This window comes from Prunus dulcis, chromosome 2 (genome assembly GCF_902201215.1).
Source record: "Prunus dulcis chromosome 2, ALMONDv2, whole genome shotgun sequence".
In the NCBI taxonomy this organism is placed as follows: Eukaryota; Viridiplantae; Streptophyta; class Magnoliopsida; order Rosales; family Rosaceae; genus Prunus; species Prunus dulcis.
Genome location: NC_047651.1, coordinates 5333752 through 5384626, shown reverse-complemented (window position 1 = coordinate 5384626; position 50875 = coordinate 5333752). Strand labels below are relative to the sequence as shown.

The 50875-nt window shown below is 37.3% G+C and overlaps 3 protein-coding genes across 11 annotated transcripts; 2 read left to right on the top strand and 1 right to left on the bottom strand.

Annotated features, from left to right (window-relative positions):
• Nucleotides 1-17347: 17347 nt before the first annotated feature.
• Nucleotides 17348-25668, top strand: LOC117618628 (light-mediated development protein DET1). 5 transcript variants are annotated; one of them, XM_034348287.1, is made up of 13 exons: nt 17532-17764; nt 17844-17969; nt 18408-18829; nt 18961-19189; nt 19881-20054; nt 20890-20958; nt 21113-21169; nt 21795-21875; nt 21976-22140; nt 22400-22495; nt 23328-23427; nt 24944-25120; nt 25249-25668. In XM_034348287.1, exons 2-12 carry the CDS (start codon nt 17898-17900, stop codon nt 25081-25083), a joined length of 1605 nt encoding a protein of 534 aa, XP_034204178.1. In that variant the 5' UTR covers nt 17532-17764; nt 17844-17897; the 3' UTR covers nt 25084-25120; nt 25249-25668. The 5 variants fall into 5 exon arrangements, with proteins under 5 accessions (XP_034204176.1, XP_034204178.1, XP_034204179.1 ...); XM_034348285.1 differs by having other exon boundaries at nt 17348-17764; nt 24944-25668; XM_034348286.1 differs by having other exon boundaries at nt 17564-17764; nt 17848-17969; nt 24944-25668.
• A 5085-nt stretch (nt 25669-30753) lies between these two features.
• On the bottom strand, nt 30754-42736 carry LOC117617567 (SUPPRESSOR OF ABI3-5). Of its 2 annotated transcripts, none has more exons than XM_034346997.1 (16): nt 42505-42736; nt 41645-41764; nt 41392-41432; nt 40349-41123; nt 40190-40261; nt 40009-40101; nt 39845-39924; nt 38921-39077; nt 38355-38442; nt 38184-38275; nt 37986-38054; nt 35913-36077; nt 34158-34347; nt 32045-32989; nt 31584-31768; nt 30754-31225 (listed from the first exon to the last, which is right to left on the bottom strand). In XM_034346997.1, exons 2-16 carry the CDS (start codon nt 41690-41692, stop codon nt 31046-31048), a joined length of 3180 nt encoding a protein of 1059 aa, XP_034202888.1. In that variant the 5' UTR covers nt 41693-41764; nt 42505-42736; the 3' UTR covers nt 30754-31045. The 2 variants fall into 2 exon arrangements, with proteins under 2 accessions (XP_034202888.1, XP_034202889.1); XM_034346998.1 differs by having other exon boundaries at nt 38921-39074; nt 42505-42641.
• A 153-nt stretch (nt 42737-42889) lies between these two features.
• LOC117618871 lies at nt 42890-48493 on the top strand. Of its 4 annotated transcripts, none has more exons than XM_034348618.1 (9): nt 42890-43009; nt 43117-43242; nt 44576-44621; nt 45242-45293; nt 46594-46689; nt 47256-47309; nt 47407-47472; nt 48012-48090; nt 48165-48320. In XM_034348618.1, the coding sequence occupies exons 1-9, from the start codon at nt 42956-42958 to the stop codon at nt 48240-48242; spliced, it is 651 nt and encodes a 216-aa protein (XP_034204509.1). In that variant the 5' UTR covers nt 42890-42955; the 3' UTR covers nt 48243-48320. The 4 variants fall into 4 exon arrangements, with proteins under 4 accessions (XP_034204509.1, XP_034204511.1, XP_034204510.1 ...); XM_034348620.1 differs by having other exon boundaries at nt 42906-43009; nt 46594-46684; nt 48165-48493; XM_034348619.1 differs by having other exon boundaries at nt 42906-43009; nt 46594-46684; nt 47407-47468.
• The last annotated feature ends 2382 nt before the right edge of the window (nt 48494-50875 follow it).

The following is a 50875-nucleotide window of genomic DNA, read 5'->3' as shown; positions in this document are numbered from 1 at the left end:
AGGCACTTACAAGTACTAAAAGAAAAGAACCCCAACAAAGCATCGACAGGCATTTTTTTCCTAGCTAGTTCTCGCACCATCTCTCTCATTTCCTCTAGTGACGGAGGTCTCAGCGCTTCAGGTGGATACACAACATAAGAATGCTGCAGACCAAAACCTAATTGCTTGAGTGAAGCGGGTGGGCATGGGGTGGTTGGGTTGTAGAGGCAACAAAAAAACAGAGGGAGAGGGAAAGCACAGGGAGGAGAGAGGGCAGAGGAAAAGCGAGAGAGACGGGGAGAGAGAGAGAGGCTAAACGGTTTTTTTAATGGATTTTCATAAAAAAAATATTTATTTATTATTTAATCCACATGTCACGATGTGATTGGACATGTGGGTTCCACTTATCTTCCACCTCATACACTTAACAGAATTTATAACAGTAGGGACCATTTGTGATAAAAAGTCCAAACATTAAGGATTATTAGTGTCACAAAAAAATCTCAAGGACCATTCGTGATAATTTCGTAAATGTGAAGAACCATTTGTGATAAAAAGCCTTAAAAATAAGAAAAGCCATGTGCAAGGAGGCTTTCGTCTGTGAGCCAACAAAACAAAAAAATTGGCAACAACAAACAAAAACAATGAAGAAAAGGGACAGCCACGTTTATAGGAGCAAAAAGCAAAAAAAACAAAGAAGAAAAAAGGATGCCATGTTTTTGTGGGCAACTTAGTGTTGTGTACCCACCCAAAAACAAAGGAAAAAAAGAAAGAAAAGAAAAGTGAAGTGGTTGTACGCCACTTTGTTTGGCTAAAGGGTTGAAGACTAATAGGCCATCAAAGAAGAAAGGATAAAAGAAAAATAAGTACAGAAACAAAATATAAAAAGGGGCTAGTACTCCTTCATAGCTTGCGGCAGTTTTCTCCTTTTGCTTGCGAAGGTTCTGTACCAATTGTGATAGCTTTCAGATTGCTTCAATCAACTGCTGGACCAAAGCTTTTCGTGGACTCCTTGTTTGTGGGCTAACTGACAACAAATATCAAATGCCCGAAATAGAATAATGGGTTGTCCAAAATAATTGCCCATTAATTCTCAAAAGCCCATAGTATTTAATGAGTGATCTAAATAATTACTCATGAAATTTATAGAGGCCCAAATTGCCTATTATATGGTTCATGGATCAATTTAAAAATTCAACTTTAGAAAATTAGTGGGTTAATCAAAATTGCTCATTATTTTTCTTGGACATTGACAAAAAGAAAAATGGTACAAAACCATCCAATTTTTCCCATGGGTCTTCTACCCATGAGAATTCCAATGAGATTAAGTTTAAATCTCAAAACACAAATTTTCAATTGGTGGGCCACACTTACCCATTAATTTATAATTTTTCCCATGGGTCATCTACCCATGAAAATTCCAATGAGATTAAATTTGAATCTCAAAACACAAACTTTGAATTAGTGGGCTACACTCACCCATTAATTTCCAATTTTTCTCATGGGTCATCTACCCACGCAAATTCCAATGAGATTAAATTCAAATCTCTCAAACACAAATTCTCAATTAGTGGGCCACACTTACGCATTAATTTTCAATTTTTCCCATAGGTCATCCACCTATGAAAATCTCCAAATTGTTTCAAAGACAAATTCTAAATTATTGGGCCACACTTACCCATTAATTTTCAAATTTTGGAATTATGCCGGTTTGATCCCATCAAGGGTATGTAGGCAGTCTAGCATCCTAATAGACGCAACCGCAATCAAATTTGAATCACTGGTTATATCAACCAAATTCCCACAAATCAAATATTTATCTCCACATAAATCAATTCCGAACTACGTTGGTTTGATCCATTCGAAAGAGTACGTAGGCAATCTAGAGAATCAATCTAGATGTGTTGAGACCCAAAAAATCCATGGTTGGGCCCGAATAAACTATTAGCCCAAAACGACACTCCATTAAGAAAAAGCGTAAAGCGGAGTACACGAAACCCCGCCACATGCGAGTTGTAGTTCACGTGCCATGCTAAATAAATTCGCCATGCTAGGGGTTGAGATAAAATATACCAGCTCTACACGCCCATGCCGAACTTAAACATTGCAGTCTTTCCCAAGGACGATAAAATTAAAACATGACAAGCGACATGCCATGCCAAGCACAAAATCGTTATCTCACACCCAACCACGCTACAAGGCTAAGTGGGCCCAAGCCACTCAAACGCCCGGGGCTTGCTTGAGTGGGTTGTGGTATGGATGGTAATGAATTAACATGGGCCCCATTGATGGGCCGAGAAAGGGAAGGTCTCGGGTTGCTTGGGAGCCTCGAGACTCAGGCTCATTTCTTAGGCCCAAACATGTGGGTGAGCACAAGAGAGAAAAAATAGCCCAAAGCCCAAGCAAAATGGCCTATTGACACAACCAAAAAGCCCAATGTTTAACAAAAATAGCCCACTTGCTCAAGGAGCCACCTGGGCCCATACAAAACCCTAAAATAAGCCACAAAAAACCTCAGCCCTTTGCTGGAAAATAGAAGCTACGTAGAGAAAGTCTGTAGGATCATTGAACAAAGCTGCTGGGAGGTTCCAGCACATGGAGGGAGCAAATTTTAAAGCCAAAACATCCAAGGAACCAGGGGGAATTAGCAAAGAGAAAAAAGCACCATTCGAACCAGCATATATATCCCAGCTCTTTTCCTCATCAGACTTAGCCATGGAAAAAAAAAGAAAGAAAGCGATAAAAGAGATGGCTGGGAATGGAAGTCTCCCATAGAGACAGTTGCGGGAAAAAGAGGCCTTGAACTCCAAATTCTGATCTGGTGCAAATAAGCAAAATGGATTTCATCAAGAAGGGAAAAGTCAAGGAAGGAGATGAGAAATGAAGGGAAAAGCTTGGCCAAAATGGGTAGAAGCCATAAAATGAGGCCTCTTCCACCCAACAAAACTCAACCAAAACCCACGCCTAGAGAGCAAGCTTTCTCTCTAACTTACAAAAACCCAACAATTTCGCTCACTGTTCACCCTCTTCTCCATTCTTCTCTTCTGGCAGACAGAGTATCTGTCAAGCTGCCGGAAGAGCATTGTTCTTCATTTCTCTCTTCCTAGACAAATCTCCTACAAATCTCTCTTTTCTCACCTTAACACTTCCCTTTTCCTCCCTTAAGAAAGCCTAAATTTCCCATCAGTGCTAAACTCATGTTGATTTTGCTTCCATGCCATATGCCACTCACGCTGAGCTGAAAGTTTATCTGTAAGCATGAAGAAATTACCTATAAGCTGTCATTATTTTGGTTGGTGAAGATAACCAAAATACTTCCTAAGGCTCCGCTGCCCTTTCGAAGTATTTTCGGGGCTTAATTTTTGAATTCACACAAGGGGGATAATTTCATAGTCTGCCCTTCACGGCAGCTCAGCCCATTTACAGCTGCCGGGAGAAAAGGCCCCCTACAAGATGCAACCACCCAAATCTCCAAACAGAATCCCTGGTTTATTCTTAACTAAATTCGCCCCCCAAACACAATTTCATATCGAATCCCTGGTTTATTCAGCTAAATTCACTCAAACAATCCTTAATCAAATTCATTCAAATTCTTCCTTTTGCGATGAGTCATTTATTCATTGCAATTCTTTGAACTATGAGTGGCTTGATTCCCGCAAGGGATACGTAGGCACCCTGAGGTTCGACTTAGAGGCAGCCGCAAAACCAAACACACACATTCTGTTTTTTTATGATGGAATCAAAGGGTGTTCCCTTGAAGCAAGATATTGTAATTAAGAGACACTGCGTCTCGAATGAGTCGAACCTAAAATAATAAAACCCTATTATTTAATTAGTGGTGGTGAAATTATGTTGAGAGGTTCACATTTTCCTTCAACAGTCCGTCACCAAAATATCATCAACATATATTAACATAATCAAATAAATGCCCTTTTGATTGTAAACAAACAGAAGTAATCATACTTTGATTCTTGGAAACCAAGTTCAAGTAAATAGTCAAAAAATTGTTGAAACCAAGCTCTGGGAGCTTGTTTCAACCCATAGAGATTGGATTGCAACTTGCACACATGTTGTGGAAGCTGCGAATCAATAAATCTGGTAAGTTGTCGCACATACACGTCTTCTGTTAGGAAACCATGCAAATAGTACTAGCCATTTATTTGAGATTGCCAAACTTAGAACCAAGTGAATAATACTATGTTTAATAACTGGACTAAAGGTCTCGTTGTAATCAATATTGCGAGTGGGTGGTGTAGCACCATGCCCATGTCCTTGATAACCACCACGTCCAAGAGTAGTAACAAAAGTCGTAGGTCCATTCTCTGGCATAGGAATAGTTTGCTCTGCCATTCGTCACTCAGTCTTCAGAAGAAGAGCTTCAAGGGTGTCACATGTGATTGGAGTGTCATGAGCTTGCACTGCACTCACGATCATTTCATAGGCTGGTTCGAGATTATACATAATAATCTGGACAAGTTCATCATCTTCCACTGGCCTTCCAGAAAGAGCCAGGTTGTGACCAATAGCATTCATGTGATCAAGGTAGTCACTCATGGAGAAATCACCCCTCATGGTTTAAAGAAACTCATTACGTAGGTGCAATATTCTATTATAAGAGGTAGAGGCATATTTGTGCTCCAAAGCTTGCCAAGTTGTGCGAGAAGTCTGATTTCTTGACATGGTAGAGAGAACAGATGAAGTCAGAGAGCTATTGATCCAACTAAGGATCAGTTGATCCTGTTGAACCCAGGTGGAGTAGGCAAGATTCACAGCAGTACTCCTAGCAACATTCTTAGGAGGACATTCACTGGTGCCATCAACGAACGGCATAAGATCCCGACTTCTCAAAAGAGGAACAATCTAAGCTAGCCATAATGGATAGTTAGATCGATCCAGTTTGATGTTGACGATGGTGGGTATGTAAGGAGCAAATACAACATTGCTGGTGTAGGAATTGTTGGTTGCCATGAGTTTGAAACAAGTGTGGAAATAAATTTCAGTCTAAATTTCAAGTCCTGAGACTGAAGGCTCTGGATACCATGAAAAACAATAGAGAACTCAAGAATAGTTTGAAGGGCTTATCTTCATCAACATGACGGATTACCTATTTATATTAGCAAAACAAATGTATCAGTTACAAAGATTACATCATATCCCTATATACGTGGGAGCCAAAAATCATACATTTGAAATACAAACAAAAACCATATCAGATTACAACTGAAGAAGCCCGCACAGACTAAGACTCCTTATCCACACCTGTTACGGAGTTTGAATTTGAACAAGTAGATAAGATTTGTCTAACATAAGTAAGGTATCTTGGGCTGACCTTTAGCCATTTGAGCCCAATTACTTCCTCATGTAATTTTGGCTTTATTTTCGGGTAGGTGTGGGCATATAAACTGCAAAATTGAACAATTGAGTCGAACCGAGCCGTAAAAAACAAAAAAAACGAGTTGACAAAAAAGTTAAAAGCCGTTGAAAAAACCGAACCAGACCAGTTCAAATCAGTTCCAATTCCGATTTTATTCACCTAAAAACCAAACTAGACCAGCCATATTAAATATATATTCTTATTATTTTATTTCCACGTGGGGCTCTATGATTCGTGGGATTATATGTCTTGCACATAAAAAAGAATTGATATTAATAAAGCAAGTTGGGTGGTTGTATAGTGCATGTGTGGTGTGATGTGTTAGGAAGAGAGAAGGGTTCTTTCTCTTGTATGACAAACTTAACGGCTCTTTTCTTACTTTTTGTGAGTTGTTTATTGAGGTATGTTCCCTATGCCATAATTAATCAAATCAATATTTTATGTTTCTCATTTCTCACTCCTCTCTCTCTCTCTCTGTCTCTCTCAATTCTCTCCACCTCCTCCTCTCTCTTATTTCTTTCCTCTCATTTCTTCTCTCTTATTCCTTCTCTTCCCCTCTTGTTTCTCTCTCTCTCTCTCTCTCTCTCTCTCTCTCTCTCTCTCTCTCTCTCTCTCTCATTTCTTTCCTCTCATTTCTTCTTTCTTCACTGCCGACACTATCTCACTCTTCCTCTTCTTCCTTTTTTTTTTTGTTTTTGTTTTTCTATCCCTCTCTTCTTCTTCTCTTTTTTTTCCTTCTTCTTTCTTTTCTCCCTTCCTTGTGTCCATGCTTTCTCTCTCTCTCTCTCTCTCTCTCTCTCTCTCTCTCTCTCTCTCTCTCTCTCTCTCTCTCCTTTTTCTTCTTTTTTTTCTTCTTCTTCTTCTTCTTTTTCTCTCCCCCCTGAAGAAAACCTAGCCTCAACTTCTTCTTCTCGTCTTCTCCTCTTCCTCTCCTCTCCTCTCCTCTCCTCTCTTCTCTGTCTGATTTCTCCTTTTGTTTTGCTAGATCTATTTTGCTCGATAGGTTGGAGGATTTGTTTTTCGTTTTGTTGGATTTAATGCTGGAAAAATGCAGTAAGAAAAGCTGCAAGATTTTTGTATTTTTTACTAAAATCTGATTTTGGGGTTTTTTTTTTTCCTTCAACCATGCGCCGACAAATGACTAATGAAGAACCTGTAAAGATGATTGTTTGAGGGAGAAGTTTGAAGAAAAAAAAAACTGAGCTGGGATTGTTTGCCTGTCCAAATCGGGAAAACTGCAACCCAACAGGATCTGAACTGATCCGGGTTGGTTCGGTTAAATAATTAATTTTTCATCACAATCGAACCGGACCCAACCAGATGAACAATACGATTCTGGTTCTAAATTTGGCTGAGAACCGGGCTGAATGATAACTCATATATTTATACATTTATATCATCCATTTCTAGTCTATTTGTGATGTTTTTTATTAAACTTGTTGCATTTTACCCTATTTTGTGTTAGTATGCAGTTGCATCTACTTTAGGATCAAGTTGAAGGCAAAAGAAATGAAAACATGTCATTTTTGGAGCTGACCCTTATTCAAACGTGGAAACTTTCGTGACATGTTTTGAAGTCCAAATAAAGAATCCAAGGCGAATCTGGCTTGTTTGAAGACTAAGAGCAGAATGGGAAAGCAATAAGGATTTCTAGCCTGGTTTGGAGGTGCCAAATAAGGCAAAAATGTGCAAAATAAAGGCTAATTTGTTAGGATCTCTTTGGAATATCTTGCAGCCTCTTTTACCCTATAAAAACTTGCCTTTTAGCCACTTTTACAAACCCTATTTATTCTGGAAGAATTTCACAACCCTGCACCCTTTTTGTTTTTCTCTCCTTTCATGCACACTTAAACCCTAGCCGTTCCATATATTTCCACCATCAGGACTCATCGCAGCAGGCTGTTCTTGGAGAAGTTTAACATCAGAATTGGTTCAAGGGTTTCCTCTCTTGAATTTATTTTCACTCATGTTGTTTATTTTCATAGCTAGGGATTTCGACGTAGCCTTGCAACATCAATCCATGTTTCTAAGTTAAAGTATTCAGTTTATCAATCTGCTTCTTGTTTCATTCACTAAATCTATTATTAAATTTGTTTGTCAATTTTAATGTTTGATCACCATTAGGGTTGCCTACATATTATCTGGACAAGGTTATAGTAAACATCATGCTTAACCTTGGTAGACATGTGAATGAATGAAGAGAATGCTATGCAAACATCTTGCCGTGTATTTTCTTTGGTTCTTTAACATTTTCTTGCATGCTAATGACTCTTAACTTGGAACCAAAGTTGAACATCCTAATTAGGTTGCAGATTAGGAGAATTTGATCAAAACCACACATCATATGACTGATCATGTATATGTAAAAAGAACTCTAGTTGAATACAGTTTAACTTTATAAACATGGAATTGGTTTTGCAATGGTGAATTCGAAATCCCTGGTCTCATCCCTATTCTTTCTACATCAATATATCATTCACTGGTACATTCTTCTTGCATTCTAAGTTATTTTTCATTTACAACACAAAAACTACTTTCAATTTGTCACTTTCATTTTTTAGTTAGGGTTCTTTCAAAGCTAGTAATTTATAGAGGTCTAATCAGTCCCTATGGTTCGACACTCTTACTTGTACTACTATACTAACCATATATTGACACTTTGAAGAAATACAACACCGAACCACACCATGCCCATGCCTATTTCCTGGGTTCTTTTTGGCAAGCCCAATGGATATTTAGTATCAACAATGCATGCATGTATAATTTTTACTCTATCACATATACAAAATGGGATAAGCAATAAATTGAAAAAGTATAAAAAAAAAAAAAATTTAAAAAAAATTAATATATATATATATATATATATTTTTGTCTTCTTATGAAAGTCTTTTGACTGAGGCAACTTTCGGCGGGGGAAAAGAACAGGAAAAGCAGATGCTGTTTCCTGTGGCAATTATGATGTCTGGCAACTTTTGCATGGACGGCTACTTTCGGCTACTTTGGCATGTGAAGATGTCAGGAACATCATGAGGCCTAGTCTGAGGCTAGATCATAGGCATCATATGGATCTTGACTGTCTTCGAACCAGGTCTTGGGCTTGACCGAGATGGGCTGACAGCTGGAAGACGAGGGGGACCCATTGTCTTCATCATCATCCATCTGGGAGGCTTGTCTGAGCAACTGAGTGGCGATTTCTCGAAGTTCTGCTTTGGATTTTCCTTCGACTGAGAGGGAAGATTGAACAGATGCAGAGGGAGAGACCGGCAGAGGGACTTGGGCTACTGGAAGATCATTGTAGACATATTTGGCGATTCTGTCAACTTCGAACTTGTCCCACCATTTGACTGAGAATTGGCGGGCAAGGATGCGGGCATCTATAGTAACCCTGTAAGACCATTTTAAAATCCATGGTACCTTGTATCTGGCAATAAATAATAATTGCTTAGGGAAAAATAAATCAACTGAAGAGAACTTGGCCTTCTGGGTGTAGTGATGGATGAGTTGAAGAACTGAGGCTGGTAGAATTTCTTCAACTGGGCCATGTTTTTCCCACCAATGGAGGAACCAATATGGGAAAGGACTTTTGAACTTATTATCAAAATTGATGAACCAGGAGTGACTAAAATCTTCAGACTGGTGAAGAAAGATAGTATACCATGCATCAATATAATCTGCATAATTGTACTGCAACTGAGACTGGAGTAACTTGAGCTCATAAGGGCGATTGCTGAATGCTTCTTGACTTATAATCTGGTGAATATACAAAGAATGATAAAGGATAATGCTGGGGTTATCACGATCCTTTATGGGCTTGATTTCAACTGATTTGGTCTCAAGCAAAATATCTCTATAATACTTGAGGGACTTATAAGGATTAGAAGGCATGTAATGGAAACCAGGAGGGAAATAATGCCTGGCGATTTCAACTGGGTTGGCATTAACATCATAGTTTGGCTCAATGACAAATAAATGGGAATTACTTTTAGGCAAATAGGGAGACGACTTTTTTCGGACTACTGAAGGTGCAGAGGATGCCGAAGGGATATCAACTGCAAAAGGATCATAACTGGCAACTAAAGTGGACTGGTAACTAGGACGGACTTGACCGACTGTGGATCCTAGGGAGGAGAACCTATTGGCAACTGAGAGGGGGGTAGCAACTCTGATAGGAGGGCAACCAGGATAAGGAACTATTGTTTTTGGTAATTCTGGCTTGGCCGGACTCATGGATGGCGACTGGGATTGTTGCGACTGGGATGATTTAGGCAACTGGCTTGACTTAGCAACTTCTTTATTCTTGTCTTTCTTGGGAGCCATTGTGGTTCCTGCAGGAATTCTCTAGTAAGGAAATCAGGGACTGAATTCTCACTACCTCTTAAATATTCAATATCAAAATCAAATATACTTAATATACTTTGCCATCGTGCAAAAATCTGTTTAGATGCAATGTTTTGAACATCTTTTTCTAAAACATGTTTTGCGGATTTGCAATCAACTCGGATTAAAAACTTTTGATTAAGTAGATCATCTTGAAATTTACTAATGCATAATACAATAGCTAATATTTCTTTTTTAATAGTACTATAATTATATTGCGACTGTGTCCAAGTTCCAGAGTGGAAACGAACGATTTGCTCTGGGGAATCTGGACTGACTCTCTGTTTGAGAATGCCACCATAACCAATGTCAGAGGCATCTGTTTCGACTATTTTGAAAGAATCAACTGAAGGAATACCAAGACAGGGAAGTGTCTTGACATGGGCTTTAATCTGTTTAACTACTTGGGTATGATCATCAGACCAAGGAGTAGGATTATCCTTTAATCTATCAAATAGAGGCTTACATTGTTTTCGCAGATTTGGATAAAAATCAGAAATATAATTTAGAGATCCTAAAAACCTCTGGAGCTGATTCTTATCAAGAATTTGATCAGGGAACTTATCAGCAAATTGGATGACTCTATCTATTGGGGAAATCTGGGATTGACGTATATGAAAACCAAGGAATCGGATGTTGACTTGGAACAGGTTGATTTTCTTGGCAGAGACAACTAGACCATTCTTTTTGATAATGGAGAGGAATTGATACAAATGTTTCCAATGCTGTTCAATTGACTCAGAGAATATTAAAACATCATCGATATAAACAATCGAGAAATGACTGTAAGGATTGAAGATATCATTCATAATATTCTGGAATTCACTAGGAGCATTTTTTAAACCAAACGGCATGACATTCCACTCATAATGACCGAAGGGAGTAACAAATGCAGTTTTATATCTATCTGACTCTTCTATTTGGATTTGCCAGAAACCACTTTTCATATCAAATTTGGAGAAGACAACTGCTTTTCCTAAACGATTAATAAGGTCTCTTTTATTAGGTATGGGATACCTAATCCATTCTAGGACCGAATTAAGGGGCTTATAGTTGATTACTAATCTGGGGACTCCTCTTTCTAATTCAGCATTTTTCTGAACATAAAAAGCAGGGCATGACCAAGGGGACTTACTTTTGCGAATTATATCTTTCTGTAATAACTCATGAATTTCTTTCTTACAGACTTCCATTAATTCTTGATTCATCTGGATCGGCCTAGCTTTAGTGGGGATATTTTTCTCACTAAAGGTTTTGATATAGGGAAGACAGACGACATGCTGTTTTCTATACCAAAAAGCAGTAGGCAAATCAGAACATATTTCTTCTTTTAATTTGTTCTCAAAAGACTGTATTTTCAACTGTAAGGTCTTGTCACTAAGTTGTTGTTCAATTCATTTATACTTAATTTCTTCTTTAAGGAAATTTAACTGATTGGTTTTTTGGATAACTTGGGCAGATTTAAAAATTGATTGTTTTTGTAAATTTTTTAAATTGTGCAACTCTGGTTTAGAAAGGAAACTAAACTTGACCGTTACTCCTAAATGGGTAGAAATGAGACCATCGTGTTCTACCTGAAAAGGATACAACAGAGCAAGGAAAGGTAGTCCTAGAATGACTTCATCAGTAATATTTTTAACTAAGACGAATGAGGTTTTAAAACAAACTTTGTTGTGACAAATATGGGCTTTTGGTATTTCAAAATTTAACTGGAGAGATTTCCCAGAAGCAGTGCTAAGGGATTCTCTGGACTTTTGGTAGTACTTAGTAGGGATGAGACCTTCCTGAATGCAGTTAAGATCTGCACCAGAATCAAATAAGGCAACTGTGGTAAATTCAAAGTCATGAACAAAAATTGTGACTTTGGAATACCATTTTCTAAGGTGTACTTGTTTGATCAGATTGACAACTGGTTGTTCTTCAGAAGGTTCTTCATCAGAATGATAAGGGCTTTTTGAATGAGTACTAGGCTGGCGAGTGGCTTGTTGTAAATCAACTAAGTCTTGTTTGATCGTATAACTTTCAGCTTGTAATTGTTGACTTATCTGCTTAAGGTCAACTAATTCCTTTTTTACTTGTTTTACTTCTAACTGGAGGTCTTGTAAGGTGACATCTTTTCTACGATTGAATTTTTCTAACGTAGTGTTGATGCTAATTGGCTGAGGAGTAGGAGAGAGGGAACTCTGGCCTTCCTGACTTAAAATCTTTATTAACTTCTTTAAATAATCAGCTTTTAATTCAGGATTTTGAACTCTTCCTATTAGATCTACAAGCAACTCTTCTTGTTCTTCCTGTTTAGTAAGGACAAAAACAGACTTTAATCTATTACAGCATTTATCAGTGCAACCAAATTGAATTCTAGGTGAACTAGGTTGTGAATCTGAAGACTGGCTCGGCTCGGATTCAGAACTGGGTACTAGAGACTCAACATCACTCATTTCAGAGTCTCGCAACTCCAAAACTTGGATCAATTTGTTCTTATCTTCTTCAGAAATCTGCAACTGTTTAATAGTATCTTTAACTTTGCATTCAGAAGCATAATGACCAAATTTTTGACATTTAAAACATTTAACTTTGCTTTTATCTTTCTTAGATCGACTTTGTTTTGGACGTTTAGACCAACTTTTCTTAGGGGAGAAATTTCTTTTCTTATAGAAATCATCTTTCCGGAAAAATTGTTTCTTCGGATGATGGCGTTTTCTAAGATGACTAGGCTTGTGTTTCCGAGAAGGAGGAATACTAGTGAGACCATATTGTTCACAGAAGTTTCCTAACTCGTACTTGGCTGACTTTCTATCAGATTGGATTTGACGATTAATTTTAAAATCAATACACATTTTCATACCAACTTGATTAATTGTGCTTATAATATTACCATAAGTTAATGAATCCCAATCAATTTGACCTTGTTCATTACTTAGGGTTGTGCGGATTTTATGGGCAAATAAGTTTGGCAATCCATTAATAAACTTTTCTTTCCAGAATGGTTGATTACTATCATCTCTAAGCATGACTCTAGAAATGAAGACGTCTTTATACCACCTGAAATCAGACAACTTGGGACATCTAAGATTGCTTAATTGATCATGAATCCTAGATGTGGTGTTACTAGGGGTTCCAACGAAATGTTCAATTATTGTGTAAAACAGAGTGTTGACACCATCTTCTATACCTTGACCTATTTGTTCGTCAAATATAGGGAGACCGTCTTCATTAAGTTTTACAGCATGAATGATTCGACTTTTGCTTTCAGGGGTAAGGTGCTTATCCCACCAACTTCTGAGAGTACCGGTGAAACCAATAACTAACAGGGGGACAATTTCAGACTGTCTGAAACTGTGATTGGTGATATAACTATTGGCGACCATCGACATATGTTGTAATTTATTTAAAATTTCTTGCTCAGAAAGACCATCAATATTCCATTCATACAATTTGTCGGAAGAAACAGAAAACTGGGTTTGGAGGTTTCTTTCTTCAAATTGGATATCTGGGGGTGTTGGTCTGGAATACCAATTCTTGGTTAGGCTAGTAGGGCTTATATGTTTTTCTATCTTTTTGACTCTGGGCTTAGGTTGTATTTCTAGATTTTGAAAAGCATTTTCAATTTTAGAAATCTCACTAGTTTCTGAACTTACTGATTCTGTCTCAGAGTGAGAAGTGGCAAAAGCATCTAGTGTTTTAATACCAGATGTATCACCTTTCTCGGGTTTGACAGGGGTTAACTGTGCTAACATGTCTTCTATTTTTTTCATTGTAGAGTTAACGTTTAGAACTGGGCCTGACTTAAGCTCTTGAAACTGAACTATTGGTTTTTCAACTTTTGGTTTGGGTCTGGAGTCTGCAATGGGCGGACTCAGCAGATCAACTTTGGTTTCAATCGTGTCTAACTGTTTGCCTATGGTGATTAGACTCTGATTGGCATAGTTATTTTGTTCGATTAGTTTCCTATGAGGATCACTGCTTTCAAAGGTTTTGAAAGGAGTGGCGGGAACTAGGGCTTTATGGTGTTCTACAACTATAGTTTCTACTGGAGGGTGACTAGACTCAACTACAGACTTATCAGCTAATTTCCATTTTTCTTTAGTTAAAGTTTTTAACTCATCATGAGACAAATAACGGCTTTCTATGAAATCTAGGTAAAAAATTTCAACTTTGGCTGATCGCATATAATTTTTCCATTGTTGAAAAATCATATCTCGGTGTTTGCTATTAGGGTAGGCTTGATGATAAAGATCTCGCCTGGGCTTGTTCTCAGGAGCTTTTAAATGATGATTTAAATTAACCCAATTAATTTTAAATTCTTTATTAAGGGTTCTGAGCTGATTTTCAACTACAAAGTCAGACTGGGTAGGTGACTCAGGTGAATCTGACTTATCATCTGGAACTGAAGCCTGGCCGTAGCAAGGCTGGGTTACTTGAGAGGTCTTTCTCAGGGACTCAAGTTTGAAATCAATCATTGCCTTTTCTAACTCTAGGTCTCGTTCTAGAGTGGAGGAAGAAGCAGCAAAGGAATGTCGAGCAGGGGCATGCCTTTGGGACTGACCAGGGGTTGGCAATTGTTGTAACTGGACATTGGATTTGCGTAAGGGATGGCTTTCAAACTGTATTTTAACTGTGCCGTCTAGATATTGTTGAATGTAGTCTAAATTGTTTAGACTACGCTGGATTGGAGCTGGTTGGCTCTCAGTGACTAAGGTCCAATCTTTTGGAAGGGCAACTTCTGACCACTTAATTGTATGAGGTACTTGGATATGGGCATCTGAGGTATGACTCTGGATCAGGACTGTTTGATCCTTTGGGCTTTTATTAAGGGCTTGGAAGTTCATATTGGTTCCTGTGACCTTATAGTAGATTCTGTATACTAAGGCTAGAGGTTGGGTTCCCGGGAGAACATTGTAACCTTCAGTCTTAATATTCAGAGTCAAAGTTCTCAGGATATGGGGATCACTAAGACTTACAGTGAAATCAGGATAACAGTCAAAATGGACAGGGCCATTACACAGACTGGACTCAATGATTCCTAGAGTACTATCGCTAAATTCAGTGAATCTAGCATCACGAAGACATAGCAGGATTGAGGCTTTCAACCCTAACCGTGTCAGAGGCTTTACAGCGACTTGAACTAGGCCAATATGCAAGAAATTATTACCGTCTTTCTTATGTTTTAAAATAGACTCAAGATTAAGCAACTGGCAGGTTTCGTGTTCTTTACTTAAGGCGTAAACTTGTTCAACTGTTTTGACATGTGTGGTACTGTTGAAACTAGAAGGTAACCAATGTTTCTTATAAATTTTCTGACTGGGGATTTTAGGTATGTTCCAATCTCTAAAATCTAATTGTTCTTTACTGCTGGAATTATATTCAAATTGTTCTTCATTAACTATCTCTGGGAGTCGACTTAGACTGGCACTAGAACTTGCAGAATTACTAGACCTTGACCTAAGGAAACGACTCATGACTACTCAAGAAACTGGGTTCAACTATCTGAGGAAGAAGATGAACAGTAGATCCTAAACCGACCGTTTAGACTCTAAGTATCCTATTAACTTTCTCAATTTTCTGTCTCCTGCCCAGCACACACTACCTCTCTGGGATTTACGTGATCTAGCAAAAAGGACTCACGGGTCAGACCTTAGAGAAAATCAACAGAGGACTCAAAGCATAAAAGGGAAGAAAAGGAAGAATTGAAAACCTTCTACTCAGAAGCTTAAACCAGCCACTTGGGCGGGGATGAGTAGCAGACTTAGACAAAGACCGTAACACTTACGGCTCTGATACCAAAAGAAGGGGAACAAAGAGATAGAACAAAAAGCAACTGGATATAATACAGAATGAAGATCAGAAGGAAATTAGAGATGGATGCAACCTAAGCAACTTTCAGACTAATGCAGAAAATAATGATAATGCATCAAATAATGCTTTCAGAAAATAGATAATTGAAAATAACTTTTATTTATACTCACAAAGATTGCAACTGCAATTCTTCAAAACACAACTGCACGCTTTTACAAGAGTGTTTACAAAAGTGAATTTCTCTGAAGGATGTATTAGAGAGATTCTCTAAAAACTGAAGAAGGAAAATAAAAACGATTAAAAGATGCTTACAACTGAGGCCGAAGCCAGCTTAAATAGAAAAGCAACTAGGGTTTGTGTAACTATGGTAAGACAACTGAGGTTTGCTTATCACTGTGGAGTCACGGAAAAGCAACCTAATTCAACTTTCAATTTTGTCTTCTTATGAAAGTCTTTTGACTGAGGCAACTTTCGGCGGGGGAAAAGAACAGGAAAAGCAGATGCTGTTTCCTGTGGCAATTATGATGTCTGGCAACTTTTGCATGGACGGCTACTTTCGGCTACTTTGGCATGTGAAGATGTCAGGAACATCATGAGGCCTAGTCTGAGGCTAGATCATAGGCATCATATGGATCTTGACTGTCTTCGAACCAGGTCTTGGGCTTGACCGAGATGGGCTGACAGCTGGAAGACGAGGGGGACCCATTGTCTTCATCATCATCCATCTGGGAGGCTTGTCTGAGCAACTGAGTGGCGATTTCTCGAAGTTCTGCTTTGGATTTTCCTTCGACTGAGAGGGAAGATTGAACAGATGCAGAGGGAGAGACCGGCAGAGGGACTTGGGCTACTGGAAGATCATTGTAGACATATTTGGCGATTCTGTCAACTTCGAACTTGTCCCACCATTTGACTGAGAATTGGCGGGCAAGGATGCGGGCATCTATAGTAACCCTGTAAGACCATTTTAAAATCCAGGGTACCTTGTATCTGGCAATAAATAATAATTGCTTAGGGAAAAATAAATCAACTGAAGAGAACTTGGCCTTCTGGGTGTAGTGATGGATGAGTTGGAGAACTGAGGCTGGTAGAATTTCTTCAACTGGGCCATGTTTTTCCCACCAATGGAGGAACCAATATGGGAAAGGACTTTTGAACTTATTATCAAAATTGATGAACGAGGAGTGACTAATATATATATATATATATAACTGAAGCAGAGATATCCTTAAACTGAAGTGGAGCTTCGAGGTGAAGAGTTATAGATGAATAGAATGGCTGATTTGCAGCTAGGGCTAATTTTCGGATGGATCATACCAAAATAAGGGGATTCCAATTCCATTCTCATTCTAAAATATTTTTAATGAAAATTCTTTTCCATTTTCGTTTCAAAAAATTTCAAAATTTCAACATCCATTCCAATTTGGAAAACTCAGAATTTTAGGAATTTGTGGAAAATTTCGAAACTTGCATATTTCAGAAAATCATTGAAATTTTTAAACATGTCTAACTATTTGAAAGGTTAAAATTGAATAATCATACGTGGAAGCTAGAAAAACTATTATATACTATCACTTATATGTTGTTATTCTTTATGAAATAGCTCATCCGTGTCTATTTGGTCATTAAGTCATATCAAATTCAACATAAAACTAGTCATTATATGTAGTCTAAGCTTGAACCCTTGATATATTTTGGAATTCGGAATCTTAAAATACATTTCAATTCCAATCAAATTTCTTTTTTGAATTTTTGGATTTTAGAACTTTCGAATGTCGGAATTGATTTGAACTTGCCAAAATCAGAAATTTTTGAATTGGAATTTCCAATACAACTTGTACCCCTACTTGCAGCCTGTTGTTGGGGAGAATTCTCAAATTGAATGTATCAGGGAAGAGAGAGGGGATTACAGCTAAGTTAGACTGCTAAACCAAAAAAAAACAAAAAAACAAAAAAAAAACATTTTGCTGCTCATAAAACGCAGCGTTTCTTTTAAAGTAGTGGCGGCGTTCTTTAAAGAAATAATAATAATCAGACAGGCGCAGCGTGTTAGAAGATAAACTCAGCAGCACCTCAAATCGACGCGTGGCCTTCTTCTTCCTCGCGCAGATGCGCCTCGCAGAGCCACAAAGCGGCACTGAAGCTGGCCGCCGACGCAAATGCTAAGCGTGCAAACAGATAAATAACGGAACGCCTGAGCTCCGACGAGCACCTAGGCAACGCCTTCGGAAACCTAGATCTGTAATAAATTCTCATGTCTCTCCATTTTCAATTAATAGAAGCATTTTCTCTTTTCTAATAAGTAAGTAATTGTTTGTAGATAGAATATCAATTGAGCTTCAGCTTCCAGCTTCAGTAGAAGCCATCAATAGTAATGTTTAGAAGACACAATGTTGCTGCCAGGATTTTCGACCGCCAAATTTCCACTGTTGCTCCTGGCACTAGTGTACCTTCTTGTTACTCTTTACCTCTTGTTACTGTTATTATGTTATTATTAATATAAAGTTGCATGGACAACTACTTATTGCTTCAGGCTTTTATTTATTTATTTATCTACTGTTTTTTTGTTGCTTGTTTGATTTTTCTGGGTTGTTTAATATATTTTTCCGCTTCCTGTTCAGTAGAATTAGAAAATTTTTGTTCTTTCCTATGTATATCTTCATTTTTTCCAGAAAGCCAAGGTCTTGCCTCTGTGGTGATCTTTATCTCTAACTTCATGTCAATTTATCTTTTCTTCTTTTTCTATCTCTTATGACATGTTTATATAAAACTTAGAATATCTAGAAATGAATAGGGTACTGAAGTGGAATGGTAAAAAATGTTGCAATATTCTGTTCATACACTACAGAATCCTGAGTACTACCTGTAATGCTAATGCTTGCAGGTTCACCATACCAGGCGATTTTACGAGAATTTAGTCCCTAATTGTACCATATATGAAGTTGAGTGCCCAGACCATCTATACCGTAAAATCACTGAGGATGGTCAATACCTCATATGTTTCAGTAGAAATCATCAGGATCTGATTGTTTATAGACCAACGTGGCTTTCATATTCATGCAAGGAAGAATGCGATACTAATGATCTTCCCCCAAAAGCAAAGAGGTTTGAGAGCTTCTTCAGCCAACTGTACTGTGTATCACTTGCTTCTAGCAATGAGCTTATATGCAAGGACTTTTTTCTTTACATGGAGAGTAACCAATTTGGACTATTTGCTACTTCTACTACACAAAATCATGATGCGCCTGTTGGAGGAGCTGTTCAGGGAGTCCCCTCAATAGAAAAGATAACTTTTCACCTCTTGAGGTCTGCTGTTGTTTTTTTCCTGTATAGATTATAATTTAACAGAGAACTTATGAAAGTGAAATGTTATTGGGTGTTTTTGGAAGCTTAGTCTATGTGTTGCTTATTAGTTTGATAATCCTTCTGATGCTTAGATTGGAAGATGGAGTTGTTCTGGATCAGAAGTGCTTTCACAACGATTTTATTAACCTGGCCCATAACATGGGTGTCTTCTTGTATGATGATTTACTGGCAATTGTGTCAATTCGCTATCAAACAATACACATCCTGCAAATCAGGGACTCTGGGAACCTTGTTGACATACGAGCAATTGGGACATTTTGTCGTGAAGATGATGAGCTTTTTCTCAATTCAAGCACTCAGGTTAGTGGCATATATTTCAAGCCTTTACTGAGACTTGGATGAATGGAATTTGCTAATATCTTGTCTAATAGGATCAATCTATAGAAACTCTGAATTTGTTGTTGATGAAGACTCTTGTGTTGTGTTTTGCTAAAAATAGCAATAATGAAGTAATAATTGAAGGCAACATAAATTTGTACTACAGGTTCAAAACTTAGTTTTCCATTCTGTTTGTGGCTATTGTGTGCCGTTATTATAGGCGGTTTACAGCTGGGAGATTGATTTTGGTCTAAGCTTGAAGTCATAATTGAAGGCTTATTTGTTAAGCTTGATTATAGGCTAATTTTAGAGCAGATTTTATGTCCTGGATTCTGTATAAACACCTGTGTGTTATACTCTAACGCAGTGGATAATAAGAAGATTGTTTTTTCCTATCTTGCTCTATTCCCAACACTTCATCAGAGCAATATGCTCCTGAGACCGAAAACTCTGCCATCCTAACTGTACCCGGACCACTAAATAAGGATCTCTACAGCCTTAACCCACATTTTCCTTGCCTTTTCATTTAATCATCCACACAGTTTAGTAACTAATGCTGATTTTTCCTCATTTATTTTATCATGAAATTGACAAAGTTTGGTGATTAGAAATTCTTTTTAATGTTTAATATGTCGAGCATTCGATTGACAAATCAACTTTTGATTGATGGCAGAGTATGCTTAGTCATGAAAAAGGTAAACTGCATCAACTGCCTGAGAATCCTGTTGAGAATGGTTTACATCAGAGTGAGCCTTCATCAGACTATTGCTTTCTTAGTGGAATCAAACAGCGGTTGCTCTCTTTCATATTTAGAGGAATATGGAATGAAGAACCAGATCAGGCATTGGTTGGTTATCTCTGTCATTCTATGGTTCATTGTTATTTAAATGCTTTATCTTGCCATGGCACTTTGGAATATGTAATCCAAGCTGCTGCAACACATCATTTTGGAATATCTTTTCGATGGGTTGCAGCAGATGTGATTTACATTAATGTTTGTTTACTGGCATTTTCTGAAACCATTTTCATTCTCTTAGTAAGCTCTTGGGCTATGTGGATATGGTACACTTTATGCGTGTAGTTTTTATAAAATAGAATTGTATGAATATTAGCCTACCTTTTGGCACAGAAAATTCAAATTTAGGTGGAAAGATGTTTAGCGTTTTTGTGCTTGCCTGTAAGTATTTATGCTCTCAGGTACGCATGTACTGATCTAATTCCAGATTGTGCAGAAATGATCTGAACGATAAGTAATCCAAAGTGAAACACTATCTTAAATAGTAACCTAAGTATGCCCCATAACCTAGCTAGTACAAGGCACTGGAGCATATCAATTACCAGGAAACAACAGCATATCACATTCCTAAAGCTGTACCATGAACCTAAATGTGCCACCATCCCATGCAGACAACAGTGCCAATCCCTTAAAAGATCTGGGTTATATGATAGACAGAAAATCATTAAGATGGAAGCACAATCCAACCCAAATGAAAATCTTGCACCAGGCATTTATGTGTTTTGAATTACTTGATATTATGCTTCAATTGGAACATTTATTTGTTCTTGCCTATGTGCATTATTTTTTGTTTGTCATTAGCTCTTATGCAATCAGTTTATTTGTATGTTTTGCAATTAATGTTTTTAATGTAATTAATCTAACTTTTATGACTTTTTCACTCCAGAGGGTCCAATCCCTGAAGAAGAAGTTCTATTTCCATTTCCAAGACTATGTTGACTTGGTGATCTGGAAGGTAAGGCTTGCATTATTTTTCTTTAAAATGTAGATGTATATGGTATGAGACTTCTGCAATCACTTGCATAATCTTCACTGCTCCATATAACAGGCAATCTGATAATGCGCACCAAATATGACATGTAACAAGTTTGTACACAACTCTTGGACAGGTACAATTCTTGGACCGGCACCACCTGCTAATAAAGTTTGGTAGTGTAGATGGAGGGGTGAGACTTCTTTCTAGCATTACGTTCATATCATACTCGTTCTAAGAAATATAAACTTCATGTTTGGACACTCTTTGATCACATAATTTAATCCTCCATCTGTGATAGGGTGGAGAGGGGATAAATTACTCTGTCGTATTGAACCCAGATGCTTTCAGGAATGGGTCACCCTATCCATTGTAGTTGTACCATTTGTTCAACAGAGTTGACATCTGAATTTGACCAAGATTCTTTATATTTAGTTGTAGATTTTTGGTCACTCTGGTATTTTTTATATTTAGTTGTAGATTTTTGGTCACTCTGGTATTTTTTATATTTAGTTGTAGATGTTTGGTGTCACTCTGGAAAATATGAATCTTGCTCCAAGATTCTTCATTTGTAGTCTTTGACATGTTCCCACTGCACAAATGTCACAAGATATCTTTAACATGTGCCTTTTGTACAAATGCTGGCACAGATCACAACAGCTTAAGCTTTTGGGATAGTGGTAAACTAACAAACATTATCAGTATTAATGTGGGTTTCCCAGAGTTTGCTTTCTTGTGCTCAATGGGCTTTGTGCTGATTGAATAATTGATAATATTGGTTTTTTTTTTTTTTTTTTTTTATGGTATCGTTGGAGCAGGTATCACGTAATGCTGATCAGCACCCAGCCTTTTTTGCAGTATATAACATGGAGACAACTGAAATCGCAGCTTTTTATCAGGTAATTTTGTGACAATTGTTTTCTGTTTCTTTTCAATTTCTTTCTTCTGTTTTCACAGATCAAAACAAGACCTTGCTTCATTTGACATTTTTCCTTGTAGAATACGGCAGATGAGCTTTATCTCCTGTTTGAGCAATTCTGCGATCACTTTCATGCAACATCAAGAAATTCGTTGTATTTGAATTTCATTTCATCCCACTCAAATAACATGCATGCTCGGGAGCAACTAAGAAGTGCTAAAAATAAAGCAAGTAGTTCTTTGCAGGTGAAGTTCCACTATCGGAATTAGTTACATGCATAACTTATACAGCAATGCTACCTGTTACTTTTGCATCATTAAGGCATGATCGCAAGGTTTATTTATCAGTATGGTTATCTTCTGTGCCCAAACCTCATAGCAATGCTTCCAGTTACTTTTGTATCATTAAGGCATGATAACACAGTTTATTTGTTAATGTTGTGGTTGCATTCTGTATTTAGCTATGTGCCCAAACCTCACATTTAATCAGTTTATGATCCTGCAGTTTGTGAAGAAGATGCTAGTTTCTTTGCCTTTTAGTTGTCAGTCGCAGAGCCCTTCTCCCTACTTTGACCAATCTCTTTTTCGCTTTGATGAAAAGGTTTGATTCAGAAACTAAAAATTTCCCATTCCATGAACTGCTTTGTTTGCATTAAGCTGAGGAATATAGTCTTTTTATGTGTATGCTCCAGTTATCTTTAGCAAGAGAAAACCTACGCAGTCCAAAGTTGACCAAATAAACTAATTTAATTTTTTAAACATTGGAAAACTATTATAAAAACATAACTACAGAAACATCAATAAGACCAATCTTCTTGCATCAAATTGCATCTGATGGAGTTTTGGTTTGTGGTTTGTCCTGTGCAAGATTTAAATGACATCGCGTTATATATTCTACCTTTATGTAATTGGATATTTTTGAATCCATTTGTAAGGAAAGCTATTTCCACATCACAAATTTTTTAGTTGACTGTTTGTGGCAGGTTTGAGTACAGGTTCTATGTTTGGTTTTTGTGTAGTCATGTGAATTGCTTATGCTGTGTGCTGAAATCAAATCAATCAAAATAATCAAAGAAACTTTTTTTGAACTGTGATATAACCTACGAGGGTTTAGTCTAGTGGTCAGGCCCGTGGTTTGTTCCCACGTTGTCTAGGGTTAGATTCTTCAAGGCTGTGTCCAGCTATTTGCTAGAGTTTCTTGCCTCCCAAAATCGTAGGGTTTCTCAGGAGCCCTGTTTGTTGACATGTAACGCACAAGCAGTCGAAACAATTGAAAATTTAGAAAAGTAGACGGGTGAGCACACCCGCTTATTCTTGTGTGGTTCTCTCCTGAATGTGACACAATGCATTTTGATACCTTATGGGAAAATCAGTTTTGTCAATTCAACCCCCTCTACTAAGGTTTCACAATTTCTAATGTGTTTCTGGTGCAGTTGATTTCTGCGACTGATCGGCATAGACAGTCAACAGACCATCCCATCAAGTTCATCTTAAGAAGGCCACCAAATACGCTGAAATTTAAAATCAAGACAGGTATCTATCATTTACCAGTATTGTTATTTATATGTATACATGCACGCACATGTATACATGTATACGTATATAGGGCCAGGATCGGGGGGACATACATTTTTAACATAAATTATACATTTTAAGCCATTAGATTTAAACACATTCAAAGAAATTAATATATCTTGAACCTTTGTGTGCTTCAATTCTTATTCTCTTATCTCTTCCCTCTCTCCACCAATCCTGAAGAATAAAAAATATTTTACTGCACATTATTCAATGTTGGTCTATCTTCCCACTTTAGATGTGATGTGTTCTTCTTCCTTAAAAATTCTTTTCCTCTCTGCAAACTGACAGAAAATAAAACTCTTCTCAGTTCTTACCCAAAAGGAAACCTCTTCTGTCTCACCATTTTTTCTCCTACACTCTCTCCTCTCCCCATGATTGAATTTTTAAAAAAAATAATAAGACAAAATTAAATTAGAAAAAAAAAAAAAAATGTAAGACCAAAAGTTGGTCTGTCTACACTGCTTCCTCCATCTCAAAACCTGAACGCTACTTATTCCATTATGTAGCTCATGACTTACTCACCCTTGCACTTTAAAAATTCACACGTACAATTTAACACATCTACCCAGTTAATTTCATTAACATATCTAAAAACTTGAGCGGACCTCAAAATAAACTGTGGGTTTGAAGAAAATTACGGAAAAATGACAGTTTCCTCTTCCTCCAACTCAATCTTTTTCTGAATGTGATGCCACTCTGATACGGGAAGTTTGGTTCTCTACTGGAGGCTGAATTTGTAAAGTTTGACGAGAGTGACAAACTCTGCTAATGCATGATTTCCGGCTAGAGTACAAAAAAGTTTGATTTAAATAGGAGAGAAGAAACCAGATGAAGTTTAGTGCTTCGTTTCAGAATTAAACGGAAACAAAATAATCTAGGAGAATGAGACACCACATTTAATGAGAGAGACTAAATGCCCCACCTCGTCAAGTGTGCAACAAATAAACGAAGAGAGAAAATAATGAAGTTATTTGTTGTGTGAGATGCATTTCTATCCATTGGATGATAAAAGATGTGAAGGTTGAGAAAGTGTGTAAAAAAATATGGCTTTTTGTGCATACCTTGAACCTGACCCATATATACACACAAACACACACACATTGGTGATTGATTGAAAAACCTAAGTTGAGGATTTGACTTAACGGCCACATGTGAGGTGCAGCTTGCAATGTGATCAAATCTTTGAAACCATGCATTTTTAGGTTCCATTTAAGGATCATCCAAATCATAAACCATTGAGTCATCCAATTGATAAGATAAATAGATGAACACTGCTTCTGATGATTCACTGGAATGATTGTGACAATAGTTGAACGGCTGAATTATTTTCAATTTGGCTAATTTGATATAGGAATGTTAATCATGTCATCGAAACTGTTGTTTTCTGATTTGGTTGATCATGTGTGTTGTGTGTTTGCTTAATTGACTTTTTAAACTAAGCACATAAATGATCCTCTGGGTTTTTCAATAGGTCCAGAAGCTGGTAGCACAGACAGTCGAACAAAAAAGATTTCTTCATTTATTTTCCATCCATTTTTGCCTCTTGCTCTCTCTATTCAGCAGAATTTGTCGTTGCAACCATCAGTTGTGAATATTCACTTCCGGAAATGAATAGTACACTTCTTAGTTGGCTACTGGCTCCTATATTGTAAGTAGCCTTTTTGTGAAATAGGTAATTAAATGGAAATAACTGTATATTTAACATTTAAGTATATATAGATGCTATACAATGATATAAGTAAACATCAACCTTGAGTTATTATTCATGGATACTAGTGGTCGGTCAATTGCTTAAAGCCAACATTTGTTGGCCACCCACTTGGAGGACAAGACTGGTGACAAGCCACCTCGCCGTAGCTGCTCTCTGGTCGCGCTAACGATTCTGGTCTTTGGTCAAGGCAGCCTCTGGGTTTTTCAAATTTCCCCATTTTAGTGCAAGGTGATATGAAAATTTCTTCAAGCCATTATGATGATTAAATTAAGTTTAAATAATAAAACTAAAGATTCAACAACTACAATGTAACATAAGCGTACAAATATTGTTTGGGCTTTGTGTTCCCTTCTTACCCTTAAATTAGTATAATTGTATGTGTTAAAATAGTATAATTGTATGTGTATAAAGAAGTTACCTTGGGTTAATGTGGTGAACGGTTTTATAAATTTCGATGTCAATGACGTTGTCATTTTATTTCGGTAGTCGATTTTGAAATCTCTTGATAAGATTAAATTATCATATTTTGTCATTTTAAAATGTTTTACTGTGACTCATAGTTGGTAGCCAACCAAGTCTTTGGAGAATGCATGGCGCACTAGAGTGATCCAATATTTTTGATAAAGCATGAGCTTCCTGGAATGTTTGTTTCTGTCTGTTGTTTTTTTATTTTTAGTAATGTTGAGATGCATGCCTTCTCTTCTGGAGAAACACTATCACCTGACATAATATTTGCAAATTATGTCATTTTTATCTTTCCAGTCTCTAGAAACGAGATCGTGGATCTGCTTATACCCACTCCTAGCTAGCTTGGAGCTGGACCCTGGTCCTTTGAAGGTCTCTTTTATGTATTCTCTACGTTATATATAGTTTCTGCCTGCGAAATACCAGACGAAATAGAACGATCTTAGAAGGGATATGATGAATTTTTTTGACTAGTTCTTCCCAGAGAAATGATTCTGTTGTAGTTATTTTTCCCAGGTAAATGCTCCGTTCTTGTTATTTGATCAAATTAATTACAATCCTAGCTTGGAGCTGGACCTGAGACCTCATACATGTGGAAGATCTCACCCAGTGAATCGATGGAATGCGTCTCTTCTGAGTCTGTTGAAGATCTACTTTGGAAATTGGAAGAGATGAGGGGCATTTGTGAGAATATAAACATTTCATCCAATAAGATAACTACAAGTGGACTTTAGTGGTGCCAAAAGACAGAAATACCTTCGACCAAGAAGTGGGAAGAAGCATGCTTAGTAACAGCTAGAGAAACAGTATAAATAGACAAAGACCTTCATAACAGTATAGTTGCTCATGATAAGACAATTTCGGGAGAGGAAAATTCCTACATTGCAAAACAACAATCTAACCTCGCAAAAATTTTCAGAAAAAGATTGTCAAAAGTCAAGGAAATACCAGTCAATTGTCAAAAGTCAAGGAAATACCAGTCAACAAAGGACTTTTAACTCTCAAGCTCGATTATGAGCTCTCAAAAACTTTGAATGCAAGAATGCAGAGGTTAGGTTTACATCGGATAACTATTGAAAACAAGATTATATTATTCGGAAAGTGTTATTGTAGTTTTTAGCACTTGCTGTTTCCAAGCCAATTGACAGAGGGAATGAACCTATGGATTCTTTGTTGAACTGGGAGTCTGTTTCGAAAGGAAAGCCAACCAACGAGTTTGAACTTTAGGTGGGAGAATTTGCTTTCACATAGCCTTTTTAAAATGTGGGTATTAGGGTGAGGAGTAAAGTGGTGCATTTGAAGTTTGCAAGCTCATCTCTAGTTATAGGGCTAAATGTAGTTTAGAGCTATAATTTTAGCCTTTCAAAATATTAATTTTTTAAAGAATAGCGTAGGACTAAATTTTTTTTCCATCTCCAGCCATGCAAGCTATATTTTAGGACCCTCCATATTTTATTATTTTGAGAAAAACTATGGTATAACACATATACATTCCAATACTATATATTGTTTTATTTAATTAAACTACTAGTTAGAGATAATATTCCAGATATGACACATGTACGTTGATAAACTTTCATGTCCATGTGGCACGTCTTATTTTGAAGGAATCTTAATAAATTTTCGAATATGTTTATAATTTTTTTTTAAGAAAAAAGAATTTTATATACATTCAAAACGTAAAAAGAGAAGGAAAAAAAAAGTTAACGTTTCAAAAACTATTTTTTTATAGTGATGCTAAACGAACCCTAAAATTAATTGAGTACATCCTATTATCTAAATGCACCATAATATTTAAATCAAAAAGTAAAATTAACTAAGTACACCCTATTTAACTACCAAAAATACCCATGATACACTATATCACACAACACCAAACCCATTTGAGAATTGAGTTTATAACAAGTTTGATAGATAAGGAGTCTAGAGGTTGTAGTATTCAAAAGGGCTTCAAGTTCATGATCATGCATGAAACAGAAGAGAAATAAATTTAGATGTGTAATTCCTCGTACTGGGCATGATGTGTTGTGCTAGATACCATACATAGATAGATATTGCAAACTTGCCGACATTAATGTGGCCTGGAGAACATGGTTCTAAAAGTTGTCAATTCTGTGGGCCGTTATTTTGTTGTCCTTGAGATAGATTTAACTTTATTATGTTCTTGCCCAATGAATTACTAATTGATTCAAGGGATTGATTTGATTAGGGTTGAATATGGTGAGTAGGGTGTACTTATTAAAATTATATTTGTTTTAAAATTCAATATATATTTTTTGTCATTTTATTTTAGAGTAAATTAGTAATTCAATAAATAGTTAGGTAATAGAGTTTACTCAGTAAATTTTAGGGTTTAGTAATTCAATACATTTGTGTCATGTTAGCAATTTAACAAAAATATTTAACGAAATCTCATGATGGGATCAATTGATGTGTGAGGTGTAACATAAGGACCAATAATGTCAACAAAAAAATAAATAAATAAAGGACCAAAGCTGATAATTTCGCAAACCTCAGGGACCATTTATGATAAAAGCCAAAATATTTAAAACATTGTTTAATCCACGTCAGCAATCTAACAGAAAATTTTGACTGAACGTGACGGCTTGATTAAATTGATGTGTGAGGTGTAACATAAGGGACCAATAATGTCAGAAAAAAAAACATAAAGCACCAAAGGTGATAATTTCGCAAACCTCATGGACCATTTGTGATAAAAAGTATTTTTTTATATATTAAAAAAATACGAATTTAAAAATATTTGGAAGGTTAAAAAAAGAGGTAAGGCCTAGCTGATGTTAGCGCGTTTTTAATATCAGCCTTTGAATTTACAGTTGCACGAGAAGTTCTGTGCTCACACCCACACATGATACCTTCCCTTCTTTGAACATCACATGCGATGGGCCCACAAAAAAATTTAACCTGAGCTATAACTGGACTAAAAATGGCCTAGGAGTGGGATTAAATAGCTAAATGTGGCCCCCAAAATTTAGCCTTTTTTTTTTTTTTTTTGGTTCATGGCCGAAGGTAGGTTTTGCATGCTTTGAGGGCAACATTTGGCCATGGCAGAGATGCCTAAGACTTGGTTCCTATTGCCGCTCTCCTTCCTTCTTTCTTTTCTTATTCTTTCTCTTTTTGCTCTCACAAACAATATTTAATTGTTTTCTTCCTTTACATGTGAACGTCAACATAGTTTGTCAAAGCCTCTTTACTTATTTTAATATTTTCTTTATCACCCATATTTCTTCATTAACTATGGTTGGTTCACAGCCAACTCCCTCCTTCTCTAAACATGTTACAGTTCGTGACAGTCTGAAAGGGCTACAACAGTCAGAGTGATCCCAAAGTTGCATATGTTATACTAGACTTCCATTGGAACAACTTTCATAAAGGAGCCAACTTCATCTCAGCAACGAAATTTGTTGTTCGGACCCATAGAATCTGATTGACATTCATGAGCCGATTTGATGAAAACGCCATCCATAAGCACCTGGGTTCCATGCTCTGGCTGAGCAATAGAGAATGGGTATTTGCCAAATACTGGCCATAAGTTGTACAAGAATTGGCGTTTAACAATGTGCTTCCTTAAAATCTTTTTTTTTTTTTTTTTTTCTGGTAAAAAACGCTTTCCTCAAAATCTTTTTCTGGCAAAACATGAGTAAAAAAGCAAATTTTAGTACAAACAAGAGGAACTTTTTGAAAGAACAAAATCTTTCCTTTTTGGGAGTCCTTGAGGCAAAAGGATTCTGAACTGGAATCCCAATTCAACAAATGAACTTGTAGTTCACCTGCCATTACGATTAAGACAAACTTGAGATGATGAGATGATAAGATGTTGTTTTGACACATTCTATGTTTAGATTTGGATTTGGTTTCTTTTATCGCAAGTATCCTGGTAAGTAATTATGTAAAAATGTAAATCGAAGTATTTGTTTTTCTCCAAACTCCTATCCTAGGTAAAACACCCCATTTGGAGTCACTTTTGTTCTTGGACATACCCCAAAAAGTGGCCGGAAATGACCGATCACGGCGGCCGAAGTTCGGCCGATTTTCAAGTTGAAAATCGAGTGATCTAGAGGTGAAATCGATCAAAACCCAGCCAACCATCAGTTAGAGCATAAAAAATAGCTGAGAAACCATACCTTACTCGAACGATTTGGTGGAGAATTGAGGGAGAACGAGAGGAAAGAAGTTTGGATGACAACCGGCGGAAATCTCCAGATTCCGGCGAGCCGTTATCGCTTTGGACACCCAAACTGCCCCGGCGCGTGGGTGAGGGTGGTGAAGTGACTCTGTGCAGTTTTACGATCCTCGTGTTGTCACGAGCGCGTAGGATTTCGCGGATCTCGATTTGGAGTCCGTTTGAGCCCCGAACGAATTTTCCATATTGCGCGATCCTTGGGTGCAGTGTCGTCGAGTCGTTGGATCGCACTCAATTTTGGACATGTCGTTCTACATGATTCCAGGATCGTGTAGGATTCGACGGATTGCGAATCGGAGTCCCGGATACTCCGAAATCAAGAACCCTGGGACTAGGGTTTGGATTTTAAGCGATAACGCGATTTTGGCTAATCCGACCTTCCGTTTCGGACCAAACTCGCAGGATGTGGTTCTTTCTCTGTAAGGAACCTTCAGAGAATCCCAGATTGGCCATCAGAGATCGTGGGCCCCACGGGGTCCCGAATCGGCCGGTCTGATAGTTTATCGCTTAGTAAAGCTTCGGGTCTTTTAAGGCCATTTTAATTGTCTGAAAGGCTAAGGTGGGCATAGGAGTAACTTGAAATGAGTGCACGCATTTCTAGGACGGGGGCAGGGTGTTTAATTTAATTCTTTTATTAAGCAGTTTTATTAATTTATTATTTATGGTTAATCATGCACCAGAGGTCCGATCGACCCACAGGAGGGACCTTCAAAGGGTCCAGCTAGCTCGGACCAGCAGTGAGTGGACTTTTCTTTTCTGAACGGTTTTTATAATTAAATTTCATTATTTGATAAATAGCAGCAGAATTGAGATTGTTATTTAGCAGTTTTGACACATTCTATGTTTAGATTTGGATTTGGTTTCTTTTATCGCAAGTATCCTGGTAAGTAATTATGTAAAAATGTAAATCGAAGTATTTGTTTTTCTTTAAAAGTATTCTTTTTCATTCGCTAAACTGATGTACACTTGAAAGACGAAAGGTACAGTTTTATCCTTCACACAAAAAAATGTAACACTATGAAGTGCTAGAGCGCAATTTTTTACAAGGTCCCCAAGAGACCTTTGAAAAAGGGAAGCATAAACAATAATCGACGACATTGGCCACTTGCTCCACATCTGCTTCCATTGCTTGATATCTGATCTATATCTACTTCCAAGGAAAATATAAATCAAAATAACGGTTCCCTTATATTGTCTTACGACATCTCCCGGAACCTGGCCAGTGCCTTCTTGTGAATGAGTGTTTTGTAACTATCTCCAGCCTGCACCTCCAGAGTAGGATCTAACTTCTTCTGTTGACTCCCAAGTCCTGCTCTCCTTTCCACCGACTGAGCCTGCACTGGTTCTACCATTCCACTTCCATCTCTTCCCAAACCCTGTGATCAGATGAATAGCAAAAGGAGAAAAAGACACATTCCACAAAATATATATGGTTAGAAAATAAGAAAATAACATCTACCAAGTCCACTTTTTGATCTATAGAATAATAATAGGGAACTGCGGAATCATTTCATCAGAGAAACAAGGGGGATTTCTTAAAACATTCAAGCAAATGCATAGTTAATATAATTTGAGGTGTTAGCTTGTTCAACTGGTAAGATTTCTTATTATCGTACAAGAATTAAACTCCACCTTCAGCAATTGGGAGATTTGGGATTTATTTCGTGAGGTAAAGTTAGTGAGGTAAGCTAAAAATTTAGAATAATCTTCAAGTGCAAAAGAAGGATATGATACCAAGCCTTCGTGCCAGCCCATGTTGCGAAGCATCTTGTTGCCCACATTGCTCTCATCAATTGCTTTTTCAGCTGTAATCACCTCGTAACTCTCAATGTTGGCATCTCCAACCGCACGTCCTCCACCGACACCAGGGGGAAAGGGCATTGAATCAAAAGAACCCTTCCTTGATGCAGAATCTCGATCTTGACAGTAGAAAATAGTAACCACAGGATATTTTACAAATCAATTCAAATATTGTGAAATAGAAAAATGACTCATCCAACTTGGACAACCCTGTTTGGGTACTGAAGAACTAAATTTAGCTGACATGTTCCAATCAATTATGCAGACCAGTATGATAGGTAGCATGATAGATGGTTTTAAGAACTGGAACTAGGTTGAGGCACATTTATAGATTGAGCTTGTAAGAAAGAAAAAAGGGGCAAGCCGATCGGAAACATATTCTTAAGAAAGCTTACTTGACTCCCCAAAACCAAGATCCGACGAATCATCTCCAAATGACAATGAAGAACCATACAAGCTCCTTCTCTCGGCTGCACGATCCCTATATGCAGTATGAGGCTCTTTAGGAGCAGAAGCAGGTGCTACTGGCAGTTCAGAAAATCTTCTCTTTCCACTCCCAGCAGCCACAGGTGGTGTATAAGAACCCAATGCAGATGCATCTGTTCTGAAGGGAGTCAAAACCGTGGGGATATCTGCATTTGTTGATGCAGATACCATGCATGCAGCAGAAGTTGAAGGAATGGAAACTCCGCCAGATGATCCTGAAAACGAGGTATCTGATTTCACCACACCTCTTCCAGAGCCCCTTATGACTCCCATCAGTGTGCCCCCTATGCTGTTGCTCACAGGCCTTGGCATGACTGGAGACTCCAAACCAGCAGTCTCTGCAGCAGAAACAGTTGTACTAACCCTCGAACTGGGTGTAGTATTCTCCTTTGTGGTTGTCACGTCAATTTTAAACTTACTCTTTGTAGACTGCACAGAAGAAACTGGTCTATCATCAGCTGATACGCTTGGCTGATTCTCATCCAGAGCTACACGGGTTGCTTGGCCTTCGTGACTCCTCTGCTTCCACATCGTCAACACATTACTCATTTTCTTCTTGTTAGCCAAAATACTGCTCTTTGAAGCCAATTTGATCTCTTTTGCCTTTTCCTTCTCTTTTTTCTCTGCAGCTGCCTGGACGGCATCTGGTAATGATGCAGCTTTCTCAAATGGTGTTGAGGTTGTAGCTGGTGCAGAGATTACTACTTTTTTATTACTTGAAGCATCCGATGCCTTGGAAAGCTCAGATTGATTAACAGAAGTTTTGTTATCATTCTGATCAGTGCAAGGGATGTATTGCAGAGTTTGCTGGTCATATGAATACCAAATCCCGTTGTTCCCATCATAGTAAAGACCTACATTGAAAAATGTACATAAGTATAAACCATGGATTAGAAAATTGTGCTCGCATGTGTGTGCATGAGAGAGAGAGAGAGAGAGAGAGAGAGAGAGAGAGAGTGTATGTGTGTGTGTGGGGGCAAGGAACAGAGTGGCAAATTAAAACCTACTCATTGAATAAGTTCATCCAATTACAACATCTATGACAGCACACAATATTAAGCCACTTAAACATTAGATGACTATTAGAGCACCCTGGTCCCTGAATTTAGTTTTATAAGCAATAGCATTATTGGGAGAAAAGGAAAAGGCTCTATGTGATACAGCAGAAAATTAGTCCAGTTTGAAATTGACTGGCCCACTGCCTTTAAATTGACTGACCTACTGCCTTGAAGGACCAACAGATACTCCAGTTTGAACATAACAGGGAAATACACCAAACATATTCAGGCAAACAGATCAGGAGTCTGACAGAATCACCCCCAACCCGACTAACCTGTCTGAATTCAAACAATTTGCATCTTTTTATTCATATAGGGGAGTTTCTTGTCTACTACTGGTTATAGGATTCCCTTCAGACTATATCCGTCAACATGGGCTCTCAATGGAGTCTTGTTTAACATTTGAGCCTTGGTATCTTCTTATAGCATTTGTCAACAAGCACATACCACAAACACAAGCCTACTTAACCTATTTTTTTTGGGCTGGGTTTCCTTGGTTTCAATAGTCCATTGGTCAATATCAAATTGTTATTTATGTCTACACGAGCATCTAGGGTTGGATTGGTGTTGGGCTTTAACCCAAGCAAACCAAACCTGTGCCCATCCCCTGCCTTCTATTCAACTTCCAGAACATGAATACCTCTCCCACCCTCATCACCTCCAACCCAAAATACTGGAGAAAGAACTTTGTACTTCATCCAATATGACAGCCAAGAAATAGTTTGAAATTAGAATCTACAACTTGCAGCATTCAGAAATGATATCAAAATTCAGTAATTTGATATGTTATATGTAATTTGGTCGGAACCTTTTCGTCCCGTGAATCCACCAAAAAGATTTAAAAGTAAGAAAATAAAAAAATCATAAAGGGTTGGTTCATAACCATCTTTGTACGATGCAATGGAGCAAGGGGGAAAATGAAATACAAATAGAAGAACCTGTATTTATTGATTAAAAAAAGAACCTGTATTTGGATCATAGTAGAACCCAGAAGCAGCATCATAGTAATAACCAGATGCCTCATCCCACACAAAACCAGATTGTGGAGCCAAACCATCTTGTTGTACTGCCATCTCCCCGCCATTTTGCTCCCCCCCAGTGGATTGATTGTCATCTGGATTATATTCCTTTGGTGCCCAACCAACAGAATCATACTATACAAAAAAAATTAAAAAAATAAACCAATACGAAAAAAGAGAGCCTAAGATTCAGTAAAATACAGAGTGACATATGCAAGAAAGCAAAAACAACAGACTGTTGAATAAACGGGTTGTATAGACAAACAGAGGCGACTGGTCTCCTCTTTTTAGATTTTTTTTTTTTCTCCAACAAGAAAAAGAAAAGTAGCTATAATCAAAGCAACACACAGTTGGGGTGGTTACCCTGCAACAGTAACAACCATCATACCTTGAATTTCAACAGACTAATCTTTTCCCAAGAAGGGATGCAACAAGGGATTGCGTTAATGAGTAAAAAATGAGACCAAATCTGATCTGCGGAATGTTTGAGAGTACTTGTGTGCAGCCCTAAGCCCACTATACAATTATACTAAACAAGTTTATCAAACCTGTCTAACTCACACAGGCAAGTTAACCTAACCTGTCCTAGTTCACATAAGCTGTTCATTACCCCTGCATATCCATTATATCATAATGTAACATAACAATATACCAGCAAAACAGTTCCAAACATCATAAATTTCTCCTCTTCCAATTCCTCTAACTCAAACTAACGGAAATAATTGAGCATAATGGTTCTCTTCTCTTTTCTTGGGTTACAAGGTCGTGACTTAATATGAAATTTTTTAAGAATCATTATGGTCTATCTTCTGTTTTCTTGGAAACTAGTCAATCCAAAAGCTTAAATATCTGCTACTCACCCTAGTAGGTCTTTTTCATACATAGTCCTCTATTGTGGTGGGCATTTTCCGCAGAGGGTGGTCCACTGACCAAGGCAGCTTCGCTTTCTATTTTAATTTTAACTGAGTTGGTTTAGTACCCATTCAACCCCATAAAACCAGTTCATTGTCGGACTGAGTATTCTTTTAGCCTGAAAAGATTGATGTGAACTGATTGTGTATAATTAACAAAATTTATGATTTTTCATCTGCGAAGACTCAAACTAGTAATTTGAATGTATAACAAAAACTTAATCAGCTACCTTTTATTACAATTAAAAGTACAAAGTTCCTCAGAATTTAATGCTTCCTAATAATTCAGCCCTCTTAGAATATATTCCTTGTACAGGTGGTATTATTATTGTCGATAAATTATTCATCAGCTTTTTTATAAGTAATAATAAAAAAATCAAGAATCAACTTTTCCACATTGTCAAATAAGTATACTCTGGCCTTGGGAATCTCCATTAATCATGAGATAATATTTTAACACAAATTCTGACCACACAACAACTAATTAAATGGCAGCCATGTACAGCAGATATATCTAAATATTTGAGTATTTGAGTATTTAATTACTCATCTTAAAGTTATGGAAATCTTTCTAGACATGTAATGTCTTCCATCTATGTGGTGAACCAAAACATTTTTCACTCTCATGAACGTCTGCTTTCCATTATTCTTCAAAAATTATTCTAATAATCATGTGATCTAAAAATATTATATTTGTTGTTCAAGTGCTTACAATTAATATAAAGTTTATATATATAAGAAGTATCCAAAACAGATGTAAAAAACGTATAAAATTATTTTAAGAGAAACCTGTTGCGCAAAGGTGGCTGCCTCAATTGCTGCAGCTGCCAAGCTGCTTGACTGTGAAGATCCTGGACCAAGAATGCTCTTTGCATATGCTACTCTCAAAATTTGCCCATTCCTCTCAAGTGTTGTTCCATTTGTTGCTTCAAGAGCTTTTGTAGCATCTCCCACCTGAAAATCATAGGGTTGCAGCTTAAAACAAAAAACTGCGCTGATTTCTTTGTTTCTTCACATCTCACATTGGAAGACAGATAGAAATGAAGAACACGTCCATCAGGGGGGTGACCAAGTTCCTAGACTGTACTTAATAACTCATAAGTAGAGTCTTGTAGAAAGAAAGCCAAAATTCTCTGGGGTAGTCTGATGCAGGCAGTGGTTTGGAACCTATGGCTGGAACGTAACAGGAGAATCTTTGAGGATTATAAGGGAGTGGGAGTGGCAGGGTTATGGGATAGAGTGAAGTTTTGGGCTGCCCTTTGGGCATCAACTTCCCTTGCTTTTAAGGATGTACCCTATCCTACAATTATGCGCAATCTGCTGGCCGTAGTATCTTAAGGAGTTGTTTTATGTTTGGTTGTTTAGTTATGTGTTGAGTGGCCTTGTGTCTGTTTCACCGGCTAGTGTTTTTTCTTTTTATCTGCATTCTAAATGCCCTTGTTTTGATCCTTACAAATTTGAATTAAAATGTTTCTATTAAAAAAAAAAAAAAAAAAACAATAAGTACAGTCTTGTAACTCTGTCGCCCTGAAACACAAAAGACTTGCAACCAAAGCGTAATTAAAATATAATAATAAATAAATCAAGCTTTTACAACTAAGGCATCTTTAAGGAAGTTATTATACTTCTACTTCTGGGATATAGAGAGCAAAAAATTGTAATAAGGTGTACCATTTACACAATTTTAACCAAGCACGATAAAGTTAATCAACATTAGCAGAAAGACCACACAATACATGCACCCACACAGCCTTTGAGACTAAAAGCCAATTGATTAAAAAAAAAAAAAAAATAGAATAAGGAAGAGGACAAATAACCTGCCAGGGAAATTTTGAGGACTTAAAAATTCTTCTTTTTTTTCCTCATTCTTTACATGATTTAAACAAAAGGTGTATTACAACTCCAACTTACCCCACTACGAATGCAAAAAACTTTTAAGACTCAAAACAAGAGGTGCACATGCAGACAGGTTTCTTTTTCGGACAACCACATGCAAACATGTTAAATCTCAGATCAAAAGAATTGGGTAGAGAGGGATGCAGTTTTTTAGACGAAAGACATCAACATATCACACTTCTGAATATGTACAATAACAGTTTGAATTAGATGGGTTTTGTTTATGCCCTTGATTGTGTGTAATCGCAAGTATAGAAAACCATATCAGACATCTGGATGCAAGCCATGATCATATCACACATCTAGAAAATCATTTTCATTGATCAGGTTATAGAAATGGCATAACATTTATAGCAACTTCATTTAAACTTATGTGGTTAGTTAAAGGAGCTCTATTAAAATATAGTTCAGCATTGGGAGACCCCATTAAAGTGAGCTGCCAACTACCTAATACATCCCACAGAAACATTTTGCCCACTCTACATTTTGCCCAATCTTTTGGTCAGGAATATACAAATTTAAATCTAGTCACACCACATTTCCTCATATAACCAGCAAATAAAAATGTTCAATACATCATTTCCCTATTGGAAAGGAGCTTATAAAGTAGAAGTGATACAATTACCCTACAAATAAAAACTCAGCATATGATGACCACAGATAAGATCTGTACAATTATACTCATAAGTTCTGAACATGTACATTTTAAAGATAAATTTTTTACATTAAGTTCTGTAAATATAAGTTGGGAGATAAGTAGCATTTTTCTTTTATATTTAAGTTCCGTGATTTTAACAGCTCACATTGTTTCCTCATCCCCAACATCAGTTAACTTCAGTGTCCTTAAATTCTTGAATCAGAACATTAAGGCCACGCAAATGAATACCAGAAAAAATGGAAGACAATAAAATTACAACATTTAACCAACTGAATAACTGAAAAGGGAGGGGAAAAAAGCTGGCATACCGAATGGAAATGTACAAATGCAAATCCCCTTGAAACATGAGTAAATTTGTCTCTAACAAGACGAAGATCCTGCAAAATAATATCAATAAATCTCTGATGCACATGCTAGATAGAAAAAAAAAAAAAACTGTCTTGTTTAACTTTAAGATGACACTAAATGAATAAATAAAAAGAATTCAATTTGTTCAGCATTTGCACCTTAATTGCGGCATGTTTGGAAAATTCATAGCGCAGCATTTCCTCATCAGCATTTTCATCCAGTCCGCGAACAACCAAAACATGAGTAGGACCTAATGACATATATACTCAGTTAAGTTCATAAAAATTAATAGTTAATTACGCCAGCTAAAAGAAACAAGGTAGACTAACCAGCTTCAGATCCTTTCTTTGCTGAAGTCATTTGATTGGATAAAGAAATATCTGCTGCCGGAGCATCCTCAGTTCGTGCCTTATTGCACTGCAACAAAGGAGGAAAACAGAGACTCACTAACCTACATGAATTTTTTTTTTTCCTTTTTTGATGATCAACTTACATTAATTATTCTTAAGAAAAAATAAACTAATCCACATACATTACACAGTTATGCATGTTGAAAATTTTGTTTTCTAAAATAATAAAACAATAAAAATTTCTTTTCTATGAACCATAGTTACATATTTACTCGGACACAAAAGATTTCGTTCCCAAAGCACTGTATCTAAACATAGCAGAATTGAAATTCTACCACAAAAGCACAGAAGGTCTTTAACAAAACCACCTAAAGTCATATAATGGAATATTTCCAAGCACATAAGTGCAGCTGTTCTTCCCAGAAAAGGCAACATTGTTGGTATGCATTTAGCACTTTACTATTACATGATGGAGGGTTAATTCGTCAAAATATATCAAGACAAAAAGAAATTAATACCTTGTAATGGAAAAAAAAAATACACACCTGAAAGCAGGATGTCCGCCGTGCAAAATTAACATATTCACAACTAATGCACATCCAATCAGAGGGCACTGTGATGCTTTTACGGTTATTATGGCCTGATTTCACAGCATTCTCCTGACCAAAAGATCCACCTGCACCACCCCCAGTCGGCTTACTACTGCAACAAAACACAGTTCAAAATGGAAATAAGTACACTCATGGAAAAATAATATGGGTCCCATTCCAGGGACAAAAACAAAACCACACTTTCAGCATTTGCATCATCTGACAGCTGAGAATACATCTGACACAGAAAGAAAATCCTTCATTTATTGAGGCATTAAGTATCCGCACATCATGCAAGATGTCCTTTATTGTTTACGTTAACTATGCAGTCTTCTTCACCTTTACTAAATTTTACCCTTACCACCACCAGAGAAAAAATAAAAATTAAAAAATTAAAAGTTCAAAATTAAAAAAAGACACTTCATCACTTTCTTCCTTGCTTTGATCAAAGTTCATGTCGATTCATGGGAATAAGACGCAAGCTGGCCTTCCTTTTTTTGTTGATAGAGGGGGAGGAAGAAAGTCGACAAAACAAACTGGCATTTCCCAGTGGGGTTCAAATAACTAAGAACACGATCATCCCTCTCCAACCCAAAAGTTTTATATCTACTCACTTCTTGTATCTATTTTGTCATCAGTTAAGAAAGACAGGATATATAAAATACACGATTAGGATTAGCGAAAAACAATGTGGAGTGAGCCCTACAAGGGTGTCCCTCAAATAAGAATGGAAGCTCTCTATGTACATATATATATATATGTATATATATATATACATATATATATATATATTTCACAATGACAAAATAATGCTACCACACTTCGGTGATGGTTATATTAAGACCTCATCCAGTAAAGTAGGACCAACAAAAAAAACACCTGTACTCAAAAAAAAGCTTTCGGCCATCCACCACAAGTCCATCATCCCCAATCTTGTCCATCATAGCGCATGCTGCTCCCTATTAAACAAACAGAAACTCCATTGTGAATTGTTTTTATTCAAATCAAATGCAAAACATTTATACGAAAAGAATAATACATACCACAGAAGGAAAATCAATAAAAGCAAATCCACGAGAGATGCCAGAATTACGTTCTTTGATCACACGGACATGTCTAAGGGGTCCCCATTCAGTCTGAAAGATATACAAATTGCAAGGTTATCAAAAAGTAGAGAGAAGTAGAAATGTGGTATTCATAACAAAACATCAGATGACATATTACAAGGATCTGGTATAGATCTTCCTCAGTCGTCTTCTGTGAAAGACCCTTCACAACAATAGTTGCAGATGGGGCCTACAAAAGAACATCACACTCAGTAAGTCATCCTGCATACCGTAAACACATAGGCAATTAGGTTGAACAGAAAGATGCAAAACATACAACAGAATAATGCTCTCTCTGGCGTTTCTCATCACGGTCCCTTCGCCTATCAGTTCTCTCATGCCGTCCATCATCATAGCTGTCCTCTCGATGACTTCGTCCATGGCTTCGACCTCTAGGGGACCTTGATCTAGGACGATCATCATGCCCGCGAGAAATGGACCGGGAGCGAGAACGCTCATGCCTTCTATGTGGACTCTGTTCTCTTTCCCTACTCAAACATTTCTTCTCACGCTCTCGGTCACGAGATTCACGAGATCCACGACGCCTCCAATTGCTATCTCTCCTACTACCTCTGTCATAATCAGAATCATAACTGTGTCGGCCATAGTCATAATCCCTTTCACGACTCTCCTCTCTGTTTTGATGGGTAGCACGGGACCTATAGTCAAAATCATCATATGCATAATCATCACGATCACGTCCACCAAGCCTTGCAATCCTGTCAAATCCAGGATCACGATAGCTATCAACACTGCGATAGCTATCTCGAAATTTATCAAATTCCTGAAATGTATCAATCTCATGATCACGAAAGTTATCCATCTCATGATATGAATCAATGTATTGTTTCTCATGTCTCCTATCCCTATCAACGGGAATTTCTTCTTCATAACTTCTTCTTCTTGAATGTGGCCATACACCAACAGCATGAGGTGGTGGTGGATAGTTATCCCTATCCAAAGCATCGCGGTGAAAAGCATTTCTTGGATAGACGTCGTCCCTTGAGTATCTTTCATCTATAAACCTCCTTTCATCGTATGAACCACCGACCCTGCCAAAAAATAATTATAATATGGAACAAAAGGAGAAGATATAATGTAACACAATGCACCCAATTAAAAAGATTGATGACAAAACTAAAGGGAATATTCAGACAGTACCAATGACAGATATTGGTATACAACCATTAATGAAATTTGGGCAGTAGAACTAAAAAGTTAATCTCAATCTGCTCTTCATACAAATTTAAGGAGCCAATTTTGCCTATGAGTTCTAAATTACCGTAATGAAGATGAAAAGCAACAGTCAGTAGCACTCACCGAAAGTTTGGCTCATGGACTGCAGCATACCCCTCCAGAGCCTGTGGATTCAAGAGAATAAGGTAATGTCAGCAACAGATCAATGATGATATGAGGTTAGGCAAATCCAGTCAGTCCATATCCTCATTGCCCCATGGCTTTCTCTCATTTTTCTCCCAAAAAAATGGACAGTCAGATTGGGCCCTAATAAATTCTTGTATTTATCATGATTCATCCCATATAGGTGATTTATTAAGGAGGAAACCACAATTACGCTGTTATTATCCCATCCTTGCTGAAGACCATAGCGACCGGGATCCATTTCTTTCTTGCATGCAAGCAAAACTCGACAAAGCGCTCGATGATGATATCGTTCAGAATTTGAATACCTTTCCTGTAATATAATGCACAAACAGACACACACAGTTATGCCCGTGATGAACCAAGCACCTACAATTCCCATGACTTTGACCTTGTTGGCCTCCCTTTCACAAGTCACAACCGGAATAACCAAAATCCTTTCCACAAAGTCCCAATTCTCTTAACACACAATACCTTCGACAGAAGATACCATCAGCTTATATACATACAATCCATTCAATCAAAACTTGAACAATCAATATGTTAGACTTAGATCATAGATGACAAAGCGTAACTGACCCATTTACACAGGCTTCATAAAAATCTTAATTGAAAAACTAAATTACCTAAAAATAAGACTAAACTCTGATTGAACCAACTAAAACCCTTAAAAGGAACTTCAAAAAAAAGCCAATGCAGACCTGAACAAAATCAAACCGACAATTTTTAAAAACAGAATGGATGAAGATAATCACATAATCGTAATTGACCCAAAGTCCATTGCTTTTTTGAGCAATATACCTCAGGGCACAAAAACAATGCCCTGAATTTCAACAGAAATTGGAGACAACTCCATTCCATTCAAAAACCTCGTTGAGGACAAGGGCTGACTAAAATTGGTACAATAATTTGCATCAGATTTTTTTTTTTTCATTTTGTTTTAATTTATTATAAATAAATAAATAAGGAGTTTCGCAAAATTGAAAATTCCTGCAATTAGGAACCTCAGGTAGCATCACAAACCCAGAGGAAGAAGAAGAACCAAAAGCTTACCGTAGATCCTAAGCTTTCAGATCTCAGGCCAACTTTTGCACTCTCTCTCTCTCTCTCTCTCTCTCTCTGTCCGTCTACTTTCTTCTTCGTCCGTCGCAAGTGTCCTCGCTTTCGGCTGTTGCTCGTTTCGACCAAAATAATTTACTCCCAGATTATTTAACTTTTCGTTATTGCAACTCACGTGCTAGGCAAGCACCTGATCGCATGGGCCTATTTCAATTTGGAGTATTTTCTTCGGTCTAGCTGATTAGACCAAGGCCCAATATATTACCCAAATCTTGATGACGTGGCATCTTTTTAAGCGGTTAGATCATTAGCATGGCTGAGATGTAGCGAAATGTGAGGTAAATGTAGAGTGGTAATGTATAAAAGCCAGTTTGCGAGTTCGCGCGCCCGAAACCTTGTGCGTTTGCAACGGTCTCTCTCTGTCTCCTCCTTCAATCTTTCCATCATGCCCCGTTCCCTGGCGCTCACAGCTGTTTCTATTCCCCTTCTGCATAAACCGGTAAGCATCCTCCCATTATCGCCTTTTTTATTTATTAATTCTTTTCCATTTCATTTCAGTTCTTTTCTTACTCTTGTAGTAGTCTTATCTTTCCTGGTGGTGTTTAGGGCTGCTATGAGTTCTCGTACTTGAGCAACTCATGGGTTTCATTGACAAAGCTCAGCCACGTTTCGCTGAATCAGAAGAACCAATTTCAGCGATTCTCCCTAGTCAATGGCAACGACAATGTCAATGTGGGTTCTTTACTTTATTGTTCAACGTTGTGTAGTGTCTTCACCATTTTAATTTTGAGTCAAATTGGAGCGCCGCCTATATTGCTTTTCCATTTCGTTTCAGTTCTTTTCTTACTCAAACTCTTATCTTTCCTGGTGGTGTTTAGGGCTGCTATGAGTTCTCGTACTTGAGCAACTCATGGGTTTCATTGACAAAGCTCAGCCACGTTTCGCTGAATCAGAAGAACCAATTTCAGCGATTCTCCCTAGTCAATGGCAACGACAATGTCAATGTGGGTTCTTTACTTTATTGTTCAACGTTGTGTAGTGTCTTCACCATTTTAATTTTGAGTCAAATTGGAGCCCGCCTATATTGCATTTGGAAGAAAATACTAAATTTTGGGATTACGCAAACTATTGCATTTGGATGTATAAAGTATGGAAGGGAGGATGAATTAGGGTAGAGAAAGATTTTGAAATTGATTGACCTAGGTCTGTTGAATTTGCTTGTATTAAGTATGGAGGAAGAAGGAAGAAACTAGAGCAGAAGAGGATTGAGGATTTAGAATTCCACACAAATTTAATGCATTTTGGAGATAGTTCAATTGCTGAAGGTGACTTTAATTGAATGTTTAGGGGAAAATATACATTATCGAGACAACAATGACTTACAATGCTCCGATAAATGTTATTGAGGATCATCAACTGAGTAGCTAATGTAAGGTGGACTGATGCTGACAAGAGTTACAAAATTAAACATTTCTCTTTCTATTCACGTTGTTACCTATGAAAATCATGAACTGCTTTATAAGAATTAATGTGTGAATGGCATTTTAAGCTAAAAGATTGGATACGATGTACATCAGATGCGATTCCTTTACTTTTGTTTATTTAATTTGGGTAAATAATGTTGTCAAACTACCATTACTAGGTGAAGTGTGCTTTCTACTTGCTTATACTTCAGTGAAAGACAAACATCGTCTTATAATATAAGAGAAATTGAAGTATGTGTCACTGTTTGCAGTTTTTCTCTGTCCAACTCACCTGGAAAACCCAGAAAAATGTCACCTTTTTATGTCTGAGTTAGTCCCTTGGGTTTACTGTTGATTAAATATATATGGGCGTACAGTGATGTTATGAGCCTAAATGACTATAGAGTATGTACTTCATACAGCTTCAATGTTAGTTTGGGAATCAATGAAAATGCATAATACATGCGAGTGTATGTGTAGGGGCTTGAACATGGTGGATGGTGGCATTGCTGTTACGTCATAAATATTTTCCTCTTTAATTTAGGTTGAAGTAAAATATTCTGATAAAAGGTGTCTCTGTGTTCTCTTTCATGTGTGGACAGGGTTATGGGTTGTCGGATGCTGAAAGCTTCTCCACTAAATCTCAAGGTATATAATATTCTTAACCATATCGATGATTATAGGATATCTTGAAGATATATTATCTTGCTGATGTAGCAGGAAATTATGGTGTTTCTTTATTTAATGAGATTAATGTTGGTTGGGTGTTGCCAAAAGACTGTTTTTCTTTGCTTGGAGAGAAATTTAAAGTATTGGGTGGTGGAAAGAAGGCTAAAGTTATATGGGGCTGTATGATGGTGGCTATCATTTCGCTATTTGGTCAGAAAGAAACCAACGTATCTTCGAATATGTTAGGGGGATGGAAGTGGAGGAGGTGTGGTGGAAGGTTAAGTATTGGGCAGCTCTTTGGGCATCCGTTTCTTGTGATTTTAGGAACACTTCTATTCCTGACATTGTTCTAGACTGGAAAGCTTGTAGTGTCATGAATATGTTTTGGTTTGTTAAACTAGATGTGGCATGAATTATTGTTTTCTCTCATATATTCACGGTGGATTGCTTATCTACGTTGCTGTACAGCTTCTTTTGTGAAATAAAATTTCATCTTTTCATTTCATAAAAGAAAAAATGTATATTATGATGCTTTTCCTATTTTCTCCTTGTATCCATTTGTAGGAACTAATGATTTCCCAAATTTCGATTTATTTTAGGGGCAATTGGAAATAATGATAGTGGTGAAGGAGTACCTGTCACATCCAATGAGTACTTTCTACTTGCCTTACAATGTTTTTGGTCAATACTAAAGGCTACTGATTTTTGTTATTTATGTAATGAAGGTGAGTTAGTATTTGAACTCATATTCATCTTACTCTGTTTTCTAAATACCTGACCTATTAGCAAATTAGTCACAGCTGAGGGCTATCCAAAAGGTAACATTTATGAAGTGGGACTTAGTCACCTGGTTAGTCAGTCACTTAGATGATTAAATATAAGATCTGTAGCTGAGTGAATTTTTAGGAAGTCATCCTATGGAATGGTTTTTGTCTGCTCGATATCTCTATGATGGTGAAGGTAATCTCATAAGCAATTAGGTATACTAAAGCTAGATCCTTCAATTGAGGAGGTGACTTTTTTAAGACAGTCACAATGACATGCGATTATATTGATACCTATTTCATGATTTTCATCCATACGGATAGGGATTTTCAAGAGCCCAGGTTTGAGCTTGTGAAATAGTGCCCACATTGTGTAGTTTATACCTGTCGATTGACGCAAACAATAAATAAATAAAAGTAAAAGGAAACCTTTTCTGAGATAGGTACACCTTTTTGTTTTATTCTTTTATCAAGATTTGTAGCGTGTAAAAATTTATTTTGACATGAAGAATTCTAGTCGTTGCTTTGTCGTTCTAGTCATGTAATTATAATGTCAAAATTTCTCCTGATTGGTGTGAGATAACATAATTTAGTGCACTGAATAGGCACCTTTCCGGTTCCCACTAGATGGTGAAGGGGATGATATTAGATGATGTGCAAGTATTACAGTACCATCTAGAGTTATACAATATTAAATGGGCATTCACAATAGATATAGTGTCTACAAGCATGATTTTTTAAGCAATATGTTTCAGATGTATCTCATGTAATGAGTTGATGTGGCCATTTTGTAGACTTTTCTCATGACATGTATGAAGTTTTGTTAAAGATTCAAGTTAATATTAAGTGATTAATACTCTGTAGGGACCTCAACAGTACCTAAAACTAGCAACCCACTAGATAGAAAGTTTATGTCAGTTTTACTTTATTTTTTTCTTTTTAAACTCTACCTTTACTTGCTTCTAGATGTTTGAATGTCAAAATGGACCATTTGGTTATTATGTGGTTTTTTTTTCTTTTATTTATTTATTTGTGTTATGTTCCTCTTTATTTTTTAAACCAAATTTATGTTCATTGATAAGTTCAAAATTCTACCTTACATTTGGTTAACCTTGCCATCTTCTTTCACTTTTCAACCTTCATTGAGCCTTTGTGATGCTCTTTTTCTTGTTTGTTTAACTTGCCAGGATTTTGAAGAAGTTAAGGAGATATGGGATTTCTGGATTATTGTCATATGGACTACTGAATACTGCTTACTATCTTACGACATTTCTCTTGGTATGGTGAGTGAAGTATCTCCAAATTAGCTGTATCGGTAATATCTTCTGGCTTGTATTAAACATCATAGTATTACAAGTTACAACTAATATCCCTGTAAAGGACCACTTCATTTCGCAGTTTTGCTGAACTCTATTGGCCTTACCTGAGCATCTGTTTCTATGACTTGGTTTTCTATTCATTGATTCTGAAAAGCTTCTTTACATTGGCTCTTTTAAATTCTAATGCGATTCTGTCGCAGTACTTATTGACTCATAAGGGATTATATATAGTCTTGTTTTGTTTGTTGTGCATATGGATTTCATGGTCTAGAAGTATTAACTCTTAGGGATTTTATGGCCTTGCTTTCTAAGCATCATCATGCTTCTTTGTGGCAGTCAAAGTATTTTCATTTGACGTCCACATTTGAAGAAAATAAATTGGGTGTTCAGTGCTACTACTGGATGCTACAATGTACTAATAAGGCTCCATAAATTGTATTATTATCATTTATTATTATATTGCCTATGCAGTTGCTCATGTAAATTTAGTGGAATAATTGCAACTCTGAACTGTTTTCTTTTCCTTTTAGGTTCTATGTTGCTCCAGCACCTGGGAGGATGGGTTACGTCCCAGCTGTTCAGAGGTAATTGTTCATATATGAATATCGCTGAATTTTTTTCTTTCCAGGTTATGCAATATCTTCAAATCTATCATTGATATTAACACTTGGTGATTTGCAGATTTCTCAAAATAATGGCCATGGTGTGGGCCGGAAGCCAGGTCACCAAGCTTGTACGAGCTGGTGGGTGAGTTGCTAGATCCAGTAATTCTTTTTTTAAATTTGTTAGTTTTATGAAAATATAGTCATGGTTTTCATGATTTTTGAGTAGCCAAGACTTTTGCTTGTTGGGATTTTCCTGGTTTTTCAAGTATAATTAGCCCTGGTTCTTTATCCAACTCCTGAAAAATGCTTAATAATTTATTGTGGCTGGATGTGTTGAGTTAATTTAAGGATCCAGTTGTTAACACCTATGTTTGGATTGTTAATGTGCGTGATTAAAGTAATAGTTCACATTAATGGTTCATTTCTCAAGCATAGGCTGTTACTTGAAAAGAACCTAAAAGTAATTTTAATATGTGTCACCCACAGCAACCGGCCCCAAAAAGGTTGGTAACTTCTTTTGTCAGCGTTGGCTGTGAAGTGCAGTTTCAATTTTGTGAGAGAAATATGTAAAATCTAATTATTTTTTTTCATTTGATGATTTTATTGCTGCCAAGTATGTATGAATGTTTAGAATGTGATCCTGTGTTTCTTATATGAGTTAACAAGGACCATTTGATGCAGGGCCCTTGCTCTTGCTCCTTTGGTGGACAGGGGACTGTCATGGTTCAGTGTCAAGTTCCATTTTGAGTCTCAGGGCAAGGTGACAATGAATTTTCAAAATTCTATTATATGTTCTGATTACAAGCATCAATCTCATTTCATTCCAATTTCCAGGCTTTCACCGCAATTGTTGGAATTTGCTTCGGACTAGCCCTCGTTTTATTTTTTGTAGTGACGTTGCTTTGGGCCTAAAGCCATTTCTGGTTTCTGTTCTCACTCCATTGAAGGGAGTCATCATCTATGAATATGATATTGGCTTCTTTAGATTTCCTTTCATGTTTCTCCATCTATGTTTTGTTTTGTTCTTTTGTTTTCTGTTTCTTGTTTCTCCTGGCAAATGTAGATTTGTTTGCTGTATATGCACTTACCATGAGTGTCAAATTTTTTGTCAATCTACTTTTAATTTTTTATGTTACATGTATTGTATCGGTACTTTGTATGTTAATGCAACCTATGCAGATATGCGTAATTACCAAGTAACATGTTACCAAGATTGCTAATTTTAAATTGCATGACTATCTGCCAACGGGGTGTAGTCCAGTGGAAACGGACCTTGATTTGCAATTGCAAGAGGTCTCGGGTTCGAATCACAACATCATAGTTGTGTGTGTGTGAGAAATACCCCCCATCGCTTGTATAAAAAGAATAATAAAAAATTTCCATGACTATCTATGGATACGATATTTACGAATCTTTACGTACATATATTTATAAATAAAAATAAAAAATTTATAAGATGGCACCTTGACTAGAAAGTTGAGCTTAGGGATGTTGTCAAACAAGACATACAAGAATACAAACACATCTGAATGTATCATTGCTTGCTGGGATCTGGCCGTGCTCATGGCGGGTCCATATGGGCCCAAGCCAAATTTGACTTATTTATTGCATTTTTTTAATAATTTTTTTTGCAACTTCATTTAAATATTTTTTACAATTATGTATGTACCAACAAGAGTTGTTAAAAAAAGATGCCAATAATTATATATATTTTTTAAATCGTTGTTGAAAAAGAGGCCAATAACTGTATTTCAAGTACATTTAAATAGAAAATGACTAGATTATTATTTGGATTTTAAAAAATTGAAACTTGAAAAATAAAATTATTATTTTATATATAAAGCAAACATTCAATTTTAATATATACTATTAGAGAAAAGAAATAGACTTGAATTTCACATATAAATATAATAATATTATCTATTATTTTTGTCTAAAATAAATATACTTTAATAAATGAGTTTTAAACGAGCCAGTCCGGCCTATTCGATTTAATTACCTCAATCTAACCCGCTTAAAGATACGGGTCATGTCGTGTTGGGCCTTATTTAAGCAAACCGTGCTCGGGGCGGCTCGATCTGTTTGACACCTCTATTCCATCCAATATGTCGTTAAAAAATATCATGTGCCAAGCATGTGAGGCAATTTAAGCAAAAACACAAAATAATAATAATTAATAAACCCAGCCCAAATCCATAGTCACCAACCCCCACCCTAGTCGCACTATGATCCCCTTTCTCCTTGCTAACAACCAACCACGAGGAAGCTAAGAGGGCGAGGTGGCCACTGCCCTGTAAGAACCCAAAACAAAATATCTTAAAAAGAAGAAAATATCTGAAAAGTAAAGAAAATATCTTCTTGCAAAAAGACAATTTTGCCCTCTCATTATTTAATGGGGGAAAATTTGACTTTTTGATCGAGAAAGAATTTGGGAATTTCGCTTACGCCATTGCGTAGAGCGCGGCGAAAGGAGTTCGTAGACACGGAGTAGGCCCGAATCGGAGCCGTAATGAAGAAGTTATGGTCTAAAAACCGCGAAGGGCAAAATGATAATTTGGTCAAAAAGTCAGATTTTTATACCCCTCTCTCTCTCTCCCATCACTTTCTCTCTCTTCCTCTCTCTCCTTCCGCGCGAACTGGGCAGTGCGCCCGTTCGACTTCCAGGCGACGGCCCGGCCACCACAGGCTGAGCCGATCTCCGCCGTGGGTACCTACGGGTCCGCCTTCGTGTCGCCGTCACAACCTGACCGATCTCAACCCCGGGGCCGCCCTGAGCTGGCCGGAAAACCATGTTTTCCGGCGGAGGTTCCTTCGAAGCCACCCGAACTTCCAGCTCGAAATTCTCCTTCGTTTCTCCACCAAATCGATCGATTAAGGTATAGTTTCTCATCTATTTTTCGTGCTCTAGCTGATGGGTATATGGGCTTCGATCGATTTTAGCGTTAAGGGGTTCGATTTTCGACTTGAAGTTTGGCCGAAACTTCGGCCCTTCGAAACTACTATTTCTGGTCACTTTTTGGGGGTGATCCAAGAACAAAAGTGACTCCAAATGGGGTGTTTTACCTAGGGTAGGAGTTTGGAGTCTTGGTTCCGAAATTTTTCGGCCACCCGGTATCGCTTTGGACACCCAAAGCTGCCCGTGCGTGCTGGAGCGCATGGGCGAGGATACTGATATAATTCTGTGCAGATTTTTGACCCTCGTGTCGTCACGAGCGTGTGGAATTTCGCGGATCTCGATTCGAAGTCCGTTTGAGCCCCGAACGGATTTTCCATATCGCGCGATCCGTGGGTGCAGTGTCGTTAAAGAGTCGGATCGCACTGAATTTCGGATATGTCGGTCTACGTGATTTCAGGATCACGTAGGATTCGACGGATTGTGAATCGGAGTCCCGGATACTCCGGAATCGCGAACCCTGGGGCTAGGGTTAGGGTTTTAAGCGATAACGCGATTTTGGCCGATCCGACCGTCCGATTCGGACCAAATTTACAGAACATGGTTCCCGCTATATGAGAAACCTTCAGGGAAGCCCAGATTGGCCATCGGA

Bases quoted from the DNA above. Each gene is read 5' to 3' on its own strand.
- LOC117617567 (XM_034346997.1), bottom strand. From the start codon at position 41,692: ATGGATCCCGGTCGCTATGGTCTTCAGCAAGGATGGGATAATAACAGC. The intron at 40,102-40,189 runs GTAATATGTCAT...TATATCTTTCAG, and splicing joins AAGATCTATACCAGATCCTT to ACTGAATGGGGACCCCTTAG. The intron at 38,443-38,920 runs GTGTGTATTTTT...CCTTTGTTGCAG, and splicing joins GGCGGACATCCTGCTTTCAG to TGCAATAAGGCACGAACTGA.
- LOC117618871 (XM_034348617.1), top strand. From the start codon at position 42,956: ATGCCCCGTTCCCTGGCGCTCACAGCTGTTTCTATTCCCCTTCTGCAT. The intron at 46,690-47,255 runs GTGAGTGAAGTA...TTTTCCTTTTAG, and splicing joins ACGACATTTCTCTTGGTATG to GTTCTATGTTGCTCCAGCAC. The intron at 47,310-47,406 runs GTAATTGTTCAT...GGTGATTTGCAG, and splicing joins TACGTCCCAGCTGTTCAGAG to ATTTCTCAAAATAATGGCCA.
- LOC117618628 (XM_034348285.1), top strand. From the start codon at position 17,898: ATGTTTAGAAGACACAATGTTGCTGCCAGGATTTTCGACCGCCAAATT. The intron at 20,055-20,889 runs GTTGGTTATCTC...TTTTCACTCCAG, and splicing joins AAGAACCAGATCAGGCATTG to AGGGTCCAATCCCTGAAGAA. The intron at 20,959-21,112 runs GTAAGGCTTGCA...ACTCTTGGACAG, and splicing joins TTGACTTGGTGATCTGGAAG to GTACAATTCTTGGACCGGCA.